The sequence below is a fragment of the Mobula birostris genome, chromosome 2 (genome assembly GCF_030028105.1).
Source record: "Mobula birostris isolate sMobBir1 chromosome 2, sMobBir1.hap1, whole genome shotgun sequence".
In the NCBI taxonomy this organism is placed as follows: Eukaryota; Metazoa; Chordata; class Chondrichthyes; order Myliobatiformes; family Myliobatidae; genus Mobula; species Mobula birostris.
Window position 1 is genome coordinate 27411244 of NC_092371.1, and position 72089 is coordinate 27483332.

The window sequence follows — 72089 nt, forward strand, 5'->3', positions numbered from 1 at the left end:
CGCTTGACTGGTCTGAAAGCACACCACCAACATGTAGATCACAGGCTCCGACATTAGCTGAACCACACTTGAAAGAAAAAGAAGATAAAAGAATTGAAAGAAGTAGTTTTGTGAACCACCTGGAGATTTTGCCCTTGGTCGCGTTGTTCACTGGCGCCATCTTACTCCAGAAATTAGGAGATCTTATTGATAATAAAGAAGGGTGCCTTAGATTACAGTTCGGGAAGTGACTGAGGAATTGCAAATGGGTTTCAGTATAGGCAAGTGTGAGGAGATGCAGTCTGGAATATCAAACCAGCAGCAGACTTACGCTATGAATGGTAGGGCTCTAGGGAGTGTAATTGAACAAAGGAACCTGTCAGTACATAATAATAGCTCCATCTGTCTAAGTTGACCTGGGCGATGGATATGGAGATCCTGGGCTGCCCAGACATCAAGATCCCCCTCTCAGCCTCGCAGGTGTGGTCCAAAGGAATGCCAAGCAGTATATTTGGCATCAGCTTGGCTGCAGGAGCTGCCGGGAGATGACGTGATATGTCAACCAACGGCCTTAGGGGCTCCACTCCAGATTTGTGTGGAGTTTACTCCTTAGCCTTCTCTTCTCCCGAAGATACCCACAAGGCAGTGGATCTGTAATCCTGGATAGGGGCCCATACCGGGTACTTTCAGCCGGAGCCAGTTGAGCCCGGGACTCGAGTAAGGCAGGGTCCCTGTATTAGTCACGCCCTGTAGTAGTGACATATGAAGCGACTACCCACTACCTTGTGAGTACAAGTGCATAATTTATTGAAAGCGGCGTCACAGGTAGACATTCTGGTGAAAAGGATGCTTAGCAAGCTCCCCTTCAGCAGTTAGTGCAATGAGTGTTCAAATAGGACATTGCGTTGCAGTTGTGTACGCTCAGTCACCGCTTTATTAGGTCCCTATTAAAGTAGCCACTGAGTGTATGTTCATGGTTTTCTGCTGTTACAGCCCATCCACTTCCAAGTTTGACATGTTGTGCACTCAAGGATTCTCTCCTGCACACCACTGCTGTAATGCGTGGCTATTTGAGTTACTGTGGAATGCTCTGCCACAGACTGCGATGGAGGCCAAGTCCGTGGGTATATTTAAAGTGGAAGTTGACTGTTTTCTGATTGGTCAGGGCATCAAAGGATATGGTGGGAGGGCAGGTGTATGGGCTTGAGTGGGATCCGGGATCAGCCATGATGGAATGGCAGAGCAGACTCGATGGGCTGAATGGCCTAATTCTACTTCTATGTCTTATGGTCACATTCCTGTTAGCTTGAACCAGTCTAACTATTCTCTTTTGATCTCTCTCATTAGCAAAATGTTTTCTCCCACAGAATTGCCATTCACTTGGTTTTTTTTTCGCTTTTCACACCATTCTCTGTAAACTCAACCTACCGTCTCTGGCACCAACAACCATTGACCACATTTCTTCCCCATTCTGATGTCTGGTCAGAACAACAACTGAACCTCTTCACCATGTTTGCGTGCTTTTATACACCGAGTTGCTGTCACGTGATTGGCTGATTAGATATCTGCATTAATGAGCAGGTGTATAGGTGTACCTAATAAAGTGGCCACTGAGTGTAAGTCAATGTGTGCAGTTTTCATCACTGTGTTACAGGGAAATGTGGCTAAGCTGGAAAGAGTGCAGAGGTTTATGAAGATGTTGTCAGGACTAGAGGGCCTGAGTTAGAGGGGGAGATAGACAAGGCTGGGTCTTTCCTCCTTGGAAGGTAGGAGAATAAGAGGTGGCCTCACAGAAATGTTTAAGATTATGAGAGATGTAGATCAGGTGGATGGTGAAAGTCTTTTCCCCAATGTAGGGCAGGTCAAAACTAGTATTTGTAGGTTTAGGGTGAGCAGGGAAAGAATTTAAACAGGAGATGGAACAATTTGCCATAAGAAGTGGTTGAGGCAAGTACAATAGCATCATTTAAGAAATACTTGAACTGTTTTGTGGAGGGCAGGGCTTAAAGAGGAATATGAGCCGCACACAGGAAATCAGGACTAGCTGGTTGATACGGACTGGTCGCCAAAGGGACCGTACCTGTGTGCTGCATTGCTCTGTGACTCTATTCCAGTTCAGAGACCATTTATCACAACTAATGCAATGGGGTTGTCCATCTGCCTCTTAATGTGACTCTTTATCACAACTAATATAAGCGGGTTGTCCATCTGCCTCTTTTAGTGCAAAATCAAGTCAGCAAGGCTCAGGGAGGAGGACCTTTCTGCAGCATCTATTAGTCTTTGAATTATTTTGCGGTAGGATATTTTACCCTGACCTCAGAGGACACAAGGGCCCATTGTCCGCTCTGACATCTAAGACTTGGCCTCATCTACAATGTAGCACTGTCCCAGCTAAATGTCCTACTGAGACTGTGTGTCTTCCTGTATTGAGATCTTCATGCAGACGAAGCTAGACTTGGAGTAAACTCAAGACTCTAAGGTAGAAAGTAACAAAGAGGATTTATTTGAAGAACGTAACAGCGGAATAACAAATGACTTGGAGTGTACTTCCTCGAAAGGAGTAGAGTACACAGAATGTTCATTCACTTGGAACCCAAAATCAGGACATAGCGATGAACACTAGTCATGGTGAACTTAAATCGTGCATATACCACAAGAACCCATGTTCAAGATCAATAAACTAAGAACAGGATGCATGAAGAGCCCACATTCAAAAAGAAAGTAATACAAAAAAACACAAGGAACGCTTAACGACTAAACCAGTCACTTAACAAATTCTAGTTAAAGTAAATCAGTGATGGTCAGGTGAGTCAGGGCACTGAGGCATGGTGCTCTCCAGTGCCCTGCACTGGTTGGAAGAGTTGATGACACTTCGCTGAAGCATTAATTTTGTGACTAATGTTGCTGGCTAATACTCCACCCTTCGACAAACAGGGGTCAATCCCAGGAAAACCACAGAGAGTGGTGGGCACAGCTCAGCACATCATGGAAACCTACCTCTCCTACATAGGCTTTGTCTACACTTCCCACTGCCTCACTTGAGATACCACTTGAAGATATCCTCAATGGAGACTGCTAGAAACTGGCGGACATAGCTCAGCACATCATGAGCTCTATTTATACTCACTACCTCTGTAAAACAGCCAGCATAATCAAACCCCCCTCCCCGCTTCAGAGATTCTCTCTTCTTCCCCCTTCCATTGGGCAGAGTATAGAAAAGCCTGAAAGCACGTACTACCAGGTCAAGGAAGCTTCTGCCCCACTGTTGTAACACTATTGAAAGCTTCCCTAGTATGACAAGAACAGACTCTTGACCTTACAATCTACCTTGTTATAACTTTGTATCTTATTGCCTTAAACAAGACCTTTCTGCAGATGCTGGAAAACTTAAGCAATGCGCACAAAACATTGGAGGAACTCAGCAAGCAAGGCAGTATTCTTGGAGGGAAATAAATAGCTAACATTTTGGCCTGAAACACCATCTGTTTATCTCTCTTCAAGGATGCTGCTTGACCTTCTGAGTTCCTCTGGCACTTTGCGTGTCCAACTTATTGTCCGTCTGTGCTGCACTCTGTCTGTAAATGTTACACTTTATTCTGAATTCTGTTATCATTGCAACCGGGTGACCATCAAATCTTATTCACTATCGTTAAAAGTGTACTTAGGCATCCATCCGGGTAATGCTAGAATAGTTGTCTGTGCCTTTAAGTGGAGACGGTGATGTCATTACACATGCGCGGAGTAGTGGGGAGACCATTTTTGTTGTCTGCAGAAGAAGCTGGTGGGGCTTTGGGATTAAGTTCCTCCCAGAGATACTGGACATGGTGAGGAACGGTGAGTGTTAATTGATGATATCCATGTGAATTCGTTTATGCTTGTTGGCAAATCGAGAATATCAGTAATTTGACATGTTTTACATGTGGATGCTTTAGATTTTCACGAGTGAAGGCATCGGCGCTGGACAGCGTGGCTTGTGCAAAGTTCCTTACCGGCCAAGTAGGTCAGTCTTCCTGTAATTTAACTACCAGGCAATAGCTTGTGAGATCTGTGCCAAAGTGAACCTTTTGTCTAACTTTATTGTATCAGGACTGATTGTGAATGTAACAGCGTAACGTGAATGTTTAGTCTCTGTTTGGAAGTTCAGCACGTGTGTACTAAAAAGTAGTAGACATCTTAGATGAGATGTAGTTGCTTACATTTTCGCTGCTATGTATAAGATACAGGGTTGGTGGGATTCTAATGTTGTTTGTATTGTGTTCCTTCAGAATTGCCACTACCGTATTAGTTTTGTGCAGTTTGCTTTATGTATTTTTATACTGTATACGCAATTCGTCAATACACAAGGGTGTGGATCGAAAGTTAAACTGAGATTGAAATGGCAGGAACTGGTTGGAAATTTGTTCATTTTGTTTTGAGCTCCTCTTCCGGCACTAAAACATCTAAAACAGATAAAGGAATTAAAACCCGAAAAAGTATTTGTTGCCCTGAGTGTGTACTTTTCCCCAGGCTACAAAATCATTTTACCTTGTTCTACTTCAATGCACCACGTAATGATTCGATCTTGATGAACAGTATGCATGACAAGTTTTTCTCTGTATCTTTGCACATATGACAATAATACGAGTTTAAAAGATTATCCTCGACTTCTCTTTCCACGGAGACTTGGAAAACCTCCTGGAGTGGACCTTTACCTTGGGAAGGATGTCAGTGCAGGAGGGCTTTGAATAAAGCCAGGGTTCATCACAGGCTCTGCATTCCATTGACCGCCTGGCTAAATTGCCATTGCATTTACCTCACTGATTCAGGGGTTACTCTGCATCAGAGGACAGTCCTTTCAGTAGTGCCTGGCTGTCTGTCGAGTACTTCCCAGGGACTTGTTCTTTATCACAGCCACATCTGAAAAAGCATATTAAATGTTTACATTGCAAACACATCAAGGTGAAAGGAGCAGAGATGTGGTTCTGTACATCTCCTCTCCAGCTCCCTGCATCTAACTAAGTGGTTCTGGTTGCAAGAGAAGAGTTGACTTGTTTCCTGGTGTATCAAAAGTTTTTACTTGGTCCTAACCCCTATTCCTGGTTTCCAACTCAAAAGTTCAACACATGGAATTGAAGAAAGCTTTAGAGAGTCTGCTGCAGAACTGGCAAAGCTCATTCAGGCAAGTCACTGGTTGTTGTATTGAGAGGAGAGAGTGCATAAGAATAGAGTTCAGAGTTACGCTAAGCCTCGAGCTCCTTCCCTGGCCCATTATATTTCGCTGGTGGTCCCTGTAGATTCCATTGGACCCATTGACTTTCATCAGGTCAGGTTAAAAGCTTTGCCAAGGTAATTTGAACCAGAGCCCAAAGTGCCTGATGTAGACCTAATATAACTGAGGTGGGTGCCACTAGCTGTCTTTGAAAAACCTCAGTGCATATGATGAGGGAGCTTGGTAGTGACAGGCCGAAGAGCTCCATTATTCTGATCTTGAACCAGGAGAGGACACTGGGGAAGATGTGTCATTTGGAGAGCAAGGAGCTCCCATGTGTTCATGGCCTTGATGGTCCAGGTGAGGTTTGGGACTTGACGGTGCACTTCATGAAAAGTTTTATCTGCTACTCCAGATCATTTTACAGCATAATACATCTCGATTACTAACCGCTTCCATATCATCCCTTCTGCCACCATTGATAAAAACACGTACAACAAGAGCCCCCAGGCAGCCTGGATAATTATTAATTATACCCGTAATTAGCCTTGGTCAGGGTCTCGCTCCCTTCACTGAATCAAGAAAATTCCCACAGCAAAATATTGAAATCGTAACCAAAATCAAGTCCTTCGGCTTCCTGAAAAGAAAGAAACAATTGCTGACATCGTTGGAGATGTGACAGCAGAACTTCTGCCTGCGTGTTTATGTGGGTCAGTTCAGAGTGGACTTTAAACCTCCTATCAAAAGTGTGGCCTATACACAGTTGACACTGGTGGATGGACGAGCTCACCTCTGTGACATTCCAAAGTGTCTGAGAGCCAACATGGCACGCTTAAAAGTCAGGCATCACCCATGGAGAGAGAAACAGAGTAAATATTTTAGTTTGACTTGTCATATTTTTTCTTTGGACTTTTTTGGACTTACACTGCCGAAGAAGATTCCCATCTGCCCCTCCACCTGGACAGAGGTTTATGTTTCTCCCCCTTTGTTTGTGGCACGGGGTTGACCAATTCTCCCTGTCACGGCTGCATGTGCTTCATCGTGAATGAAAGGTCACTGATGTAAAGCAACACACACAAAATGTTGGGGAGCTCAGCGGGTTAGCAGCACCTCTGGAGGGAAAAGCTCAATTGATATTTGGGCCAAGAGGCTTTTCAGGACTGGAAATGAAGGGGGCTGAAGGAGGTGGGGAGGGGAAGGAGTACAGGCTGAAAGGCTCCAACTCCTTCCCTTGAGTCCGTGGTCCACTGTCCTTCTCCTTCAGCCCTTTGCCTCTTCCACCTATCACCTCCCAACTTCCCACTTCATCACCCCTCCCCCTCACCTGGTCTTGTCTATCACCTACCAGATTATACTCCTGCCGCTGGTTGCAGGCCTGTCCAGTCATTGTGAGTCAGGACTTTTATCAGAATGTAAAATATATCTTCCAACCTCTGACTCTGAGACCAAAGGTCATCCTCTCCTCCTCTGAGGGGCTGGCATCAGCCGGTGTGATTGCAAAGGATATCAGATACCTTCCACAGCCCAATGTGACACATTTTAGAAGGACCTCAGCTGTTACTTACTTCTACCAGTTCCTTGCCCACTCACTGTTAGAATACTGAGCCCCACCCTGGATCCTCACTGTCAGAGCACGGAGTCCCACCCTGGATCCCCACTGTCAGAGTACTGAGCCCAAACACTGGATCCTCACTGTCAGAGTACTGAGCCCAAACACTGGATCCCCACTGTCAGAGTACTGAGTCCCACCCTGGATCCTCACTGTCAGAGTACTGAACCCAAACACTGGATCCTCACTGTCAGAGTACTGAGCCCAAACACTGGATCCTCACTGTCAGAGTACTGAACCCAAACACTGGATCCTCACTGTCAGAGTACTGAACCCCACCCTGGATCCTCACTGTCAGAGTACTGAACCCCACCCTGGATCTCCACTGTCAGAGTACTGAACCCAAACACTGGATCCTCACTGTCAGAGTACTGAGACCAAACGCTGGATCCTTTTTCTCAGAGTACTGAGCCCAAACACTGGATCCTCACTGTCAGAGTACTGAACCCAAACACTGGATCCTCACTGTCAGAGCACTGAGTCCCACCCTGGATCCTCACTGTCAGAGTACTGAGCCCAAACACTGGATCCTCACTGTCAGAGTACTGAGCCCAAACGCTGGATTCTCACTGTCAGAGCACTGAGTCCCACCCTGGATCCTCACTGTCAGAGTACTGAGCCCAAACACTGGATCCTCACTGTCAGAGTACTGAGCCCAAACACTGGATCCTCACTGTCAGAGTACTGAACCCAAACACTGGATCCCCACTGTCAGAGTACTGAACCCAAACACTGGATCCTCACTGTCGGAGTACTGAACCCCACCCTGGATCCTCACTGTCAGAGTACCGAACCCGGACACTGGATTCTCACTGTCAGAGTACTGAACCCAAACACTGGATCCCAACTGTCAGAGTACTGAGCCCAAACACTGGATCCTCACTGTCAGAGTACCAAACCCAAACACTGGATTCTCACTGTCAGAGTACCGAATCCAAATACTGGATCCTCACTGTCAGAGTACTGAACCCAAATACTGGATCCTCACTGTCAGAGTACTGAACCCAAACACTGGATCCCCACTAGAGTATTGACACCACATTGGATCCTCACTGTCAGAGTACTGAGCCCCACAGTGGTTCCTCACTGTCAGAGTACTGACCCTCACACTGGATCCCCACTAGAATATTGACACCACATTGGATCCTCACTGTCAGAGTACTGAGCCCCACAGTGGTTCCTCACTGTCAGAGTACTGACCCTCACACTGGATCCTCACTGTCAGAGTACTGAGCCCCCGCTGGATCCTCTCTGTAAGAATAATAAGCTGCACACTGTTCTGACAAGAAAAGAACAGAATTGTAAAATGTTCCACTGAATTACAGTGCTGCCAGTCATATCTAACACTTTACTAGGTACAGGAGGTACTTAATAAAGAGGCCACTGAGATTAGAATGGATTAATGCCAACACTCCCAATTGAACTCAATTCAGAGTCCATCTATCACCTCCTGCATTTACATTCTTTGATGACATCATTGGGTTTGTAACCATGTCAGAACATCACAGATGAATGTACACATCACCTTCATAAATGGGGAACTTGCAAATCATTAACACAAGAAATTCTGCAGAAGCTGGAAATCATGAACACTGCACACAAGCTGCTTACTCTGTCTACTGCCCCCTTCAGTTCCAGTCCGGATGAAGGGCCTCAGTCTGAAAAGCTAACTGTTCATTTCCCTCCATGGGTGCTGCCTGACCTGCTGAGTTCCTCCAGCATTCTGTGTGTGTTGTTAAAAGGAGCCTGGATAAGATTGTGGCTGTTCAATCCAAACTGTAGGGAGCTTAGGAAATTTCCATCCTTCGTGTGTCAACAGAGGAATAACAAGGTTACACAAAGCCCCTCAGGAACCTTCTTCAATGTCAAGAGAGCTTGACACTGACAGAGGGATCATGACCATACTGCCTCCACAGAATGATGATAATAATTCGGCATGCAACGCACTGAGATGCACTGAAATTGGTAATTATGAGCTATCCTTTGTCCAGTGTGCAACACCTGAAGACCACATACTTTCATGCTAATTTCTCAATTTTAGAAGCATATTTTATTTTGATTTCAGAGGTAGAGAGTTTGAATCACCTCACATTTGCTTTGTATGCTTGAATCACAGGAAAAAATACTTTAAACAAGAGCATTGTGCCCTAGTAATCACTTTCCTTTGAAATAATAACCCACTGAGAAATTCAACCAGGCACTTACATAAGAACATCACAAAATAGGAGAAGGCCATTCAGCCCCTTAAATCTGTTCCAATATTCATCTCCATCATGACCGACCTTCGACCTCATCACCATTTTCCTGCCCTGTCCTTTTAGCCCCTGATTCCTTTAAAATCCTGAAATCTATCCATCTCCACATTAAGTGCAGTCAGTGACTATGCCTTTTACAGCCCCTTGAGAGGAGGGGACCAAAGGTTCATCTCCAATTAATTTTCCTTCACTTCAGTACTAAATAGCCTACGTATCCCGAGAATGTGACCCCAGTCTCTCAATTCTTTAGTCAAAGAGAAACAATCTCCCTGTTGAGCTCTGTAAGAGTTGTGTAGGTCTCAATGGAGTCACCTCTTATTCTTCTAAGCCCTAGGTACAACAGATCTAGTCCATTGTTCCCTCAAATTTGTAATGATCACTGAGCAGAAAAATCTTATGCTGTGCAAATTTTTACCCAGTGCCAACAGTATGTGTGCACTGAATTTTTAAGTTCAAGGTTCAAAGGTCCAATTTAATGTCAGAGAAATGTGTACAATATACATCCTGAAATTAAACGCAAACAACAGGAATTCTGCAGATGCTGGAAATTCAAGCAGCACACATCAAAGTTGCTGGTGAACGCAGCAGGCCAGGCAGCATCTCTAGGAAGAGGTGCAGTCGACGTTTCAGGCCGAGACCCTTCGTCATCGACTGCACCTCTTCCTAGAGATGCTGCCTGGCCTGCTGCGTTCACCAGCAACTTTTATGTGTGTTACATCCTGAAATGCTTTTTCTTCACAAACATCCACGAAAACAGAGGAGTGCCCCAAAGAATGAAAGACAGTTAACTGTTAGAAGCTCAAAGTCCGCCCCGAAGCTCCCCTCCCTCCCGTGCGTAAGTGGCAGCAACAATCCCTTCCTCCCCCGCTGGCAAAAAAAAAGCATCAGCACCCACCACTGAGCACTCAAACATGAACAAAGCAATAGCAAAGACACAGACTTGTAGTTACCCCAAAAGACTTTCTGTTTCACCCAGTATACAACATACCACAGGCTCTCTCTCTCCCTAATAAGAGAGAAGGAGGCGTCTCCGTTTTCACCGGTTTATGATGTTAAAAGTCCATTGCATCGCTTTTTTCAAGCTCTGAGCCTGAAGACCTCAAAGATCTTGGGTCTCCAGGCACACAACCAGGGCTCAACGTGGAAGTAAACCTGAAGCTATTCTAAGGATAATAAGAAATTCTCTTTTAAATGAACTAGCAGTTCCTTTGCGTTTCACACCCTTTGTTTCTTTGGAATTTAGCATAGTGGATCAATAATTTCTTCAATAAAAGCAGTATAAATAAGCCAGTTCTAAAATCTGCAGACAAATCATTGCAAGTTCCACATTGTCAACACCGCCTGCATCAGAACCGGAAAAGGAAATGTGATTGTGTACGATCGTGAAATATACTGAACATGCCAACGAGGTAGAGGGTGGCAACATTTTGTGCGCAGTTTAAGTTCCTTTGTGCGCTAGTAGCAAAAGATGTGCGTGCGTGTGCACACCTTAGAGGGAACATTGATCTAGCCCACTCAGTCACTACTCATATCAGAGACATGTCATTCCTGGATGGTGACTATCGTGAATCGTCACTGATCTGCTCTTGTAACAGGTAACTCTTATATGAAAGAGTCCAAATTGTACACAATACTCGGGGTGTGGTCTCACCTAGGCCTTTTATATTGGAATAACTTAGCCTTCCCACTGTGCTCAAATCCTCTTGTACTGTCGCTAATATAGGAATTGTCTTCTGAATTGCTTGCTATACCTACATATTGGCTCTCAATGGCCTGTGTACAAGAACAACCTTTGAATATCATTGTTTCCAAATTTCTCACCATTTGTAATATACTGCACACAATATGTCTGTTTTTTCTCTACTGAAGTGAATAACTTCAACTTTTTCTATGTTGGACTCCATCTGCCATGTGGTTGCCCGCTCATTCAATTCATCTATTATCCTCTTGAAGTCTTTTTGTGTCTTCACTGCTGCTCACATTTCCCTCTTACTTTTGTGTCACCAACTAAGTTGGGAATTTTCCATATGGCCCCATCAGCCAAGTCGTTAATTTGGATTGAGAATAGCTGGGGTCCAATCACCAATCTCTCCACAACCCAACTAGTACACTACCTCCAACCCCTCGTGCTTTAATCCCGCTGTCTGGCTTTCTGGGAACTTCACTATTTTCCAAGTTATTCACCAACCGAGAAACATATTTCTTCTTCTTCATCATCTGGATCCTTGAACTTTCTTCCTGACAATTCATTGGGGGTCCTTTTCCAAATGGAATGCTGCAATGTAAGGCCCTGACTCACCACTGCCTTATCAAAGGCAGCTAATGATGGACTACCACACCCTAAAATGAAAATACCATAGATTTAGGCTCTACTGATTAAAACGCCCCATCCCTGCCCAGTGATCAACTAACCATCACCATTTCTTGGAACACTTTCCCTGCACCTGTCAGCTCTCCTGCCTTTTGAATCATTACCTGTAGTCTCATTGATTATGCTCTCCTCTCACTTAGATTGGACTCCAGATATGGCTTCTATCCAGATGACACAATGCCTAAGTGAGTAAGCTAAAGCTTTATGTTAGTCAACTGTATAACTGACTGATGCTTTGAAGAAGAAGTCACAACTGATTGAGAGCCATGAGGTTCATACCGCTTATGAAAGTATAATGGTTGACGAAAGAGTTATATATGTACCAGATATAAAAAACAGATTAGCCCTTTGAACACCTACCAGCTACTTGTGTGTTATATTTAGATACTGGAGATTGAACAATGGAGAATTTTCCCAATGATCATTAACTCTCTAACCCATTCAGTTATATTTAGGCCATGAAACTGCTCTAACCCAGATTTCTGCTGCAGCTCTCCGCAGCCTTGGCTGATGATAAGAAAATGAGATGTTTGTGCTACAAGACTTCCACGTGGATTGGGAGAATGAACTTGATGGTGGTGTCAGTGCCCCTTAGGTACAGGTGGGGAAGGGGTAGGGAGCCACACAAAGATCCACCCTGCTGATCACTATCCATCACTTCTGTTGATACAGGGCACACATGTAGACCGGCTCCACTAAATTCCCTCCAAGGCTGACTAATTCGCTGATTGCATGCAACAATATAGACAAAGAGCAATCAATGTTTCATTGCCTGGTGCTGCAAAGAAATACAGAACTTAAAAAGGCCCCATGAGGCTCAAAGTGGTAGATTTAAGGATTAAGTTTCCTCTGACTGGGGCCACAATCTCAAAATAACTGGCCATTCAGGACGGAGATGGAAAGAAATGTCTTCATTCAGAGACGGTGAACATTTCGGATTTTCTACAAGAAGAGCCGAGGAGGTTTGGGCTCTGAGAACATTCATAGTCCCTGTCCAACCAATCCTGCCAATCCATGGTGCACTCAAGCCTAAACGTTAACACTGTAGGTCTTTGTTCACTTGTCCCTCACTTTTTCACAGTTCAACTACCTCCCCCTCACCCCTTCCCTCACTCCATCCTGCAGTAGTACACAACCATGAAAAATAGAAGCAGGGCTAAACCATTCAGCTCCTCATACTTTCTCCACCACTCAATACTATCATGGCAGATCTTTCACTTCAGTCCCAACTATTAAAAAAATCCATTGACTTTTGTCCTGAATGTACTCGGTGTCCAAACCTGCACTGCCCTCTGTGTAGAGAATCCCAAAAATTCACCAGCATTGAATGAAGAAATTTCTTCACATTCTTGTCCTGTCTCAGGCCCTGATGGTGTACCTGGTAGGGCACTGAAAACCTGTTGCCAACAAACTGGTGGGAGTGTTCAAGGACTTCTTCAGTCTCTCATTGCTGCAGTCGGAGGTTCCCACCTGCTTCAAAAGGGTGATGATCATACCAGTGTCACAACCACGGATTCGGCAGCGCAGTAGATACGGCAATTGTGCTTGTGAATTTGCACGTGTCAGCTAATTATTATTTAATCGTGATAGTATTTAACTCCATACTTGTCGTCGTAGTGCTTGTTGAGACTTGGACAGAGCACAGCAATGTTTTGCTGCCTGTTTGCTTTCGGCCTTCCTTGAGAAATTGGACTTTTGGAGACTAGCGGTATTCGACTAACGTTCAGATGTTCTTTTCAGTCGCAGTGTAGGCTTCGTTTCCCATTTGAGAGTTTTAGTTAATGGCCCTGTTTGGCCTAGCGTTTATTGTTTTATTTTCCCTTTAACATCGTTCGCAATAAAGTTTGTGAACTATCGTCCTGCTTCAGTGTCTCTCACTCGGCACTTGGGCCATGCCTGAACCGTGGTGACAGCCAGAGTCCAGGAACAGCAGGGTGAGTTGCCTCAGTGACTATTGCCCAGTTGTACTCCCACATCTACTGTGATGAAGTGCTTTGAGAGGCTGACCAGAACCAACTCCTACCTCAGCAAGGACCCAGATTCACAGCAATTTGCCTCCCACCACAATAGGTCGACAGCGGATGCAACCTCACTGGCTCTGCGCTCGGCCTTGGGTCATCTGAACAATAACAAAACCTACATCAGGCTGATACCCATTGATTACAGGTTAGCGTTCAACACAATAACGCCCTCAGTTCTAATTAACAAGCTCCAAAACCTGGGCCTCTGTACGTCCCTCTGCAACTGGATCCTTGACTTCCTCAGCGGGAGACCACAGTCAGTGCGGATTGGAAATAACATCCTCCCTTCACTGACAATCTACACTGGCGCCCTTCAAAGATGTGTGCTTAGCCCACTGCTCTACCCTCTCTACACTCATGACTGTGGAGCTAGGCACAGCTCAAACGCCATCTATAAATTTGTCGATGATACAACTATTGGCAAAATTTCAGATGGCAACAAGGAGGCGTACAGGAGTGAGATAGATCAGCTGGTTGAGTGGTGTTGCAACAATAACCTTGCACTCAATGTCAGTAAGACCAAGGAATTAATTGTGGACTCAAGTAGGGGATGTCAAGGGAACTCACACCATCCTCATCGAGGGATCAGCAGTGCAAAGGGTGAGCAGTTTCAAGTTCCTGGGTGTCAACATCTCTGAAGATCTGTCCTGAGCCCAACATATTGAAGGCAGGACAGTGGTTATACTTCATGAGGAGCTTGAGGAGACTTGTTATGTCACCAAGGACTCTCACAAATTTCTACAGATGAAACGTGGAGAGCATTCTTACTGGTTGCATCACCGTCTGGTATGGAGGGGCCATGTCACAGGATTGGAAAAAGCTGCAGAAAGTTATAAACTCAACCCAGGTCCTTCATGAGCACTACTCTCCCCAGCATCGAGGACACTTTCAAAAGGCGATAATTCAAAAAAGTGGCATCCATCATTAGAAGGGTTTCTCGGGTATAGGATACTGTAGAGGGCAGTTTGCTCTGGAGAGCACGCACAAAGTCGCCAGTTACCGGTGCCATCTTGTTCCAAGAAGCTACTGACCCAGCTGGAGATCACCGCACCAGAACTGCTTCTTCAACTCCGGACCACACCTGGACCCGACCAGCGAGGCCTGGTCCGAGGCCCACCACGTTCTCGGAGACCCGTGGCCTGCTACCGTGCCAGAGCGCTTGGAGATACGGCCCATTCCGACCAGCACCTCTCCGGAGCAGACGACCACACAGAAGTGACGTCGGAGACCTCATGGTGCCCCAGGTGCTTCCCCGGGGTGACCACCATAAACCCCATGGTGGCCATCCACAACTGCTGGAAGTGAGGCCTCTGCCGCCGACCTCGGAAATTGAGCCCGAGGCTCGGCTGGAGCGGAGACCTCCGCACCCGTGACTCAGCTCACGGACTTGTTTCAGCCAGGAGCCCGGCCATCCAGGATTAAGTGTCAGCTTCAGGGCCTGACCCAATTGACAGCCTGGGCTCCCGGCAGCTGGAAGTTGCAGCGGAGCCTCCCCTGTCACTTGGCCCGACCCGGAGAGCCTGATGACGCGACCTGCCGATCGATCCCCGCAGGACGTGTCCACCAACCTCAAAGAGCTGCTAACAACACACTGCATTAATGGAAACCTGGAAAGATGCACTATTTTCCGTGGAAACGTGGGAAAAGAGTTAGGCTGCTGGTCAGATTGAAGCTGAGGGACTTCAGGGTCCCTATGCCCACCATCCTACTAACTAATGTGCAAGCCACAGAGAACAAGGTGGATGATCTTAAAGGGAGACTCACTTACTGCAGGGAGATGCAGAACTGCTGTGTATTCTGATTCACTGAGACCTGGCTCTCTCTTGCCACCCCGGACTGTGCCATCCGACCGGAGGGATTTTCAATCCATCGGATGGACCGTATGGCGTCTTCAGGCAAGATAAGGGGAGGTGGTGTCTGCCTACTGATCAACACTGCGTGGTGCTCTGACACAGTGGCACTGACAAGCTCCTGTAGACTGGACCTGGAACACCTGTCGGTGAAGTGTCATCCCTACTATCTGCCATGAGAATTCACCTCAGTCATACTGACAGCAGTCTACATTCCCCCCAGGTGGACGTGGAGTGTGCTCTGAATGTACTGTATGCCAACATCTGTGAACTTGAGACCACGTATCCAGAGGCTTTGCTCATTACAGCCGGGGACTTTAATCAGGCCAACCTCAGAAAGGCGCTGCCAAAGTTATACCAACATGTTTCCTGCCCCACTAGAGGCCCGAATATACTTGACCACTGCTACACAGCAGTTAAGGATGCCTATCATTCCGTCCCACGACCTCACTTCAGAAAATCGGACCATCAGGCCGTACTCCTCCTCCCAGCTTACAAACAGAAACTGAAGCGGGAGGTCACAGTGTCAAAAGTAGTGTCGTGCTGGACGGAGGAAACGGATGAGGTCCTCCGTGACTGCTTTGAATCGGTGGACTGGTTAGTATTCAAGGACTCGGCAGCTAACCTCGATGAGTATACCTCAGCTGTCACAGACTATATTTGGAAATGCACAGAGGACTGTGTGTATCACAAGATGATCCGGGTATTCCCTAACTGGAAACCTTGGATGAATTATGAGGTCAAGTCCCTTTTAAACGCTAGAGCCGCGGCTTTTAGGTCCAGGGATACCAGTCGCTACACGAAATCCAGGCGTGAACTCCGAAAAGCCATTAAGGGCGCCAAGAGGCAATACCGAGCCAAGTTGGAAGCCCAGGCTAACCAGAGGGATGCTGGTAGACCATGGCAGGGTCTAAATGAGATCACTGGGCGCAAAGAAAAGGCTGGGAATATCAATAACAGCGACGCTTCTCTTCCTGATGAACTTAACATATTCTACACAAGATTCGAACAGAAGAGGAGCGTCCCACTCCCTCCAGATGAACCAGACCTGGTGGCATCGAGATTCATTGTCACCAAGGAGGATGTTAGAAGGGCCTTCTTGAAGATTAGATTAGATTAGATATGAGAACACTCAGTCCTCTTTTTATTGTCATTTAGAAATGCATACATGCATTAAGAAATGACGCAATGTTTCTCCAGAGTGATATCACAGAAAACAGGACAAACCAAAGACTAACACTGACAGCACCACATAATTATAGCATATAGTTACAGCAGTGCAAAACAATAATAATATGATGAAGAACAGACTATGGGCACAGTAAAAAAAAAAGTCTCAAAGTCCCGAGTCCCTGATAGCGGCGGCAAAAGGGAGAAACTCCCTGCCATAAACCTCCAGGCACCGTCAACTTGCCGATGCCTTGGAAGCAGCCGACCACAGCCGACACTGAGTCCATCCGTCCGAAAACTTTTAGCTTTCAACCAGCCTCCCGAGTGCCATCATCTGCCGAGTGCCTTCGACCTCTCCCCGGCCGCTGAAACACACAAAGCCGAGGATTTCGGGGACTTCAGCTCTGGAGATTCCGGTTACCACACAGTAGCAGCGGTAGCGAAGCAGGCATTTCGGAAGTTTTCCAGATGTTTCTCAGTGCTCTCACATCTGTCTCCATCAAATCAGAATTTTGCACGGTCCCTTACTTGACAGATAATAGACATCATCACCAAGGTGGCCGTGCACGCTGCCGTCACGCCGCCATCTTTTCCTCCCTCCCGGGATAAATCCAAGGAAGGTGATAGGCCCAGATGACACCGCGGGATGGGTTCTCCAGGCCTGTGCAAGCGAGCTAGCTGGAGTATTTGCTGACATCGTCAACTGTTCCTTGCTTCAGTCTAAGATCCCCTCGTGTTTTAAGAAGGCAATGATAATCCCGGTGCCGAAGAGCAAGGTGGCATGCCTGAATGACTATCGACCTCTGGCTCTGACATCAATTGCTATGAAGTGCTTCGAGCGATTGGTTATGGCACACATCAGCCACAGCCTACCAGTCAACCTCGACGCTTTGCAGTTCGCCTACTGGAGCAACAGGTCAACGGCAGATGCCCTCTCTCTGGCCCTACATTCCTCCTTAGAACACCTGGAGAATAAAGACGCATGTGTAAGGCTCCTTTTCATTGACTACAACTCTGTCTTTAATACCATCATTCCAAATAAACTGATTCCTAAGCTCCGGAACCTGGGCCTTAGAACTCAGATCTGCAGTTGGATCTTCAACTTCCTCACAGACAGGACTGAGGCTCTAAAAATAGGGGACAAGCTCTCCTCTACAATCACTCTGAGCACCGGTGCCCCACAAGGCTGTGTACTCAGCCCCCTGCTGTACTCACTGTACACCCATGATTGTGTAGCCAAGTTTCCATCAATCTCAATATATAAGTTTGCTGATGACACAACAATTGTAGGCCGTATCTCGGGTAATGATGAGTTTGAGTACAGAGAGGAAATTAAGAACCTGGTGACATGGTGCGAAGACAATAACCTATCCCTCAACGTCAGCAAGATGAAGGAATTGGTTGTTGACTTCAGAAGGAGTAGCGGACCGCACAACCCAATTTACATCGGTGATGTGCAAGTGGAACAGATCAAAAGCTTTAAGTTCCTCGGGGTCAATATCACAAATGACCTGACTTGGTCCAACCAAGCAGAGTCCACTGCCAAGAAGGCCCACCAGTGCCTTTACTTCCTGAGAAAGCTAAAGAAATCAGGAGGAGGAGAAGATGGTGGTGTGACGCAGCATGCGCGGCCTCTCCGGTGATGAATATCTGTTATCTGTCAAGTAGGAGGACGTGCACAATTCTGATTTGGTGGAGGCAGACATGAGAGCACGGAGGAACATCTGGTGAAACTTCTGAAATGCCTGCTTCACTGCCGCTGCTACTGTGCAATCCAGAATCTCCGGAGGGATAGACCCCTAAACCTTGACCTTACCTGTCGCTTGGTGGCCAGGACCAGGGTCGAAGCGCTCGGCAGAGATGGTGCTCGGTGCTCGGTGTTGGAGGGCTGGTCGGAGGCTCGAAGTTTTCGGATGGACTCAGAGTCGGACTGTGGTTGGGTGCTTCCAGGATGCCGTATCGGCAAGTTTGATGAAGGATCTCGGCCTGAAATGTCGACTGTACCTCTTCCTAGAGATGCTGCCTGGCCTGCTGCGTTCACCAGCAACTTTGATGTGTGTTGCTTCCATCCGTGGACTCACTTTACACCACACGCTGTCGGAGCAGTGCTGCCAGGATAATCAAGGACACGACTCACCCAGCCAACACACTTTTCGTCCCTCTTCCCTCGGGAGAAGGTTCAGGAGCTTGAAGACTCGTACGGCCAGATTTGGGAACAGCTTCTTTCCAACTGTGATAAGACTGCTGAACAGATCCTGACCCGGATCTGGGCCGTACCCTCCAAATATCCGGACCTGCCTCTTGGTTTTTTTTACACTACCTTACTTTCCCTTTTCTATTTTCTATTTATGATTTATAATTTAAATTTTTGATAATTACTACCGATTTGTAATCCAGGGAGCGCAAAGCGCAGAATCAAATATCACTGTGATGGTTGTACGCTCTAGTATCAATTGTTTGGTGACAGTAAAGTAAAGTAAATAAATAAAGTAAATAAAACCCCTTCACTTGGGACATGCCCCCTTCCCATTGCTACTATCCGAAGACACACGTTCAGTGTTTCAGGAACAGCTTCTTCCCCTCTGCCATCAGCTTTCTGAATGGACAATGAGCCCATGAATACAATCTCATGATTCTTTTCTCTTTTTTTTGCTCTTTTTGCACTTTTGATTATTTAAATGTTTTAATTTGTATTTCTTTCATAATTTATAGTTGTTATTATTATGTATTGCAATGTACTGCTGCCAGAAAACAACTAATTTCACAACATATGCCAGTGATGTTAAACCTGATTCTAATTCTGAATGGTCAGTCGTTTATTTTGAGATTGTGGTCCAGGTCAGAGGAAATCTAATCATTAAATCTACTGCTTTGACTCCATGAGCACTTAAGGTTCTGTGGGGTCATCTCTCATTCTTCAGAACTCAGTGGAATACAGGCCCAATGTTATTACTTGCTTCTCATAGAAGTTGGCTGAAGGAATGAGTTCTCAGACCAAGCTCAGGTGTTTGTAAGAACCTCTACTTCATATCTTCTACCTTTCCTCATCAGCTGAATGTGATTTTTTTTTCCCTTTCCCTGACTAGGCTGTAAGATGTTACAGGGATACACTGAGGGAGCCTGCAAGGCAGGTTTCCCTTCCTCCAGCTGTGATCTCCTTAGAACGTGGTACATCACACAGGAGCAAGATAGCGGCTGACATTTGTTGATAAAACCTGACAGGCAAGCACACGTCAAGGCAGCGTAGAAAGGAACGGATAAATAGAGTGAGGAGCAGACAGGTGCAAATTCTAATCAGATCTGACAGTCTTGGAATATGTGGATTCCAGCTGTGAATTCATTAAAATATACGTTTACAGGATCTACCAATTTTATCATCATTTCTATTAAGTGAATTCATCAACACCATTTTCTCAAGGCTGCGCACACAGCACTGTCTGATTTTGCTTAAAGGGACAGGGTGACTGAAGCTTTAATCTGTATCTAATTCTAGCTGGGAGAATTTGACAGGACAACGTGTCTAACAAGGGCTGTAGCTGCCTCAGAGCATTTGGATGAGGTGGTTTAGGCCAGCAGTTTGTGCAGTTTCACTGAGGTGGACTCATTTCTAACTTCAGTCTGTGTGGAGCCTGCACCTTCTACCTCCTACTGGGCGTGTCCCCCATCTGAGAGAAGAGACATTCAGTGATACAGGGAGATGGGAGGGGGTGAATGAGATTGACAGGATTGCTCTACTGGGAGCTGGCATGAACTTGATAGACTGAATGGCCTTCTGTGTTACACTAAGTAAGTTTTGGGTACAGTGGTGACACAGTGTTATAGTTACCAGATTAATAACCAAGAGGCCATAGGTTGCTGATATACCATTGTTTGTCACAGACTAATAGAGTTGTTCAACACAGGAATAGGCTCCTTTTGTCAATCTAGATTCGATTTAGATTAGATTAGATATGCTTATTTATTAATCACATGTATATCGAAATGTGAAACATGTCGTTTGCATTAACAATGAGTATGTGCTGGGGGCAGCCCAGAAGTGTCGCCACACATTCTAGTGATAACATACTGTAGTATGCCCACAATGTTCAACTAACAGCATGCAGCCAACATACAATAAAACAAACCCTTTTCCCATGCCTCCCCCACCCATACACACAGACAGGCTTCGAACCCCAGGGCAGCCTGCCTCCCGGCCCCCAGTCACCAGACTGAGACCCCAGACCCTCAGACGCTGGGCTTCAAACTCTGGACTCACTAGCATTGACTTTCAGACTCTCAGCCACTGGGCTTCAGTCCCAGGACTCACCATTCACGGGCCACTGACCTCAGAAACTGCCCATCACAGTACACATCTACAATAATGCCCTTCGCTTACATCAGAACTGTATTCTTCTGTGCCTTCTTATTTTTGGTAGCCAGGATCATCAGAAGTTAAAGTTACTTTCTTACTTGGGCCCTTAGTTCCCAAGTGGAGCAGAGGCACTTGATGACCTCCATTCCTCATCGTCCTCCGAAGTCGATGGTATGGAACACTTTTGCAATCCATTGTATCCACTGTACACTGTACAGCTTCTCCCGAGTCCTGTTAGTAAGCTTTACTCGTTTCCACCTCTCACAAGAGGACTGGGCTTTGAGAAGCAGAAGTTAAAATTACTCCCATTTAACTCTAAATCTATGTCCATGCCAGCCAATTTCCCCCTTGCTGCCGTTTTGTTCTACTCTGCCTACCAATGTTCACCCACAGATGTACAGTGGAGAGCATTCTGGCTGCGTCCACTGCGCAGGTTCACAAGAGGCTGTAGAGCGAGCAGCTCAACCCTGACAACTTGCCCTAAGAAGGTGGCGTTCATTATGAGAGATCCTCACCATCGCGACAAGCCCTCTTCTCCTGACTACCATCAGCAAGGCAGTACAGGAGCTTGATGACACATAAACAATATTTTAGGAACAGCTTCTTCTCTCCACCATCAGATTTCTGAACAGTCCATGAACCCATGGACACTGTTGTTATTCCCCTTTGGCACAATATATTTATTTATTTTTGTAGCTTGCAGTAATTTTTATGCCCCGCACTGCTCTGCTGCTGAACAGCACACCTCATAACATATGTTAGTGGTAATAAATTTGATTCTGATTCTGATCTGATCGCAGATTACCATGTCCGTTATGAATAAATCTAAGCTAAAATAATATTGCCTGTTGCCAGGGCCGGGGTCGAAGCACTCGGCAGAGATGGTGCTCATTGCTCAGTGTTGGAGGCTCAAAGTTCGGACAGACTCAGAGCCGGACTGTGGTCGGGTGCTTCCAGGATGCTGTGTCGGCAAGTTTGTGGCGCTGGAAGCTCATGGCGGGGAGAGTTTCTTCCTTCAATGGTCTGTGTGAGATGATGGGACTTTCGAGAGACTTTGAGACTTTTTTTTACCGTGCCCATGGTCTGTTCTTCATCAAATTACGGTATTGCTTTGCACTGTTGTAACTATATGTTATAATTATGTGGATTTTGTAGTTTATTTTAGTCTTGGTTTGTCTTGTGTTTCTGTGATATCATTCTGGGGGAACAAATTGTATCATTTCTTAATGCATGCATTACTAAATGACAATAAAAGAGGACTGCGTGTCCTCATAATCTAATCTAATCTAGATTGAGTGAATAGCCGAGTCTTTTTCCCGGGAGGTGTTGGCGGGTATTGGCTAATACCAGGGGACACCATTTTAAGGTGATTGGAGGAAAGCATAAAGGAATTTTTACACAGAGAATGGAATGCACTGCCAGGGGTGGTGGTACAGGCAGATACATTAAGGATATTGAAGAGACTTTTAGGTAGGCACCTGGATGAGAGAAAAATGTAGGGATATGTAGTTTGATTAGATCGATCTTAGAGTGGGTTAAAAGGTTGGCACATCATTAAGGATCGAATGGCCTGTACTGTGCTGCAATGTTCTATATTCTGTGATTTATGTTCTAATAACATGGTGGATGTCTGACCTCCTTGGCCCATAGCTTTCCTGTCTGGAATCCTCATTCCCACGGAGCACAGTTCAGGAAGTCACAGGGTAGATCCACACATCTTCCTTCCATTGCAGTTAACGCCACATGAAACACAAGTATGTGCTTGAACATTGGAAGGTTGGAAACAATCTCATCGACCTGCACCAGGACCACAGCTCTCCACTCTCCTCCCATCCATGTACCTATCCAAACTTCTCTTAAATGTTGAAGTCAAGTCCACATCTACCACTTTTCAATGGCTGCTCTTTGGGCCTGTGTTCTTTGGCCTTTAGGGTGATTTTATCAAGAGAGAAGGACTGCGATAGGACAGATACAGAGATGCTTTCATTCATGCAAAAGGGATCTAACTCTAAAATAAGGTGCATGGAAATTTAATAGAGAGCAGCGAATCCTCTTCTCCAGAGGACTGTGGAGGCCAAATCATTAGACGTATTTGCGATGGAGATAAATAAGTATTTGAAAGATCAAGGAATCCTTGGGGAAATTGGCGTAGTTGAAACCAGCTCAAATCAGCCTTGATCACACTGAATGGAGAGGCAGGCTTGAGGAGCCAAATGACCTACTTTTGCTCCTTTACTCTTGAATCCAATTCCCACTTAAACCCAGCACGATCTACAGACCCTGCAGATGAGAATTTCACTCAAACACTTGTGCTCAGGGCCTTTTCTCCAAAGCGGGAGCCAGATCACCCAAGCCCTCTATTTACAAATCATGCCAGCACCTGGAGCAATTTGCAGGAGTCATTTCGTAATATCTTGGCAAGGTGTGAGAGTTACCTTTAAACTATTTAGCCCATGTGCCTTTGATCTGCTGTGATTACTAGCCTTAGGCTTGAAGACTACTGGCTGGAATAGGTACCAGGAATTTTTGTTACATTTTTTTGTTTCATTCAACAATACAGAACACAACAGAATGAAACAAAACCCGTCACAGCTATTTGACCTGAAGGCATTTTCAGAGTAATTCAACTGAAATACTATTTCATTGATGTCAGAGTCCCATTTCCAAAGAAACATTTTGCTATTTTGAATTCCAGTTGTTTAATGTCATACTGCTGACTATCTGAAGAAATATTTTAAAAGGGCTGTCACGGGGAAACCCATGTGATTTGAAATATTTAACAATTAATTAATTAGAGGTACAGCTTGGAATAGGTCCTTCCAGCCCTTTGAGCCTCACTGCCCAGCAACCCCACAACAACCCTGATTTATCACTAACCCGATCATGTGACCAATTAACCTGCCGGGTACATTCTCTGTAACTTCCAGCATCTCCAACGGGATCCCACCACCCTCCAAATTTCTGCTTTCTGCGAAGATTGCTCCCTTGGCATAGGGATGGCTCCCATATCCACTCGTCCCTCCCCACTGATCTCCCTCCAAGCAAGCGGAACAAGTGCTACACCTGCCCCCACAACTCCTCACTCACTACCATTCAGGGCCCATAACATTCCTTCCAGGTGAGTCTTTTGGGGTCATATATTGTGTCCGGTCCTCCCAGTGTGGCCCCCTGTGTATTGTTGAGACCCGATGTAGATTGGTAGACTGCTTCGCTGAACACCTACACTCCATCCAGCAGAGAAAGCGGGATCTCCCAGCGGCCATCTATTTTAATTCCGCTAGCCATTCACCTTCCGACATGTCAGTCCGTGGCCTCGTCTAATGCCGTGATGAGGCCACACTCAGGCTGGAGGAGCAACACCTTATATTCCATCTGGGTAGCCTCCAATCTGATGACAAGAACATTGATTTCCTGAACTTCCGGTAGTGCCCCCCCCCCCTCTCCTCCACCATTCCCCATTCCCATTTCCCTTTCTCACCTTGTCTCCTTACCTGCCCATCACCTCCCTCTGGTGCTCCTCTCCTTTTTCTTTCTTCCATGGCCTTCGGTCCTCTCCTATCAGATTCCCCCTTCTCCAACTCTGCATCTCTTTCACCTCCTGGTTTCACCTATCACCTTGCGTTAGTTCCATCCCTACCCCCCACCTTCTAATTCCGACTCCTCATCTTTTTTCCTTTGGTCCTGATAAAGGGTCTCGGCCCGAAACGTTGACTCTTTACCGTTTCTCATAGACGCTGCCTGGCCTGCTGAGTTCCTCCAGCACTGTGTGTGTGCTACCCGGTTCATCTTTGGACTGTGGGAGAAAACCAGAGCACCTGGGGAGAGAACTCACACCTTCCACAGAGAGATCATACAAACTCCTTACAGAGAACACTGTTCTTTCTCTTTTTGTTGCACACTGTAGCTGCCAAAAACATCTGCGAGCTGCTTAACCATAAGCAAGCTGATTGCACTTTCACACACATTACAAACTCAATCCTGACAAGAAAACCAGTTTCAGAAGTTAAAGTAGTGACTAACAGCTTAAGGGAAGGCCAGGGCAAGCTCACAGGGAAGTGGAAGGGCAGGTGATAATATATATGCAACTTCTCCACAGAGAGGGAGATCGAGAGAGACCATGAGAGACTTGAAGTGGTTCATTTATTTATTCAGAGATACAGCACAGTAGCAGGCCCCCTTCAACCCAGCGGGACCGCAGCACCCAATTACACCCATGTGTCTAAATAGCCTACTCACCCATACGTCTTCAGAATGTGGGAAGAAAACAGGGTGTGCAGAGGAAACCCACGTGGCCACACGGAGAACCTGCAAACTCTGGTGGGAATCGAACCCAAGTTTCCAGTGCTGTAATAGTGTTACACTAACCGCGATGCTCCCGTGCCGACTGAAAGGGTTTGATTCACTACCGCCCATGACCTGTGTTTGCCACGGTGCTGGCACATGTACGCCTGCAGCACCCACAGTATTGGTTGTGAACGTGGGCAGGCACAGGGTTAGACCCTAAGACCAGAAGGTACAGGAGCAGAATTAGGCTATTCAGCTCAAGTCTGTTCCACCATTCCATCATGGCTGATTTATTAACCCCATTCTCCTGCCTTCGCCCCATAACTTCCCTCCGATTAAAGAAATTCCTCCTCATCTCTGTCCTTGTATTTTGAGTCTTGCCCTCTCGTCCTAGACCCTCCCACTACTAGAACAATCCTCTCCATGTTACACTCTGCCTAGGCCTTTCACCATTTAGTAGGTTTCAATGAGAATTTGCTCCCCCCCCCCCCCCCATTCTTCTAAACTCCTGCAAGTACAGGTCTCAGATCTTCCTCATACAAGATTCAGGTTCAGATCCAGATTTAGATTTATTTATTTATCACACGTACATGGAAACATACAGGGAAATGTGTCATTTGCATTGACAACCAACACAACCTAAGGATGTACTGGGAGCAGCCCACAAGTATCACCACACATTCTGGTGCCAACATATCATGGCCACTATATTCAGCAGAACATACCAGCAACAAAAACAACAAGCACAACAACTAAACAGCAGGAGCAAAACCAGCCCCTTACCTCCCTGCCTCCCACCAATCCACCAGTGCACACACACAGGCAGTCCTCTGACTCCAGGGCAGGTCATCTCTGGTCCTCGAGCCTCCAGTGAATTTGAACCCATGGGCACCGTGCCTTTGACTTCCTCAGAGATTCACAGAGCCAGGCTTTGGCCGTCAGGTTTCTGATTGAGTCAGGCTTCGATCTTCAACATCGAGCGCAAGACTCGCCAATGACATTGAATGAGGGCACTGAACTCCAGGCCTTGAATTCTGGTCTCACCAACTCATGTAGCTGGGGGTGGGGAGGGGAGTGGTTTGGGTGAGGGTGAGGGTGAGAGAGGGAGAGAGTGACATCTCATCACAACTTGTAGTTACTTCTTTGATAGTTCTGCAGAGTGTCCTGAGGCAGGATAGGAGATATTGGGGAATGGCGGTGGCTTTAGCTTCCTAGCAATGTTCCCTCTACAGAGTGCTGATGTGTTCACACACACACATCTTTTGTTACTAGTCCACAATGGAATTTAAACTGCGCACAAGAAGTTGTCAACCTCTACCTCGTTGGCATGTTAAGTATATTTCACAATTGAACACAATCATTTTCTGATGTGGACCGTGTTGACAATGTGGACAGCACAAATGTACACAAATGCAAAAAATTGGACAGCACAAGATCTTTGCGTACACTGATCTTTACAAGTTAGAGGGAACATTGTTTTCTAATTTAAGCAGTGGAGAGCCAAAGAGCTCCCATTCAGTTTTCCAGCTTTACACTGAACTGTAGAATATTTACAGTGAGGCCATGCTGCCCTTTGAGCCGGTGCAGTTAGTCGCTGATCCCTCTCGATCAGATCTGGTGCTGCTGGCTCTCTCAGTTGTCACTCAGTGCCGTCCCAGGAGGTGATGTGCCAGGAGATCCCTTGCTGGAAATGGAAAGACCTGGTAAATCATGGCCCTGCGCGTGCACAGTCACTTGGCACTCCTTCACAATGCTCACATTCATTTCCAGCTGACTGCACTGGGGAGGACCACTGGACTGTCTGTCTCATATGTGGTTTGTGGGAGCTTGCTGCACCTAGATCAGCTGCACGGTCCTCTACTTCCACAGTCGCTGCTCTTCACAGCAAACTCTCAATGGTAAGATCACCCCGAAATGATGCAAGATCCCATTTGGCAGCAGATCAGCATTTTCCCTTTCCATCCCTTTACATATCTCACCCATTTCCTCTGGTCCTCTGCAGTTTCCCCGATCACTTCCTGGCTACTCCCTGAACCCAACTCCTGGAGTTCACGAGTCGTCATCAAATGCGTTTGCCAGGACCCATTAAGGATTGCCCGAGCTCACAGGATCTTGTGGGAGCTTACTTCCAGGAGATTAAAAGGAGAAAGATTGAATGTTTTGTGGTATTTTATGAACAACCTTTACAGTTTACTGCAAATAGTACGTCCCACGCAGCAGGCAACATCCATACTAATACATAGCACCTGGGTCAACAGGCATGAAGGCAGTGCAATAGGATTTCGGCAGCGGGTGCTTTCGATCTGAAACCTTTAGATCTTATTGTGCTGTGAATTCAGACACAGTAACCTTCTTAGTTAATCATTAAAGTAATGCACAACCTAAAATTAAGGTAGGACAAAGAACCTTTCAATCTCAGTTTTTAAATGGTGTGTGAAATTAAGCCATCAAGAGTAATAACAAGCTTAGCCCAACCACTGGCTCTGTACACTTTGTAATTTTATATGGTTTGGAAGTAAATGAACAATTATGTCACACCCATTGGGATGTGAAGGTGCACACAGTAAATGACAACTTATTTGCAAGCCAATTGCAGCCCTAATCCTGAATTATGTCTGAGTAGCATAAAAACACAAATGGCGAATATATCTTGCATAGGAAACTATTATTGAAAATTATCTGTCTCATGTCACCTAATGTCTTTCGAAATTGTGTCCATGCCTTCTACTACTGAAATAGCTGTGAAAAAATGTTAATTTAGCACTTAGTCATTATTGTTCCTTGAATATCCTCTCCTTAAAGGAACATGGCTTCTGCAGGGAACAGTACAACTTTTATTTTTAAGAATGAAATTTTCTGATTCACATCCTTTTACATTATTCCGTCAGAAGGCTTGGCTGATCTCCACTTATGTCTAAAATCCAACTGGAGAGAATTTACAATTCATCTGAGGACACCATTTTGCCCTTCTCCTCAGATGTAGCAACAGGTTTATTGCTTTGTTGGTTTATTCTTGTCACACGTGGGAGACAAGAATTAACAAAAAGATTTTGGGAGGATGTATTTCTTGTGGCAGTTGGTAAAATTCCCACTTCCTCAGAACAGAAGAATGAGAGTACAAAATTCTTATCAGGGTAGATAAAGGGGTTTTCTTTCTTTAGTTGAGGTGCCTAGAACCAGGTTTTAAGGCAAGGGATCAATCATTGAGAAGGGTGATAAAATATCGCCCAATCGGTGTGCCTTGATGCCACACTTGGTCAAGAGCTGCCTCGATGCAGCAATTGGTAAAATTCTATCTTCCCCAGAACATACTGGGGCAATTTTATGCTGCCTTCATAGAGAGCATCCTCGCATTAGCCATTACTGTCTGGTTTGGTGCAGCATCCTCTCACAATGTACAAGAACTATCAGCACAGCAGGAAAGGTCATTGGTGGGGGGCGGGTGTGGTTAGGTACCATCACTGCAGGGCTTGTATATATCAAGGACAAAGAAGCAGGCAGGAAAAATCATTATGGACATTTACCCACCCACTGCCTTTTCCAAACCTCCCTTCTGGAAAGTTTTATAGGATTATTAAAACAAAAACTTCACACAATTTAAAATGTTTCTTTCCTCAGGCAGTTAATCTGTTTAACCATTCTAGTTGAATGAACCCACCTCCACCCCTTTTCTACAACCTAAGTCACTGCACTGTACCGTAAATGCCTTAAACCACTTTTCATAATGCTGTTTACATGCTGGTATTTCTGTATTTCTGCACATTTTGTTCAATACAGTGGATTTCGGTTATTTGGGACATATCGGGACCAATACATTTTGGTCCAATTAAGTGGCTGCCCAGATAGCTGAAGTTTAAAAAGGTATAAAAAAAAACTGCAATTTAATTGAGTAACAAATTATGTATTTCAATAAAATACAAAACAAATTAGAATGCTACAATTGCTACTATAGTACTATAAAACCGTGTATCAGTTCCTAGTTAGTTATCGATGGAGGAACTCATCCAGTGTACATTGCTGTGTTCTTTTGATTGACTGTCAATGAACAAGATCAGTGCAGACACCTAGTGCAGATAATTGACTGCCTTCATACATTGCTTTTGGCGTTTGCATCCTCCAAATGTTCGTTTTCACTTTAACATTCAAGATGTTTGTCAATACCTTTAAACTCCATGCAGTTCCTAACTTGTTGAAGTGGTGAAATCGCTTCATTTCCACTCCTATGCTTCTGGCATCTCCAAGCCTGAATGCTTGAAACCGCAGTGAGGAAAACAGTTCTGAATTGTTTTACTGCTTATTTCCCACTGACGATCAGTGACAAAACCCACTGATATTTTAACACAACACACACAACTGATGCTATTTGAAAACTGTTGGCTGTATGCACTGTGGAGTGTCTAACGATCACACAAGTGCACGCTACTGACGCTAGGTAGAAGCTGTTTGGCAACAGTCTCCTGTCTCAATTAAGCTGCATAGTGTCCAAGAAAACAAAGGGAATCCTGGCTATTTTCTTGATTAAGTTTTTGTTCTTTAAGAGTTGTTCCAAATAAGCGGCTGATCCGATTAACTGATGGCCCAATTAATTAGAATCCACTCTATCTATTAACTTTACTTTATATAGCTCTTTATTTTGTATAATTTTTGAATGTCACCAGCTTTTTTGTTGCATGTCATGTCAGCACCCCAATTTCCTAATAACGTAAATTTATATGGTGAAAAAAGTTAATCCTTAATGTACTGAGATACAGTGAAAAGCTTGTCTTGAATACTGTTTATACAGATCAATTCATAGTGCATTGAGGGTAAATCAATAACAAAATGAGGAATAAATTGCAGCAGCTACAGAGAAAATGTAGTGCAGGTTAATTGTTTAATAAGGTGCAAGGCCATAATGAGGTAGATTATGAGGTCAATGGTCCATTTCATCATATTAAGGAACTGTTTAATGGTTAGGTTGGTTGTTTTGGCTATAGTGGTGTGGTGCGTGGCCAGGTGGTTAAGGTGTCGGCCTAGTGATCTGAAGCTCGCTAGTTCAAGTCTCAGTTGAGGCAATGTGTTGTGTCCTTGAGCAAGGCACTTAACCACACATTACTCTGCGACGACACCGGTGCCAAACTGTATCAGCCCTGGTGCCCTTCCCTTGGACAACATCGGTGGCGTGGAGAGGGGAGACTTGCAGGTAATGGGCAACTGCCAGTCTTCCATACAACCTTGCCCAGGCCTGTGCCCTGGAAACTTTCCAAGGCGCAAATCCATGGTCTCACGAAACTAACGGATGCCTATTACTATTTGGCTATAGTTTAAAGTGCACTTCATTGGATACAGGTTGAACATCAATAAAGCTCATGAATGAATGGAAAGGACTCCAGTGACTTCTGCTTTTCAAAGGTTCAAAGTTCAAAGGTTCCAGGAGTTCATTGGAATACTGGCATATAGCCCACTTGCAGACTTCCAGCGGTATCCAGCCGCTGTACTGGATTTGATCTTTCTCTCTATGGATCTTTCCTGGCATCCCAATTCATACAGGTGACAAGTCAATGTTCAGCTGATGAGTTTTCTCGCTAACTTTATGGAAAACTCTATTATTATTTCTCCAGAACATGCTGCCCCATTGAGGTAGAAGGTGGTTGCTTTTGCCCCAGCTTCGTTCCTGCTCTGCCTTCATATCTCTCAGTGTTCCTGCCTAAAAGCAAACTCGGCATCAAATGAGTAAAGCGGACCACATCAGAGTACACTGCTGAGGATCGTACAACCCCTCAGGGCTCCTGGTGTATATAACCTGCTTGTTGGGGGCCAAGCATTAGGTGCTGAAAACATTGAAGTAATTTTTCAGGTGGACACAGCTAAATTGGTAGGTTCCAGGTTGACATGGGCTGATCTTACAATTCGAGCCAGAATGTTCAGTTTAAAACCATGTAAGCAAATAGTAAAAATCAAAAGCAAAACGGTAGATGCTGGAAATCTAAAACACGAGCAGAAAATACTGGGAATACTCAGCAGGTTGGGCTGTATCTGTGGGAAGAGAAACGGAGACAAAGTTCCAAGTTGACAATCCTTAGTCAGGACTGGGAAGAAGAGAAAGGATTCTCCTTCAGGTTCAAGGAGGTTAAGGGGCTGAGGTCTGTCCCTGATAGGTTAAAACTGGAATGACTGTGGAGATAAGCTGTAAGAAAGGATATCTGATCAGTGAGTGAATGGGAACAGTTAGAGAGTGAGAATTAAGACAAAAGAACAGAGACCTAAGGAAGTGGAAGCTTCAAAGTACAGAGCTGGGAGACGTGCCTAGCAGGCGAGGTTGGGCCTGTCCTCCTCTCCTGGAGAGAAACAAACAAATGAGAAAAGGAAAAAGTTCAACTGAGCCAGTATCACAGATAGGCGAATACTACAGATGAGGATATCACATTACCTCAAGTGGTAGGACAACTCCACACCCCTCAGTCTCCTCCGTGCAGCTTAGCAACCCCCTGCAATTTGATCTATCTGTCTAAAACCTCCTGCCTCTCATTCTTTGTACCAACTCTGCCTCTCTGAGGGGCCCAGCTGACTTTTCAGAGCCTGGGATTTGATCAGCTTCAGTCAGAGTGCCAGTTCTCTTCGCCTTGCAATGTATCAGCAGTATTCCTGTCAATCCCTCCTTGTGGGAGCAAGCGCCACATTCTCACTGCTGTTGAGCAAAGCTGTTTCTTCTGATTTCACCAGTGGATTATATCGTGGCGATGTTTTGCTCTTTCCCACAAGTGAAAGCGTCCTTTCTGTGTCCACTCTGTCACAACATTCTACTCAGTTATAAGTACAAGTGATTCTTCACTCCGGCTGCAAAAGCAAGATTTCCTGGTAGGCAACCATTCTAATTCCAAACCCCATTCCCATTCCGACATATTGGTATATGACCTCCTCTACAGCCACTCTCAGGTGGGAGGGACAATGCCTCATATTCTACCTGAGTAGCCTCCAACTCGATAGCTTGAACATCAATTTCTCTAACTTATGGTCATTTCTTCTCTTCTCTATTTACTAGTTCTATTTTTCTCTATTTTTCTATCCTCCTTCTCTATTTTTCCATTCCCCATTCTGGCTCCCCTCTCACCCTTTCTTTTCTCCTCACCTGCCTCAGGTGCCTCTCCTCCTCCTATGGACTTGGAGATCTTTTAGAAACATATAAACTTATGAACGGGATGGATAAGATAGCGGCGGGAAAGTTGTTTCCACTGGTAGGTGAGACTAGAGCTAGGGGACATATCCTCAAGATTCGGGAGGAGTAGATTTAGGACGGAGGTGAGGAGGGACTGCTTTTCCCAGAGAGTGGTGAATCTGTGGAATTCTCTGACCAGTGAAGCAGAGTAGGCTACCTCAGTAAATATATTTAAGACAAGGTTGGATAGATTTTTGCATAGTAGAGGCATTAAGGGTTATGGGGAAAAGGCAGGTCGGTGGAGATGAGTCCATAGCCAGATCAGCCCTCCCACCTGGCTTCACCCATCACCTTCTAGCTTGAACTTCTTCCCATTCCCCCACCTTCTTATTCTGGCTTCTTCCCCCTTGAAGGTTCTTGGCTCAAAATGTTGACTTTTTATTCCTTTCCATAGGTGCTGTCTGATCTGCTGAGTTCCACCAGTATTTTGTGTGTGTTTTTCCATTAAGTACCCTCAGCAACCCTTCTCAAAGAAAAATAAACTCTTACTGTTTATACTTTCCTGACCTGTAAACCCTTACTCTTCCGGTGTTGTCCTGGTATATTTTCTCTACACGCCCATGTGCCTCTGTAACCCTTTTATAGCATGACACCCAGATCCATCAGTGTGAATGTGAGCTAACCAACTCTTGGCTCAAGCTCACCTCCTCTTTATTTATTTCCTTCCAAAAATGAACCCCATGTTGTGCTTCCTTTATGGCCTCGAACCATGTGACATCGCCTTCGGTGACCGATGCACTTTTACTCTGAGATCCCTCTGACCCTCAGCACCACCTGGACTCTTCCAAGCAACAAGTTGCTTCCCTATTCTTCCAACCAAAACGATCTGCTTCACATTTACCCATCCTGAATGGCAGTGGCCGGTGATCTTCGCTGTCAGCAGCCCTTCAAAGCACTGCAGAATTCCCATTGCTTGTCCCACCCATCCCACCAGTAACCATGCTCACACTCCATATTTTTTTGTTTGGCACTAAAGTCATTTGAAGCTATTCCTGTATCTTCAATTATCTTAATAAATAATAAAGTCTATTAAGTTGTATAAAATCTGCAACTTTCGTGTTTACGTTGAATGAGAGAAATGCTTGTACCAGTTCCTGTTGATGCATAAGTGTGAGTCAGCATGGAATTATCTGCAAGCTGAATATTTGCCATTGTGATTTGTGTCAAAATATGCCCGAGAAATGTTAAAGGACCACAGCTCTTGTCAAATACCTTCACTGCTTTCTCTTAGGTAGATTTTAACTTGGTGTCAGTCTAACTGGCCTCTTCAAAGCCAATCAACATTTTACTTGATAATTACATTTGGCAAGAAATAAAAGAGTAAGCAAAGCCAATTGTGCTGTCATTGATCCTTGCAATACATTGTTCAGTAATAATCTGTAACAAGGTGTGCAGCTCAAGAGTGCGTTATCGAGTAATGTAGTCATACGCATTGCAGGACAGGGACTGGCTAACAGTCGCCAATTCCTGAAAATGGGACTGAATACATGGGATTGCATAAATGAGACAATATAAATAGGCTGCATAAATGGGACAGAATGTGTGGGATCGCTTAAGTGGAACTACACTCAGTGGCCATTTTATTAGCTACCTACTGTACCCAATAAAGTACAAACATTTGTAGATACTGAGTGTATGTTCATGCTCTTCTGCTGCTGTAGCCCATCCACTTCAAGTTTCAGCACATTGTGTGTTCAGAGATGATCTCTGCAACCACTGTTGTAACATGTGGTTATTTGAGTTACTGTCACCTTCCTGTCAACTTGACCCAGTCTGGTTATTCTCCTCTGATTCCTCTCATTAACAAGGCATTTTCACATGCAGAACTGCTGCTTACATGATTTTTTTTTTGTTTTTCACACCATTACCTGTAAGCTCTAGAAAGTTCTAATGTTCTAATGTGTGAAAGTTCTAAGAGATGAGCAGTTTCTGAGATACTCAAACCACCCCATCTGGCACCATTCTTGTTTTGCCTGAGCAACAACTGAACCTCTTGACCATGTCAGTACGCTTTTATGCATTGTGTTGATGCCACATGATTGGCTGATTAGATATTTCCAGTAATGAGCAGATGTACAGGCATGCATAATGAAATTGCCATTGAGTGTATAGAAATGGGACTTTATGAATGGGCATTGTTCATTAATTAACCACAGTATTTATCTCTGAACATGGAGGAAATCATGGTCCCATTTTGCGTGAAGTCAACTTTAACACTTGAATTCTGCAGACTCAGGCAAAGCGTGTGTAACTCATCATAGACTATCTCAGGAACCTTGTAAATGTGATAGTCCAAAGAGTAGTTGGTGTCGTGATATAACCTTAAAACAATAGTTATTTTTTTCACAGCCAATATTTCATACCAAGCAAAATTCTACAGGTGGCTGTCCTGCATCTGTGGTGGTCAATTATTCTGTTCTTGGAATCCTCACCTACTCTTCTGAGTAGCAGACTAGTTTATCCCACTCCTGTTCCTACTTCACTTTGCTGCAGCTCATCCTCCATCAGACATTTATATAGTCCCATGTGCACAATCCCATTTAAACAGTCTCATTTATATTTGCTGTATACAGTCTCATGAATATAGTCCCATTTATGCAGTCCCATACATTCAGTCTAATTTATACAGTCCCACGTACTGTATTCAGTTCCATTTGTACAGTCCCAATCTCAGGACTGTGGTAGTTCAGTCTTTCTCTCTTTCTGTCAAACAATGGACCTCATTCTGAATCACTGCTTCATTTTTCTAGCACCTTTGCCCACTGTCTGAACACATTTCTCAACCATGTGACCACAATTTCTCACCGTTATAAATATTCATGATTACCTGTACTGAAGGATTAGAGACTGGACCACCTGGAGGATTTAGACTAAGAACTCTGCTGGAACACACAGCCCAGCACTTGGGTAAAACACCAGCAGTCCCACAGAGAATCACTGGCCATAAATATTTCCTTAACCAACATCAGCAACCTCTCGCCATCTCATTGAATTCCCAGTGACCAGGTAGGATCAGCTGCCTCTTTTTTGCCACCACGTCATCCTTTCAGATGTCCAACGCAAAGTTCAAAGTAATTTTATTATCAACGTACATATATGTCACCATATACAACCCTGAGTTTTATTTCATGCAGGCATACTCAATAAATCCAGAATATAATTAATGGATGACTGCACCAGCTTGGGATTTCAACCAGTGTGCAAAAGGCAACAAATTGTGAGAATACAAAAAGAAAGAAATAATAATAATAATAATAATAATAAATAAGATATAAATATTGTGAACATAAGGTGAAGGGTCCTTGAAAGTGATTCCATATATTGTGGGAACATTTCAATGATGACGCAAGTGAAGCTAATTGAAGTTATCCCCTTTTGTTCAACAGTCTGATGGCTGAGAGGGCAATAACTGGTTTTGAACCTGGTGGTGTGAGTCCTAAGCTCCTATCCCTTTTCCCTGATGACAGCAGCGAGAAGAGAGAATGTCCTGGGTGGTGGGGGTCCCTGATGATGGATGCTGCTTTCCTGTGACAACGCTTTATGTAGATCTGCTCAATGGCGGGGAGAGCTCTACCTGTGATGGACTAGGCTGTATCCACTACCTTTTGTAGGATTTTCTGTTTGAGAGCATTGGTGGTTCCATACCAGGCAGCTACTCAGTATACTCTCCACTACACATCTGTAGAAATTTATCAAAGTTTTAAAGTCATGCCAAATCTTCGCAAGTTCCTAAGGAAGCAGAGGGTCAGTAACACTTTCGTCATAATTGCGCGTACGTGCTGCGCCCAGGACAGGTCATCCCAAATGGTAACACCAAGAAATTTCAAGTTGTTAACCTTCTCCAACTCTGATCCTTCAACGAGGACTGGCTCATGGACCTCCGGGTTCCTCCTCCTGAAGTTAATAATCAGCTCCTTGGTCTTGCTGACATTGGGTAAGAGGTTGTTGTTATGGCAACACCCAGCCAGATTTTCAGTCTCCCTGCTATACGCTGGCTTGTCACCACCTTTGATCCAGCCCGTGACAGTGATGCCGTCAGCAAACTTCAATACGGCATTGGAGCTGTGCTTAGCCGCACAGTCATAACTGTAAAGTGAGTAGAGCAGGGGAATAAGGACACAGCCTTGTGGTGCACCTGTGCTGATAGAGATTGTGGAGGAGATGTTGTTGCCAGATTGATAGTGGGTGGGGTGATCAGACTGTGGTGGGTGTGAGGCAGCGAGTGGAGACCCGGTAGGGTATGTGGGTGAGGAATGAGTAGTGAGGGATGGGTTGGGTGAGGGGTGTAGGGTGTGGGATGAAGGGTGTATGGATGAGGAATGTGTTGTGTCTGGGTTGGGGAGAGGAGGGTTGTGGGGTGTGAGGAGTTCATGTGGGGTGTGGGATGTTCATATGGGGTGAGGGTTTGTGGATGAGGGGTGGGGGTGAGGGATGTGGATAAGGACTATGGGGTACATAGGATGAGGTTTGTAATGTGGGGTGGAGGGACATTGGTGGGATGAAGCGTGTGTGTTGTAAGTTGGGTGTGTGGACTGTGTACTGTGGTGTGGGGTGGGGCAGTCAGTGGGGTGAGGTGTGTGTGAGGTGTGTGGACAGTGTACTGTGGTGTGGGGTGGGGCAGTCAGTGGGGTGAAGTGTGTGTGTTGTGGGTGAGGTGTGGATTGTGTGGAATGGGGTAGTCAGTGGGGTTAAGTGTGTGTGTTGTGGGTGAGGTGTGGATAGTGTGGAATGGGCTAGTTTGTGGGGTGAAGTGTGTGTGTTGTGGGTGAGGTGTGGATTGTGTGGAATGGGGTAGTCAGTGGGGTGAAGTGTGTGTGTTGTGGGTGAGGTGTGGATAGTGTGGAATGGGGTAGTCAGTGGGGTTAAGTGTGTGTGTTGTGGGTGAGGTGTGGATTGTGTGGAATGGGGTAGTCTGTGGGGTGAAGTGTGTGTGTGTTGTGGGTGAGGTGTGGATTGTGTGGAATGGGGTAGTCAGTGGGGTGAAGTGTGTGTGTTGTGGGTGAGGTGTGGATTGTGTGGAATGGGGTAATCTGTGGGGTGAAGTGTGTGTGTTGTGGGTGAGGTGTGGATTGTGTGGAATGGGGTAGTCTGTGGAGTGAAGTGTGTGTGTGTTGTGGGTGAGGTGTGGATTGTGTGGAATGGGGTAGTTTGTGGGGTGCAGTGGGTGTGTTGTGGGTGAGGTGTGGATTGTGTGGAATGGGGTAGTCTGTGGGGTGAAGTGTGTGTGTGTTGTGGGTGAGGTGTGGATTGTGTGGAATGGGGTAGTCAGTAGGTGAAGTGTGTGTGTTGTGGGTGAGGTGTGGATTGTGTGGAATGGGGCAGTCTGTGGGGTGATGTGTGTTTGTGTTGTGTTCTGTTGTGTAGGGTGGCAGAGTCAGTGGGGTGATGTGTGTTGTGGGTGGACTGTGTTGTGTGGTGGTACAGTCAGAGGGGTAAGGGTGTGTTGTGTTGTGTTCCGGTATTAAATGGGATGAGGGGTGTGTTGTGGGTGAGGTGTGGATTGTGTGGAATGGGGTAGTCAGTGGGGTGAAGTGTGTGTGTTGTGGGTGAGGTGTGGATTGTGTGGAATGGGGTAGTCAGTAGGTGAAGTGTGTGTGTTGTGGGTGAGGTGTGGATTGTGTGGAATGGGGCAGTCTGTGGGGTGATGTGTGTTTGTGTTGTGTTCTGTTGTGTAGGGTGGCAGAGTCAGTGGGGTGATGTGTGTTGTGGGTGGACTGTGTTGTGTGGTGGTACAGTCAGAGGGGTAAGGGTGTGCTGTGTTGTGTTCCGGTATTAAATGGGATGAGGGGTGTGTTGTGGGTGAGGTGTGGATTGTGTGGAATGGGGTAGTCAGTGGGGTGAAGTGTGTGTGTTGTGGGTGAGGTGTGGATTGTGTGGAATGGGGTAGTCTGTGGGGTGAAGTGTGTGTGTTGTGGGTGAGGTGTGGATTGTGTGGAATGGGGTAGTTTGTGGGGTGAAGTGTGTGTGTGTTGTGGGTGAGGTGTGGATTGTGTGGAATGGGGTAGTCTGTGGGGTGAAGTGTGTGTGTTGTGGGTGAGGTGTGGATTGTGTGGAATGGGGTAGTTTGTGGGGTGCAGTGTGTGTGTGTTGTGGGTGAGGTGTGGATTGTGTGGAATGGGGTAGTCTGTGGGGTGATGTGTGTTTGTGTTGTGTTCTGTTGTGTAGGGTGGCAGAGTCAGTGGGGTGATGTGTGTTGTGGGTGGACTGTGTTGTGTGGTGGTACAGTCAGAGGGGTAAGGGTGTGTTGTGTTGTGTTCCGGTATTAAATGGGATGAGGGGTGTGTTGTGGGTGAGGTGTGGATTGTGTGGAATGGGGTAGTCAGTGGGGTGAAGTGCGTGTGTTGTGGGTGAGGTGTGGATTGTGTGGAATGGGGTAGTCTGTGGGGTGAAGTGTGTGTGTTGTGGGTGAGGTGTGGATTGTGTGGAATGGGGTAGTTTGTGGGGTGAAGTGTGTGTGTGTTGTGGGTGAGGTGTGGATTGTGTGGAATGGGGTAGTCTGTGGGGTGAAGTGTGTGTGTTGTGGGTGAGGTGTGGATTGTGTGGAATGGGGTAGTCAGTGGGGTGAAGTGTGTGTGTTGTGGGTGAGGTGTGGATTGTGTGGAATGGGGTAGTTTGTGGGGTGCAGTGTGTGTGTTGTGGGTGAGGTGTGGATTGTGTGGAATGGGGTAGTCTGTGGGGTGAAGTGTGTGTGTGTTGTGGGTGAGGTGCAGATTGTGTGGAATGGGGTAGTCAGTAGGTGAAGTGTGTGTGTTGTGGGTGAGGTGTGGATTGTGTGGAATGGGGTAGTCTGTGGGGTGAAGTGTGTGTGTTGTGGGTGAGGTGTGGATTGTGTGGAATGGGGTAGTTTGTGGGGTGCAGTGTGTGTGTGTTGTGGGTGAGGTGTGGATTGTGTGGAATGGGGTAGTCTGTGGGGTGATGTGTGTTTGTGTTGTGTTCTGTTGTGTAGGGTGGCAGAGTCAGTGGGGTGATGTGTGTTGTGGGTGGACTGTGTTGTGTGGTGGTACAGTCAGAGGGGTAAGGGTGTGTTGTGTTGTGTTCCGGTATTAAATGGGATGAGGGGTGTGTTGTGGGTGAGGTGTGGATTGTGTGGAATGGGGTAGTCAGTGGGGTGAAGTGCGTGTGTTGTGGGTGAGGTGTGGATTGTGTGGAATGGGGTAGTCTGTGGGGTGAAGTGTGTGTGTTGTGGGTGAGGTGTGGATTGTGTGGAATGGGGTAGTCAGTGGGGTGAAGTGTGTGTGTTGTGGGTGAGGTGTGGATTGTGTGGAATGGGGTAGTTTGTGGGGTGCAGTGTGTGTGTTGTGGGTGAGGTGTGGATTGTGTGGAATGGGGTAGTCTGTGGGGTGAAGTGTGTGTGTGTTGTGGGTGAGGTGTGGATTGTGTGGAATGGGGTAGTCAGTAGGTGAAGTGTGTGTGTTGTGGGTGAGGTGTGGATTGTGTGGAATGGGGTAGTCTGTGGGGTGATGTGTGTTTGCGTTGTGTTCTGTTGTGTAGGGTGGCACAGTCAGTGGGGTGATGTGTGTTGTGGGTGGACTGTGTTGTGTGGTGGTACAGTCAGAGGGGTAAGGGTGTGTTGTGTTGTGTTCCGGTATTAAATGGGATGAGGGGTGTGTTGTGGGTGAGGTGGGGCAATAATTGGAGCAAGGCCGATCTCCCTGCAATATCAGGATGGCTCCCAGCCTGCCTGTGTACTTTGCTGTTTTCACAGTGGGTGAGTAATAATTTTGAATCTCAGTAATGAGCGCTTTGTTGCTCCCTTGTCCAAGTGATGGTGTGAAAAGTGCCTGGAATGCACCTCAGAACTAATTAGTGTCTTGTACTAATTATCCTTACATTACTAAGTCAGACTTGCACTGTGTTAATGTGAGCCATCACAACTTAATTAAAATTCACTTTTCCCTAATAAATGGACATGATGTGACAGTGCACACATCCGTTTCTAGACACTGAAATCTCTGTCAGTGAAATAGCCATCTCTTTTCCTTATTTTTCATGATGCTACTGTCTGCCAACATCATCAGGTTCCAAACAGTTCATACAGGTTGGATTGTCATGTCTTTCTCATAGGGTCATTTTCAGGAAGGTTTGGGAATCGACGTATCCAACCAACACCTGAAACAGGCACCCTGCCCTTCCAGTTCCATCATGGGAAAGTACGCCGGACCAGATAACTGGGAGCGGGAGTGATCAAGGATCAACTTTATTCACCATATATGTTTACATGTATTGAGAATTTGCTGTGGTGTGTTGGCCAGGGTGAGACATAATAAAAAATAATATTCAACCATGATAATGAATAAAGAATTATATAGAAACACAGTTAGAGGTTTAAAGTATAGATATAGAATCAGATGTGCATAAATACACAAATAACATCATATATTTATCTGGGGCAGGAATTGGAGAGTGATGTGGGGCAGGAATTGGAGAGTGATCTAGGGCAGGAATTGGAGAGTGATCTGGGGAAGGAATTGGAGAGTGATGTGGGACAGGAATTGGAGAGTGATCTGGGACAGGAATTGGAGAGTGATCTAGGGCAGGAATTGGAGAGTGATCTGGGGCATGGACTGGAGAGTGATCTGAATCAATAACAAGGGTTGTTTCAGACCTGAACTCAGCGTTGTGCTGTAACATGCTGAGACTGGCTTGGCACAGGTCTGTAATCAAGCCCACAGCATGTAACCTATCAGTCAGGGCATCCAGTCCTGCACTGTGCATTGGTGTGGTCCAAACTTACAGTTCAGCCCATAGTGACCTTCTGAGCTGCTAGCTGCACTGACATGCCCTATCATTGTCACTGTGGCTACCATACCTGGCTGTGTAATACTCGTCTGGATGGCTCCACATCCTTCAACCTCTGTTAACTTGAAGCTGGTCTCATCCAGGCACCCAAGACTCCCCACCCTGTTTACCCATAACTCACAGACCACAATAATGCCACTGCCACGTTCTCATCTTCATATTCAAGCTTCCTCATGGCAGAATCCTCAGTCCCTATTAGCACATCCTTGCCCTACACGATAGCCATTTTCCCAAAAAGGCATTATCTGACCAGGTTACAGGTCATGCCTGTAGTAAAGGTAAAATTGTGATCATGCATGTATTGAGTGCTTGGTTTGGGTGGAGAAAATCTATTCCCAATACGTATGCAGATGGGTAAAGGTCCAGTATTCACTGATGAGAAAAGCATGAGGGGGTGGAATACCCACAGATTACCGATGGTCCGGAGCTCATCGCCAGGAGGAGTGGCAGAAGGACTCAGATGGAAATTGGAGAAGAACAAGGGGAAATCATTTGCAGGGCCATGGAAGAAACTGTTGGGATTGGCCAAAAAAGGTTTACCAGAATGAGTGGAGTGTGGACTCTTTCTGAGCAATAATGTCAGTGATTTCATTCTGCAACTTTTCCCCACCTTAGATGTCAGTGGCAAAACATTCAATGACATTTTGGGGTCACGTACAATTAGAGAGCATATGAGGATAGGTTGAGCAAGTTACTGAAGGGCTCTGCTCCTTGGAGAGAAGGAGGAGGACAGGTGATTTGATAGAAGTTTACAAGACGAAAAGGAGCATAAATTGAGTGGACAGCCAGAGATTTTTTACCAGGTTGGAAATGGCTAATACAAGGGACCATAATATTAAGGTGATTGGAGGAAAATATAGGGGGGACGTCAGAGGTAAGTTTTTTTTACACAGAGAGCGTTGTGTGTGTGGAATGCCCTGCCAGGGGTGGTGGTCGAGGGAGATACATCCGGAGCATTCAAGAAACTCTTAGATAGGCACGTGGATGATAGAAAAATGGAGGATTATATAGGAGTGAAGGGTCTTAGAGTACGTTGAAAGGTCAGCATGACATTATGGGCTGAAGGGCCTGTACTGTGCTGTACTGCGCAATTTCTATGTTCTATGTTGTTTACTGAAGTAGATCAGTGGATTCTCAAGGTATGTGAAGTAGAATATTGGTTATATTGGTGAGAGGACTATTAAGGGAGGCACCACCTCTAGATCAGAGAAGGAAAGAAACCTCAAGAACTTCAGTTAAAAACCAGCTGAGATAATACAATGAATCAGGTCTTCTCTGCAGTAGCTATATCTGAATAATTATTGAACCTGACAATCTAATAAGTATATGCTTCTATTTCCTGGATGTTTATAAGAGAATCATAAAATCTAGTAGCACAAAAATAGTTTTATAGCTCAATATGCCAGTGTTGGCTGCTAAGTTAGTCACAGCCCTAGTTCTCTCAATAGTACCTCACAAAAACTTCTCTTCAAACACCGATCAGCTGTCTCCTAAATTAATCCAATGGCAAGTAATGTAATCATCCAGTAGATTGAGAGAAACATAACAGACAGAAAGAAACTGAGAGCTGCAAAAAGAAACACAAACTAGCAAGTAATATGAAGGCTGCTAACAAATGCCCGATCCACCTGCTAAGAATAAGATAGTGTCTCACCTAATTCTGTATCCTTACTGTAAGGCAGCCCACACAGTGGAAGTTTCAGCACATGTATGTGATTTCACAATAGAAAAACGGTGAGAGAATGGATCAAGATTGTAACCAAAAACTGCAGGGTATGGGGAAGTTTTATGATTTTGTGTTGGAAGCTACTTGGAAAGTGGAAGACAAGAAGTGAAGATGAAGGGCTTGTGCTCTGATAAGCCTCTAAGAATCATCACTTCTCACCACACTTATTAATGTGAAAGATTGGATAGTTGAATAGGAGCAGCAAGTAATGCAGATGGAAATGGACGTGTTTTGATAAGTAAAATGAATCTGAATAGCAAAGTATCATGGGCAAATGGAGTGGTCATCACTTCAAAGCCAAGGTAAAATAAATCCATGTTTTCTAGATGTTCTCCAAAATTAGGACTTGGATGGGAAGATCAAAGGGGTGTGTGTATCTCAGCACATTAACATCAGCAGGAATGCAAAAGATTGATTAAAATCTTGCTGGAATATTGGTCTTTGTCTCAAAGTACTGGATTACTAATGAGGAGGTTCTGCTCATGACCACAAGAAACCTCAGAGAGTTGTGGACTCAGCTGAGCACATCACAGAAAGCAGTCTCCTCTCTGTGAACTCTGTATGTGCTTCTCACTGCCTCAGTAAAGCAGCCAACATGATCAAAGATCCCACCCAGCCCAAGCATTCTACCCCTTCCATTGGGCAGAGGATAGAAAAAGACTGAAAGCACGCAATACCAGGCTCAAGGACAGTTTCTATTCTAAATGGACCTCTTGTACAGTAAAATAGACTCTTGACTTTGCAGTCTACTTTTAGACTATAAGGACACGCAGTCCTCTTTTATTGTCATTTAGTAATGCATGCATTAAGAAATGATACAATATTCCTCCGGTGTGATATCACAAAACACAGGACAAACCAAGACTGAAAAAACTAACAAAACCACATAATTATAACATATAGTTACAACAGTGCAACAATACCATAACTTGATGAAGAACAGTCCATGAGCACAGTAAAAAGTCCAAAGTCTCTTGAAAGTCCCACATCTCACGCAGACGGGAGAAGGAAGAGAAATTCTCCCTGCCATGCCCGACCACAGTCCGACTCTGAGTCGTCCGAAAACTTCGAGCCTCCGATCAGCCCTCCGACACCAAGTACTGAGCACCATTTCTATCCGAACGATTCGACCTCAATCTCGGTCGCCAGCAGCAGGCAAAGCCGAGGATTTTGGGGCCTTCCCTCCGGAAGATTTCTCGATCGCGCAGTAGCAATGGCAGCGAACTGCAAGTTTTCAAGGTGAGGAGACTAATTCAATTTAGCTTAGTTTGTTGCTCAGTTTTAATGTTGTGCTGTAATGTTTAACACCAGCCCATAGATCAGGAGTCAGGACAAATACTCTAACATTTCCTTGTTTTTTTCTCATGAATTGGGAATGACCTCCTTAGACTGTGATGTTGTTTGATCTGATTATGGTGGGTTGTATCTCAATATTTACCTACCTTTGCTCTATTTCCCTTAATCCCTTTGCACCACAAAAATATATTCCTCCCGATTTTGAGGCATTCAGTTGAACCCAGCATCCGTAGTATTCCAGTAACATTCACAACACGCTGGAGGAACTCAGCAGGTCGGGCAGCATCCGTGGAAAAGATCGATCGACGTTTCGGGCTGGAACCCTTCGTCAGGACCGAAACATCAACCGATCTTTTCCACGGATGCTGCCCGACCTGCTGAGTTCCTCCAGCATGTTGTGAGTGTCGCTTTGACCCCAGCATCTGCAGATTATTTTGTGTTCATAGTATTCCAGGGATGAGAATTCCACAATTCCAATTGTTTTTTAAATACTTCAGGCAGGATACCTGTACCAGCAGAAGCAGTTTCCCCATGTACCTACCCTTCTAAATCTCTGAAAAATCCTGGATTAGAGTATCCTTACTAACCTTCTGAATTCAAGGAAACACAAGCCAAGTTGACCTGTCCTCACAATTTATTCCCAGTGGTGAAACTGCATTATGGTTCTTCCAGCATAATTATTGGTCTTGTGCATCGCGGTGACCAGATATTACACAGTACTGTGGAAATGGTCCAACATTGTTTAATGCAACTGAATCATAACCACCAAACTGACATCTCACTCTAACAACGATGACTTATCTTTTAACGTCCCATTGCTCAGAGCCTGTCCTTCCTTGCACTACATAAAAAGTAAATGATCACATTCCAAATTTAAGCAGCTTTAGAATTTTCACCTTTCTAACAATCCAGTTGCTGAATATAAAATAACTATTGCCCAATATCCTTTAAAGTTTTAAGGTATTTGCATAATTGTCATTGCTGCCTTGGGCAAGCTTTGTCCTTTCTATATTTCCCTCAGCATCTGAAGAGCAGAGTGCCTGAGAAGTATTTTGCCAGAGAGACAATTACTTATTCAGGTCGAATGTGTCACTCGCTTATTAAGCTAATTTGCCCAGATGCAAATTCTCTCATTTTCTCTTCATTAACAATTTAGTGCTAACTATTTCTTCTTTGTGTTCTCATTTGTAGGGGTGAACAAATTGATGTGGACTGGTGAAATGTTTTGAAATTATAATGATTACTAATTTTCAAAGGGATTGGCAAAGGTCCTGGCTGGCTTACAGGCAGCTCGTCAGACTGAAATCTTAGTTTAGAAAGTTAGATGTCACTCAATTAATTCTTTCTAAAATCTGTGCCAAATGGCTTCAATTATTTTGAAACATAGGTGCTGATAATATGAATGTATAACATTTTCATCTACTATAAATGAACAGGACTACCTCATAGGTGAAAGACGTGTCTCTGAATATAAAGACTGAGAAATGTAAAATGGCTAAGGTTTTGTCATTCGATATGCTATCTGACATTGATATGCTTTGTCAGTTTTGGAGGTGCAGATGTCCATGCTGAGGTCAGGGTTTACTTCCCAGTCATTCTTGTCCTGGGCATTAGGTGGCAAATCCTGCACTGTTACAGTCATTGAAGCAAAAGAACTTTCACAGCACTGTTGGTGAGAGAGTTGGAGATTTTGACACTAAAAGAACAGCATTGTTCCAACTCAAGGTAAACCTGGAGTCTGAGCAGAGCTTGGTATTTCCATGGCTGTCATCCTGTGATGTTTCTCTTAAAAAGGAAATTATACAAAAGCATTGGTTTAAGCATTTAGGTTCAAAGATTTGCAGAGTTACACAGGACAGAAACAAATCCCTTGGCCCAACTCATCAATGCTGACCAAGATGTCTAGCTACACTAATCCCATTTGCCTGCATTAAGCCCAGAATTCCTCTAAAACGTTCCTGGCCATTTACTTGGAAATATCTTTTCAATGTTGCAATTGTACCTTCCTCTACCAAACCCTTCTGCCAGCTTATTCTATGTACCACCCTCCTTATGAAAAATGTGCCCCTTAGACCACCAATAAATTATTCCCCTCTCAACTTAAATCTATGCATTCCAGCTTTAGACTCATGTAGCCTGGGAAAAAGACTATCTACCCTATCAATGTTACTCATAATTTTATAAACCTCTATATCCTCAACCTCCTCTAGACAAAACAGTACCAGCCTATCCAATTTGTCCTTATAACACAAGCCATTCAGCCCAGGGAGCATTCCTGTGAATTTTTTCTGCACCCTCTTTTGCTTAATCATATCCTTCCTGCAGCGACAAGACCAGAGCTGCATACAATAGCCCATGTGCAACCTAACCAATTATTTATACAACCGTAACATGACATCCAAACTCCTGTACTCAGTGCCTTGGCTAATGAAAGCCACATGCCTTCTTCACCACTCTGTCTACCTGCGTCGCGATTTTCAGGAAACTAAGCGGTGGTCTCTCTAATGCCAGTAACACTCTCCAGGGTCACGGTGTTTTGTACATTCTGGTCTGGTTTAATTTCCTGTTTGTCCAATTCTTCCTTCTCCCACTCTTCACCTGCTCCATCTCCTGGTCCCCTCCCGCTCAAAGTCAAAGTCAAGTTCATTGTCATTTTGTCAAGTACGCCTATACACAGGTGAAATACTTGGAGCAGCATCACAGATACATAGAACTTTATAAGCAGTATTCATAATAAATACATAAATTAAAGACAAATTATACACAATATTTTTTTAGATTATGAGGACACGCAGTCCTCTTTTTATTGTCATTTAGTAATGCATGCATTAAGAAATGATACATTATTTCTCCAGTGTGATATCACAAAACACAGGACAGACCAAGACTGAAAAAACTAACAGAACCACATAAATATAACATATAGTTACAACAGTGCAACAATACAATAACTTGATGAAGAACAGACCATGGCAGAGTAAAAAGTTCAAGGTCTCTTGAATATCCCACATCTCACGCAGACGGGAGAAGGAAGAAAACCCTCCCTGCCATGCCCGACCACAGTCCGACTCTGAGTCATCCGAAAACTTCGAGCCTCCAATCAGCTCTCCGACACCGAGTACCGAGCACCATCTCTATCCGAACGATGCGACCTCAATCTTGGTCGCCAGCAGCAGGCAAAGCTGGAGATTTTGGGCCCTACCCTCCGGAGATTCTCGATCACGCAGTAACAACAGCAGCGAACAGGCGTTTCAGAAATTTCTTCAGATGTTCCTCTGTGCTTTCACGTCTGTGTCCATCAAATCAGAATTGTCCACGGCCCCTATTTAACAGAGACAATATCATTTTCACCGGAGAGCTGTGCGTGCATGGCGCACTGCTATCTTCTCCTCCCACCTGGGGAGGAGAATTTTTACAAGAAAGAACAAAATCGAGAAAAAAAAGCACAGAGTCCATTTTAGTATAAAGTGGTCAGAGTTTTGCTAACTCTAGTGATTAGGGTTTTGCTGTTTGGTATAAGAACCGAATGTTTGAAGGGAAGTAACTGTTCTTGAAGCTGGTGATGTGAGCTTTAGGATTCTGCACCTCCTGCCTGAAGGTAGTTGTGAGAAGGTGGCATGGACCGGATGGTGGAGACCTTTGATGATGGGTGTTGCTTCTTGAAGCAGTGCCATGGTGGGGAAGGAATGTGCTGTGCAGAGCCCACCACTCCCCACTGCTTCTCATGTTCCCGCACATTCGAACGGCCGTACCAGGCCATGATGCAACGGGACCAGCTCTATGCCCCAACTCTCTGCCTCCAACCAATTCCCAGAGCCTTGCAGTGGATTTCTGAGTTACTGCAAGAGCATTATGTGCAGCATCAGACTGAGCAAGTGCATCCACAGCAAGCTGGCAGTCACCTCCTGTGTCAAAACCTTGCAAAGTCAACAGTCAGAGAACTCAACTCAGGTGGGAATCTTTGAACTCTCGCCGAGTTTTGGAAACGTACTGCCTCGATGGGGTTGATGCTGAATCCCACAAGCATCATCTTTCAAGGATAAATTGCGTGTGAAGGGAATGAACAGCTGGTGGATCCCTTCACACCTGCTAACAAGAGTGACTCCCCTCAGAGACACAGCATCCCTCCCAAGGAGCGTCAAAGGGACTGGCTTAACACTCATTCACTTGCTGCTGATTAGCTCCCAATTTTAGAAACATAGAAACTTAGAAAATAGGTGCAGGAGTAGGCCATTCGGCCCTTCGAGCCTGCACCGCCATTCAGTATGATCATGGCTGATCATCCAACTCAGAACTCTGTACCAGCCTTCCCCCCATACTGCCTGATCCCTTTAGCCACAAGGGCCATATCTAACTCCCTCTTAAATATAGCCAATGAACTGGCCTCAACTGTTTCCTGTGGCAGAGAATTCCACAGATTCACCTCTCTCTGTGTGAAGAAGTTTTTCCTAATCTTGGTCCTAAAAGGCTTCCCCATTGTCCTCAAACTGTGACCCCTCGTTCTGGACTTCCCCAATATCGGGAACAATCTTCTTGCATCTAGCCTGTCCAATCCCTTTAGGATTTTATATGTTTCAATAAGATCCCCCCTCAATCTTCTAAATTCCAATGAGTATAAGCCTAGTCGATCCAGTCTTTCATCATATGAAAGTCCTGCCATCCCAGGAATCAATCTGGTGAACCTTCTTTGTAATCCCTCTATGACAAGGATGTCTTTCCTCAGATTAGGGGACCAAAACTGCACACAATACTCCAGGTGTGGTCTCACCAAGGCCTTGTACAACTGCAGTAGTACCTCCCTGCTCCTGTACTCGAATCCTCTTGCTATGAATGCCAGTCCTCTTGCTATGAATGAATTTTCTTGTCCCATTCCCAGAATTCCCATTCTTCCCCAGGCTTGATGTATGTCGAAGGAATCCGAGTGCTGAAAGAACAGCCCACATCTGCTCACTCGCAGGAAAGGACTTGGAGAAACCAAAGGGAGTGTGTGGGCAGCCTTGTGAAGGAGATCCACAGTGTACACCAAATATATCACTGAACAGACCATTAACTTTATTACCTGATTCAGAAGCTATGTAGCTTTCTTGTATAATTATCTATTTCAAATTTGATAATCGTATTCTTTTTCGTTATTACAGTGCATGATTGAACAATTTTACGGTCAGTTAATGCTACCGTCATCTCCAATGTGGGACAGTGGAAATGAATAGGGTTTCTGTGTTCCACTGACATTTACACAACTAAGATCCACAAGGTGTCCCCAGCAGAGGGACTTGGGGGACTGAACCCCAGGGATCAACTATGTTAGGTAAGGAGCTGTACAACTCCGACTGTTGTAATTCAGCAACCTGGATTGAAAACCTGCTTGCTTGGAGGATTTTAATGGGTTGAGGTTAGAACGAGAAGATGAAATGGGGACCCCAGTGGTACAGACCCTCAACAGGGATCATTGGAAATGGATGCAGAAGGAGCTTATTTTGCTAAAAGAAAAAAAAACTCTTGTGACTCCATCGATGAACAAAGCTATAAACTTAAAGAGAGAAGCAAAGGGTAAGAATATAGAGGTATGGCTGAAAAGAAACAATATACACTTGGTGGCCTCTTTATTAGTTACCTCTCATACTTAATAAAATGGCCACTAAGTGTATGTTCATGGTCTTCTGCTGCTGTAGCCCATTCAATGTGTTGTGCATTCAGAGATGCTTTTCTGCACACCTCAGTTGTAATGTGTGGTTAGTTGAGTTACTGTCACCTTCCTGTCAGCTTGAACGAGTCTGGTCATCTCCTCTGACCTCTCTCATTAACAAGGTGTTTTTGCCCACTGAACTGCTGCTCACTGGATTTTTTTTTGTTTTTTTTCACTCTCTTAGAGACTGTTGTGCATGAAAATCCCAATAGATCAGCAATTTTTGAGATACTCAAATCACCCCGTCTGGCACCATGGTCAAAGTCACTTAGATCACATTTTTCCCCCCGTTCTGATGTTTGGTTGGTTCAACAACTGAACCTCTTGACCATGTCTGCATGCTTTAATGCAATGAATTGCTGTCACATGATTAGCTGATTAGATATTTGCATTAAGGAGCAGGGTTACAGGCATAGTTAAATAAAGTGGCCACTGAGTGTAAAGGGGATTAGAGATAAGATACAAAACAATTAGGAAACCTATGTGAAAACATGAAATGTTGGCAGTGAAATATGTATCGACACTTGCGAGTTGTCCCCAGCACATGCTTGGGTGTGTTGGTTATTAACAAAAAAGACAGATTTCACTGTATGTCTCAAATACATTTGATAAATCAATTGGAATCATAAATATGAAATTAAATAATCAAGGGCTATAAAGCAAATTTCTGTAGCTTTAAAACTATATTGCTTTTTCTGTTTTTCTCCTCTGCTACCTCAATGTCTTGATGTGGTGAAATGATGTGTCTGGATGACATGCAAAACAAAACTTTTCACTGTGCCTTGGTACATGTGTCAATAATATACTCGTTACCACTTAGCAAGTGGCAAACTATTTTACAGACCTTTTTCATGAAAGGAGAGATGGGATTGATACGGTCCAATTATGGGAAATGTAGGACAATGGAGGTGAAATGGCAGAAATATTAAAATCATTATTTAGCTTCAGCGTTTATCAGGAGATGAGATATTGGATAATGAGATGCATAATGAGATATGCATTTAAAATAGGAATAAAAGGGTTAGTTTAAATAAACAATAACTCAAAGAGGGTCTGCCTCCCTGGTCTAGATTGACTGCACCCATGCATATTAAAATAATCTGGGGAAGAGCAAGCAGAAGAATTGCTGGGCATATTTACTGATTCATTTAAAAATGATGTAGTGTCAAATGAAAGGCGCATAGCTGATGTAATACCTTTATCTAAGAAGAGTGTAGAAATAATCCAGGGAATGATAAAACAGACAGCTTAACACCAGCGAGGCATGGTATTACAGTCATCAGCGCAACACTTTTCAGGGCCAGCTGTAAGGTTGGGGTTTGATTGCCATCACCGTCTGTAAAGAGTTTGTTTGATCTCTCCATGACCACGTGGGTTTCCTCCAGGTGCTCTGGTTTCCTCCCACATTCCAAAGACATACTGGTTGGGATTTAAAAACGCAAACATGAGGAAATCTGCAGATGCTGGAATTTCAAGCAACACACACAAAATGCTGGTGGAACGCAGCAGGTCAGGCAGCATCTATAGGAAAAGGCATGCTATGCCATATGAAGTGTGACAACACAATCCTCACTCATTTGCTTTGACATATTTCACTGTGTTTCAATGTACATCTGACAAATAAAGCTAATCTTTAAATCTTTAAAGTAATGATCCCTTCTAAATGTGAGAACAGAATATCTAGAAGTACAAAGTTCCATAATGCATATTCAGCAAAGATTGATAGGGATATCTCACTTCAGAAACCTAACTAAATTCTTTGAGGAGGGAGCAGATAGAGTCAAAAATAGCCATGTAATTTATTTAAAATTTTCAAAAGACTTTTGATAAGGTGCCTCATTCTTGACTAATGAATAATGTGGGAGAGTGTGGATTTAGCAGCAAGGATTGAATTGAATTGACTTTATTTCTTACATCCTTTACATACACGAGAAGTTAAAATCTTTACTTGCAACACAAATCAAAGTTGCTGCCTGGCCTGCTGCGTTCACCAGCAACCTTGATGTGCGTTGCTTGAATTTCCAGCATCTGCAGAATTCCTCGTGTTTGCATTTTTAAAATCTTTATGTCTCTGTCTAAATGTGCAATGTTCAATTTGTAGTAATTTGTAATAAATAGTATGTACAACAGGACAGTCACTATAGCTTAGAAATAGAACTGCATCAGCATGAATTAATCAGTCTGATGGCCTGGTGGAAGAAGCTGTCCCAGAGCCTGTTGGTCCTGGCTTTTATGTTGCGGTAACGTTTCCTGGATGGTAGTAGCTGGAACAGTTTGTGGTTGGGGGTGACTCGGGTCGCCAATGATCCTTCAGGCCCTATTTACATACCTGTCTTTGTAAATGTTCTGCATAGTGGGAAGTTCACATCTACAGATGCGCTGGGCTGTCCGCACCACTCTCTGCAGAGTCCTGTGATTGAGGGAAGTGCAGTTCCCATACCAGGCAGTGATGCAGCCGGTCAGAATGCTCTCAATTGTGCCCCTGTAGAAAGTCCTTAGGATTTGGGGACCCATGCCAAACTTCCTCAACTGTCTGAGGCGAAAGAGGCACTGTCGTGCTTTTCTCATCACACAGCCAGCATGTACAGACCATGTGAGATCCTCAGTGATGTATATGCTGAGGAACTTAAAGCTGTTTACCCTCTCAGCTCCAGATCCATTGATGTCAATAGGGGTTAGCCCATCTCCGTTCCTCCTGTAGTCCATAACCGGCTCCTTTGTTTTTGCAACGTTGTAGGAGAGGTTGTTTTCTTGACACCACTGTGTCAGGATGATGACTTCTTCTCTGTAGGCTGCCTCGTTATTTTTTGAGACAAGGTCGTTAAGTGTAGAATTGTCAGCAAATTTAATTAGCAGTTTGGAGCTGTGGGTGGTGACACAATCATGGGTATACAGAGAGTATAGGAGGGGGCTTAGGACTCAGCCCTGAGGGGCTCCTGTGTTGAGGGGCAGAGGGGCAGAGGGGCAGAGGTGAGGGAAACTACTCTTACAACCTGAGGGCGATCTGACAGGAAGTCCAGGATCCAGCTGCACAAGGCAGGCTGAAGGCCGAGGTCTCTGAGCTTCCTGTCCAAACTGGAGGGAGTTATGGTGTTGAATGCTGAACTGTAGTCCAAGAACAGCATTCTCACATAAGCATCCTTCTTCTCCAGGTGTGTAAGGACGGGTGTGTAGAAGCTGTGGCTATTGCATCATCTGTCGATTGGTTGTGTCGTTAGGTGAATTGTAGGGGTCCAGTGTGGGTGGTAGCATGCTGCCAATGTAGTCCTTGACCAGCCTCTCAAAGCATTTGCTTATTACTGAGGTGAGTGCAACAGGACGCCAGTTGCAGAGACACGTTACCTTGGTCTTTTTAGGTACAGGAACAATGGTGGATGTTTTGAAGCAGGAGGGCACTCTACACTGGGAGAGGGAGAGATTAAAAATGTCTGCAAACACATCAGCCAGCTGTGCTGCGCACATCCTGAGTACCCGCCCTGGGATGCCGTCCGGTCCCGCAGCCTTGTGACCGTCCATTCATTGGAAACACCTGCGTACTTCAGCCTCAGAGATGACCAAGGTGCAGGTTGTTTCGACAAATCTCCTCCGGGGCTCAGTGTTGGCGATATCAAACTGAGCCTAAAAAAGATTTAGCTCATCTGAGAGAGAGGCAGCAATGTTGGCAGCACCACTGTGTTTAGCTTTGAAGTCTGCGATGGTGTGCAGATCTTGCCATAAGCTGTGTGTGTTGTTGGTGGAGAGTTATGTCTGGATCTTTTCCCTGTGTTGTTGTTTTGCTGCCTTGATGACTTTGCTTAGATCGTAGCTGCATTTCAGAATCAGAATCAGGTTTATTATCACCAGCATGTGACGTGAAATTTATTAACTTAGCAGCAGCAGTTCAAAGAAATACATAATCTAGCAGAGAGAGAAAAAAATAATAAATAAATTAAAACATAATAATAAACAAACAAGTAAATCAATTAGGTATATTGAATAGATTTAAAAGAATGTGCAAAAACAGAAATACTGTATAATAATAAAAGTGAGGTTGTGTCCAAAGCTTCAATGTCCATTTAGGAATCGGATGACAGAGGGGAAGAAGCTGTTCTGATTTCCTGTTGATTACCGGCAGTGAAAGCTCTGATTGTGAAATGGCTTTAGGACAAGAAGCAGATACTGAAGTGGAAAAATGCAGGTGGTCGTGTTCAATGCCAACATCGCTGCTGCTCATGGTTTATGTTAATAAAGTACACTCTGGAAGCAAAAGCACAGTGGCCAGATTTGCTAAGGTAGCAAGTGGGGAATGGGTATGGGATGGGTTTGTGTAAGGAGGAATGCAACAAATTACAAGAGGAACTTAAAGAATGGACAAATAATTAGCTAATGCAGTTAAACAGACAAATATGAGATAAAACCATAAGACCATAAAACATAGAAGCAGAATTAGGCCATTCAGCCCATCGAGTCTGCTTTGCCATTCCATCATGACTGATCCCGGTTCCCACTCGATCCCATACACCTGCTTTCTCGTCATATCCTTTGATGCCCTGACTGATCAGGAAGCGATCAAATATACCCACGGAATTGGCCGTCTGTGGCAGAGCATTTCACACATTCACTACTCTCTGGCTAAAAAAAAATCCCCCTTACCTCTATTCTAAAAGGTCACCCCTCAATTTTGAGGCTGTGCCCTCTAGGTCTGGATACCCCTACCGTAGGAAACATCCTTTCCATATCCACCCTATCTAGTCCTTTCAACATTCAGTGGGTTTCAATGAGATCCCCCTCGCATTCTCCTCAATTCCAGTGAGTACAGGCCCAAAGCTGCCGAATGCTCCTCATGTTAACCCCTTCATTCCCAGAATCATTCTTGCAAACCTCTTCTGAACTCTCTCCATTGACAACACATCCTTTCTGAGATATAAGGCCCAAAACTGTTGATAGTATTCCAAGTGCCACCTGTCTATAAATGGGTATAAATGCCTCCATGGATTGGTTGGGCCAATTAGCTTGTTTCCATAGTGGAAAGATACTATACCCTTTAGCTCTTCATTATGTCCTTGTCAAGTTCCGATGAAAGGTCTTTTCTCAAAGTATTATCTGAGTTTCTCTCTCCACAGGTGCTGCCTGATATGCCGAGTGTTTCCACCTTATTCCCTTTCTACTTCACATTGGCTGCTTCAGTAGTGTTTCTTTGACTTTCAGATGCTGGAACCAGCCCCATTAATTGGTGCAGGATTGAGGAGTGAGTTAAACATCCCAGAAGTGGAATGAGGGGAAATGTAACCAGCAGAAAGAATTGACTAGAAATGAGTGAGTCCGTTCTGAAATGTCTCTCAGAGCAGACTCACTCATTTCTATTCAATTCTTTCTCTACGGAACTTATCATCAGCATGTATTGCCCACCCCTAATTACAGGAGACAGGTAAGAGCCAACTGTGCTTCTGGGTGTGGAGTCACAAATAGACTAAACTAGGGAAGGCATTAATAAAACAACTAAATCAATCAAAAGGTCATAGCTATAATTAGTTAGTAGCCCATTAACTTAAAAACAGCACCATCCCACCTTTAGTCAATAGCAATCACGAAGTAGAGTCAGAGAGTCATACAATTCTTTGTCCTGATCATCACTATTAATCCCATGCACCATCACTTGATCTGTAATCTTCTGTATAGGAACAGAACCTTCAGCTCCTAGTGTGGTGAACCAATCAAACTAGTAATTAAATGGCTATCTAAACTAATCCCTTCTGTCCATTCATGCTTCTATCTAAGAGCCTTCTAAATGCATCTATCACATATGCCCCCACTACTGCCCCTGGCAGTGTATTCCAGGCACCCACCACTGTGTCAGTAACCTGCCCGTCACATCTCCTTTGAAATTGCCTTACTTGCATGCCCTCTGGTATTAGATATTTCATCCCTGCAAAAAGACACCAGCTGTTTATCTATGCCTCTTATGATCTTGTAAACTTCTATCAGGTCTCCTTCCAGCCTGTCGTTCTGCAGAAAGCAACCCAAGTTTGTTAAGCCTGCCCCCATACTACATGCCCTCTAAGACAAGCAGCATCCTGGTAAACCTCTTTTGCACCCCTTCCAAATCCTCCCCATCCTCCCTATATTTAAGGCATCTGTTAGTCTTGCGAGACCATGAATCTGTGCCTGGAAAGTCTTCACTCTCCAGGGCGCAGGCCTGGGCAAGGTTGTGTGGAAGACCAGCAGTTGCCTATGCTGCAAGTCTCCTCTCTCCACGACACCAACGTTGTCCAAGGGAAGGGCATTAGGACCCATACAGCTTGGCACCAGTGTTGTCGCAGAGCAATGTGTGATTAAGTGCCTTGCTCAAGGACACAACACGTTCCCTCAGCTGGGGCTCAAACTCACGACCTTCAGGTTGCTAGTCCAATGCCTTGACCACCTGGCCACGTGCCCACGTCCTCCCTATAACAGGGTGACCAAGCGGAATGTGAAGTTCTGTGAATGTTGATTATTCAGCTGCTTCTCCAGATAATCATTTAGCATTGCTAGAGTACATGCCTCCGCCATCCACTCAGACTGTGCATTCTAGACAGTCCTTCCACCCTTGTGGTGAAAAAAATTCCACAGATCCTCTTTAAACCTTTTATTCCTTACCTTAAACCTATGCCTTCTACTATGGGGAGAAAGTTCCTACTATCCATAGAGGTTCATGTTATGTGAAGTACACTCCTCATAATTTTGTATATCTCTATCAGTTTGCCCCTCAGCCCCCTCCACTCCAAGGAAACAAAAGTCCAGCCTATCCAGTCTTTCATCACAAACTAAAACACTCCCTCATGCTGGTGAATCTCCTCTCCACCCTCTTGAGTTGTGACTGTTCCTGGTAAAATATTGTGTTTCTCTGTCGCTTTATTCAGCATTGTTATTGTTTACCCTCGCTGTACCTCAGTGCACTGTGTAATGATCTGATCTGTATGAACAGTAAGTGTCAGGCCTGCACAGGCAGACACCTCCCAGCCTCTACCCAGCTAACAGGAATCATCCGCCACTTATTTCTTATTCATCACCTGCACCATATTTAAACCCAGTTCTCATCCGGTCCTTGTTCACTCATCAAACCAGCCAGCCTCAACCAGTTGCTTCTCGCCTTTAGTTACTTTGCTACCTTGGTGTGTTAAGTATTCATTCTCCCATGTTTTGTGGCCAATCTTGGCTTGGTATTTTGCTGTTTATTATAAAAGTGATTGCTCACCGCTAAATTGGTTCTGCTGCTCTGCGTTGGGGCTTAAGTCTCCTCTACATTTCTTGACAGGATTGACCCAGCAGAGTTGGATCATCTAAAGGAAGTACACAAGCACACAATCCAGAAGCAGCAGGAAACCACTGATCATCTCAACCCCTTAGGAAATCTTGTGGCAGAGGTGGATAAACCTGACGAGGGGGCTGGGGCTATCCTCTTCCAATGAGCACTGAATGTGCCTTCTTGTTCCACAAGTTCAACTCTACTCAACACCTTTATGGAGCTACTCACAATCAGATGGGCCTTAGAGGAATGGAGACATTGGCTGATAGGGAACACAGAGCTCATCCTAATCTGGACTGACCACCAGAACTTTATATCTACTCAGCACACCCACCAACTCAACCTACGATAGGCTCACTGAGCTTTCTTCTTGGAGTAATTCAACTTCACTATCTCCTACTGACCCGGTTCCAAGAACAACCAAGGCAGACACCCTGTCATGACAGTTTGACCCTGCTGAAATGGAGATCCAATCCTCAGCTCATCATTCTATCCTCGCAGATCCTCGCCCCAATTATCTGGGATCTTGAGAACCAGATCCACCAAGCCCTACAGCACGAGCCTTCTCCAGCCAACATACCTGACAACTGCATGTATGCTCTAGTGGCTGTATGCTTTCAGACACTCCAATGGGCCCACTCCTTACCCTTCTCTGGCCATTGAGGCACACGATGGACCCTAGATTTTCTGTGACGTTAATTCTGGTGACCCACCATAATTGCAGATGTAGGTCAGTTCATCGCTGCCTGCCCTCAATGTAACCATTCCAATTCCTCCAACCAGTGTCCATCTAGGCTCCTGCAGCACCTACCAGTCCCTTGATACCATGGTCCCACATTCCCATGGATTTCATCACAGGTTTGCCACCTTACAATGAGGCCATGATGATCATGACAGTAGTGGCCAGGTTCTCCAAGGCAGCCCACCTAATTGTCCTCCTCAAACTTCCACCAGCTGCTGAAATGGTGGACCTGGTTCTCCAACAAGTAGTTCACCTCTACAGCTTCCCTCAAGCCATTGTGTTTGACTGGGTCTCACAATTTGTCTCCCACTTCTGGCAAGCCTTCTGCCGTGCACCTCAGGGATCCAGTGAAGAATCAGAAAGAGCCAATCAGCAGGTGGAGAAGTTACTGCAATGCTTTGGGCAGAGCTGTCCCATAATCTGTACATATCCTGTGGCACGAGTATGTTACCCTTTGAAATGCTTAATGGCTACCATATCCTATTGTTCCCACAGAGGAGCCAATGGTGGAGGTCCTGTCTACCAGGGCCCTGTTTCACTGTCCAGAATACTTAGAAGAGGGCATGGAGATCCATCATAGCTGCCAACCACTGGTGGCACCCAACCAGCCTACTGTGGCTAGAGGACTTTGTCGGGCTGACCACCTGAGTTCTGACCCTGTGCAATGACTCCCGCACACTCTCACCCCCATTCACTGGTCCTGTCAGGGCGCTGGAGCAGGGACCTAATCACAGACCAAGTACTGTACACAGTGATATTTATTCAGTAACAAATCCAGAGGGGCAACAAAGTCAGCATCAAAGTTCAGGCAGAGATCAAAACATCCAGATAAATCCCAAAATCAGAATCAGGAAACAGGCAGAGTCAAAAACCAGAACAATCAAGATAAACAGGCAAAATCAGGGTCAACAAACAGGCAGGGTCAATACTCAGAAAGACAGACCTTAGATATGAATACTAGAAAGGCTTAGGAAACCTCACTGGCACAATCTGATAACAAACAGGTGAAAACACGGGACTGAAATACACTGAGCAATGAACAGAGAGGCAGATGATAGGTGGAGCGCAATGAGACACAGGTGTCAGCAATACAGGTAATGATGAGAAACAGGTGAGGGTGAAGCGATCAGTGATACAGGGGCTGGAGTAGAGCAGGGGACAGGGACAGGACCAGGACCACAAGCACAAGGGACATGAAAACAAACAAGAGCACGTGGCAATACAAAACCACAGAATGATGCCTAGGGGGAAACACACAAAAAGACAGAGTTCAACTGGAGGTACTGACAGGTCCCTTCAAAATTACCCCTCACATCAATCCATTCACTTACTGTCTTCAGCTGCCACTGTCCCTCATGATCACACCTACCTACCTTCCACGTGTCCTGCCTTAAGCCCGTTGTCCATGGACTGCACCTACAGAATCTAGGATGGTGGAAGCTGGTCCAGTGTACACAATTTGCTGGTTGATGGATTCAGATTGGTGTGGAGGTCGACTGGGAAGGGTACAGCCCGGAGAAGAGATCTTGGTTGCTGTCCAGTTTCACATTGGATCCATTACTCATCCAGGAATTCCACTCAGCCCATCTGGGTCACCCTGGGCCATCGGGTGCTGGCTGCAGAGGGATGGCGGGGGGAGGGGGCTTCCTGTCAGGCCTGCACAGGCAGATACCTCCCAGTCTCTAACCAGCTAACAGCAATCACCTGCCACTCGTTTCCAATTCATCACTTGCAGCCTATTTAACCCAGCTCTCATCCACAGTCCTTGTTCACTCATGTGAGCCTTAACCAGTTACTCTGAGCCTTCAGTTACTTTCTTGCCCTGTCATCTAATGTATCCATTTTCCCTTGTTTTGTGGCTCCCCGTGCCTTGTTATTTTGCAGTTTATCCTTAACACCCAAGGATACACATTGTGTCAAAAGGACAGGCAGGTTGACAGAGAGGATAGGGTACTATGTTGGTAAAAAGATGAAATCAAATTCTTAGAAAAAAGTGACATGGGATTGGAAGATAAGGGGCCTCAGCATTACATCCTTGCTCTTGTATCCTAGTCCTCTCAAAATGAATACTAACATTGTATTTGCCTTCATCATTGACTGAAAGTTCAAAGTAAATTTTAATATCAAAGTACATACATGTCACCAGATACAACCCTGAGATTCATTTTCTTGTGGGCATACTCAATAAATCTATAGAATAATAACCATAACAGAATCAATGAAAGGCCGCCCAAGTAGGACATTCAATGACAAAGAACTGAAAATACAAAAAGAAGAAATAATAATTAAAAAAATTAGCACTAAGTATTAAGAACATGAGATGAAGAGTCCTCGCAAGTGAGTCTATGGTTGGTGGGAACATTTCAATGATGGGGCAAGTGAACTCAACCTGTAAGTTAACTTTTAGGGAATTCTGCACAAAGACTCCCAAGTCCCTTTGCACCCCTGATTCTTGACTGTTCTCCTCGTTTAGAAAATAGTACATGTCTTCCCTTCTACCAAAGTTTTGGACCCCTTATTGAAGGAAGGGTCCAGAAGAGGTTCATGAGAATGAAAGGGTTAATGAATGAGGAGCTTGATGGCTCTGGGCATGTACTTGTGAAGAATTGTGGGGGGGTGAGCTCTCACTGAACATTGAAAGGCCTAGATAGAGTGGATGCTGAGAGGTTGTTTTCTGCAGTGGGGGAGTCTAGGACCAGAGAGCAAAGCCTCAGAATATAAGGATGTCCTTTAGAACAGAGATAAGGTGGAATTTCTTTAGTCAGAGGGTGGTAAATCTGTGGAATCCATTGCCACAAACAGCTGCAGAAGCCAAGTTATTGGGTATGTTTAAAGGGGAGGTTGATAGGTTCCTGATCAGTAAGGGCCTCAAAGGTTATGGGAAGAAGGCAGGAGAATGAAGTTGAGAGGGATAATAAATCAGCCATGATGGAATAATAACAACAATAACACATGAGAAATTTTCTGTCCCTCATTGGGTGCATCCCCAGGTGACGGATTGGGGAAAGCTCTGCAGGGCAGATGGGTAATAAAACAGCACCCCGGAGCAAAACAGAAATAAATCCAGGCACGTCTGTAGTCAGATGAGGCAGTGCTCTGGTCAGCAACTGTTGTCCATGTTAGGGGTGGCTGAAATCAAAACTTGGCTGTAGGCAAAAAAGCTATACCCTTTCACTTTAGAAATGGAAAGCTATCTACAGAAGAGAGTAATATGCTGGGCGTAACAACAAGCAAGCCGCTAGTGCGCTGCTGAACAGGCAGTCAGGCACCACGAAACTCGAAAGTCGGCCTGCATTCAAAGTAGCCCACCAACACCGCAGGTGCTTCTCAGGAGTAGTTCACTTACAACCGAGACCACTCAAGCAGTTAAGAGAAAAAAGACACACATGAAATGCTCATTAGAAGTAAACACGTTCATAATGTGTGTATATTACCGAGTAATGGAACTTGAGACTGACATGACAGTATACAGGGACCAACTTCATCAACAGTTTATAGCACAAAATCCCTCCATACAAGTAAATGCACAACAAATAGCAGATCGACATAGACTGAGAGCAAAATATAATGTAATCCCTATAGACGCGTTGAACCCAATAAAACATGAAGTTGCGCAACAGCTAAAAAGAAACCAACCTAAGGACCTTGGCAATACTATACAAGATGAGCTCAGGACATGGATCTACACCTGGAATTATGACATTGTAGCCGTTAGTGAGACTTGGTTGCAGGAGGGGCAGGACTGGCAGCTCAGTATCCCAGGGATCCATTATTTTATACAGCACAGAGTGAGAGGGATTAGAAGAAGAGAGGTGGCTTTACTGGTTAGGGAAAATGTCACAGCAGTGCTCAGTCAGGGTAGACTGGAGAACTCAACTAGTGAGGCGTTATGGTTGGAATTGAGAAATTAGAAAGGTATGACCACGTTAATCTGGCTATATTATAGACCACCCAACAGTCCACCGAATTTAGAGGAACATATTTGTGGAGAGATCGCAGACTCTCTACAAGAAACATAGGGTTGATATATTAGGTGATTTTAACTTTCTGGTTGGAGGTGGAATTATGATGATGCTCAATGGCAACTCCTTCGCGTTAATCGAGGAAAACAGTTTAATATTGTTGAGGGTATTAACAATTTTTGCAAATTTTGATGATGATTTTTGTTGGTATATTGGGTCCCTGTGTTGGGTCAGTCCCCACGTTTTCCATTAGTGTGGTTTTAAATGTTAGGATAATGTTGTCTGTGAGCTCAGCTTCAGCGTCAGCTTTCTGCAGTGGCTCTACATCTGTGTTGCTGCTGTTCCCATCGGTTGTGGAGCAGTTATTGAAGTAATTCTGCTGTGAAAAAAGAATCGGTACTTCCATAGTCATTGTCATACTTTATTGATCACAGGGGAAATTGGTTTTCATTACAGTTGCACCATAAATAATAAATAGTAATAGAACCATAAATAGTTAAATAGTAATATGTAAATGGTGCCAGCAAATAAGTCCAGGACCAGCTATTGGCTCAGGGTGTCTGACCCTCCAAGGGAGGAGTTATAAAGTTTGATGGCCACAGGCAGGAATGACTTCCTATGACGCTCTGTGTTGCATCTCAGTGGAATGAGACTCTGGCTGAATGTACTCCTGTGCCCACCCAGTACATTATGTAGTGGATGGGAGACATTGTCCAAGATGGCATGCAACTTGGACAGCATCCTCTTTCCAGACACCACCGTGAGAGAGTCCAGTTCTATCTCCACAACATCACTGGCCTTACGAATGAGTTTGTTGATTCTGTTGGTGTCTGCTACCCTCAGCCTGCTGCCCCAGCACACAACAGCAAACATGATAGCACTGGCCACCACAGACTCACAGAACATCCTTAGCATCGTCCGGCAGGTGTTAAAGGACCTCAGTCTCCTCAGGAAATAGAGACAGCTCTGACCCGTCTTGTAGACAGCCTCAGTGTTCTTTAACCAGTCCAGTTTATTGTCAATTCGTATCCCCAGGTATTTGTAATCCTCCACCATGTCCACACTGACCCCCTGGATGGAAACAGGGGTCACCGGTACCTTAGCTCTCCTCAGGTCTACCACCAGCTCCTTAGTCCTTTTGACGGCGGGCTGAAAAGTACGTTTGACATAACATCTCTGCCGGCATTCTGGATCAAAGTCAAGGCTAAGTATCCTGGGGTAGCCACGAAAGCACTGAAAACATTGCTTCCATTTCCAACATATCTCTGCATTGAACGCAACGAAAACTAAATTGCGGAATAGACTGGACATCAGGAACCCCCTTCGAGTATCGCTGTCACCCATCACCCCTCGATGGCACCGTCTTGTTACAGGGAAACAAGCCCAGGGCTCCCACTGATTCAGCGATATTGGTGTGTTGCAATGATCTTATATGTTCATACCGGGAAAATATGTGCTGTGTGTTTAATATCCAAACGTTACTTAAAATGTTATGAAGCTATTGACTTATAAGTGACCTATATAACCATATAACAATTACAGCACAGAAACAGGCCATCTCAGCCCTCCTAGTCCGTGCCGAACGCTACTCTCACCTAGTCCCACCGACCTGCACTCAGCCCATAACCCTCCATTCCTTTCCTGTCCATATACCTATCGAATTTTACTTCAAATGATAATATCGAACCTGCTTCTACCACTTCTACTGGAAGTCCATTCAACACTTACTTCAAGCTCCCCTGTCCTCCCCTGATAATTGACTTATCGCTATATTCATGCGAGGAAAATATGTGCTGTGTGTTTAATATTAAATTTGTTAGATAAACCCTTAGAGAAACGCAATTGAGTGTATTAGCCACTTATCACCTGTATTTCGGTCGTGATTAACCCCCCCCCCGAACAGAATCACCAAAAACGATTTGTAGAAAAAAAAATCAGCAGGTACACGCATGCATGCGCACTGGTGCCCGCGCAAGGCTTCATGGTCATTGTAGTCTTTCTCGGGGTAAATGCAACGTATTTGACTGCTACCCTTGTCCGTTGACAACCCTACCACCTCCCCCACCCCCCGGTCGGCTCGTCCGCAAGAATATTGTCAATATTAAACCAGTCCGCAGTGTAAAAAAGGTTGGGGACCCCTGCTTTAGCCCATCTAGTCTGTGCCAAACCATTTAAACTTCCTACTCCCATTGACTTGCACTGGGACCATAGCCCTCCATACCCTGACCGTCCATGTACCTATCCAAACTTCTCATAAACATTGAAATCGAGCTCGCATGCACCACTTGCACTGGCAGCTCATTCCACTCTCTCACTATCCTCTGAGTGAAGAAGTTTTCTCTCACGTTTTCCTTAAACTTTTCACCTTTAACCCTTAGCCCATTACCTCTAGTTGTAGTCCCGCCCAACCTCAGTGGAAAAAGCCTGCTTGCATTTATCCTATCAATACTCCTCATAATTTTGTATATCTCTATCAAATCTCCCCTGAATCATCTACATTCCAAGGAATGAAGTCCTAACCTATTCAATCGTTTCTTCTAACTCAGGTCCTCCAGTCCAGGCAATATCCTTGTAGATTTTCTCTGTACTTGTTCAACCTTATTTACATCTTTCCTGTAGGTAGGTGACCAAACCTGCACACAATACTCCAGATTAGGCCTCATCAAAGCCTTATACAACTTCAACATAATTTCCAATCTCCTGTGCTCAATACTTTGATTTATGAAGGCTAATGTGCCGAAAAGCATTCTTTATGACCCTATAAGACCATAAGACATATGAGCAGAATTAGGCCATTCAGCCCATCGAGTCTGCTCTGCCATTTTATCATGGCTGATCCCAGATCCCATTCAACCCCATACACCTGCCCTCTCACCATATCACTTGATGCCCCAACCAATCAGGGATCTATCAAATTCCATTTTAAATATACCCACGGACTTGGCCTCCACTACAGTTGGTGGCAGAGCATTCCACAGATTAACCACTCTATAAGGCTAAAAAAATTCCCCCTTACTTCTGTTCTAAAAGGTTGCCCCTCAGTTTTGAGTTTGTGCCCTCTAGTTCTGGATACCCTTACTTGAGGAAACATCCTCTCCACATCCACATTATCTAGTCCTTTCAATATTTGGTAGGTCTCAAAGAGATCCCCACACATTCTTCTAAATTCCAGCGAGTACAGGCCCAAAGCTGTCAGACGCTCCTCATACGTTAACCACTTCATTCCCAGAATCATCCTTGTGAACCTCCTCTGAACTCTCTCCAATGACAACACATCCTTTCTGAGATATGGGGCCCAAACCTGTTGACAATACTCCAAGTGCGGCCTGACTAGTGTGTTATAAAGCTGCAGCATCTTTACCACAGACCCAGCCTGTGAATTAACCTTCTGGGAGTCTTGTATGAGAACTCCTAAGTCCCTTAGCATCTATGATTTTTGATTTTTTTCCCCATTTAGATAATAGAGTGCACTATTGTTCCTTTTACCAAAATGCATTATCCTACATTTCTCAACACTGTATTCCAACTGCCACTTTTATGTCCATTCTTCTAATTTGTCTGTCCAGCTGCAATAGCACTACCTATCCCTCCACCTATCGTCATATCATCCACAAACTTTGCCACAAAGCCATCAATTCCGCTATCTAAGTCATTGACAAACAATGTGAAAAGCAGCTGTCCCAATACTGACCCCTGAGGAACACTATTAGTCACTGTCAGCCAACCAGAAAAGGCTCCCTTTATTCCCACTCACTGCCTCCTCCTGCCTATCAGCCATTCCTCTAACAATGCCAGTATCTTTCCTATAACACCATTGGGTTTTATCTTGTTAAGCAGCCTTGTGTGGCACTTTGACAAACGCCTTCTGCGAAGCTAAGTAAGCAACATCCAATCCTCCTCCTTTGTCCACCCTTCTTGTTACTTCTTCGAAGAATTCCAACAGATTTGTCAAGTAAGATTTCCCTGAACAGAAACATGCTGACTTTGACTTATTTTATCATCAGTCTCCAAGTATCCCGAAACCTCATCCTTAATAATGAACTCCAGCAATTTCCCAACCACTGGGGTTAGGCTAACTGGCCTATAATTTCCTCTCTTTTGTCTTCCTCCCTTCTTAAAGAGTGGAGTGACATTTGCAATATTCCTGTCCTCCGGGACCATGCCAGAATCAAGTGATTCTTGAAAGATTATGACCAATGCATCCATTATCTCTTCAGCAACCTCCCTCAGGATTCTGGGATGTCGTCCACCTGGTCCAGGTGACTTATCCCCCTTAAGATGTTTCAATTTGCCTAACACTTGTAATAGCAATGGCACTCACTCCTGCTTCCTGCCACTCATGGACATCTGGCATACAGCTAGTGTCTTCCACAGTAAAGACTAAAGCAATGTACTTATTAAGTTCATCTGCCATTTCTTTGTCTCCCATTACTACCTCACCAACATCATTTTCCAGTGGTCCAATATCAATTCTCGCCACTTTTTTATTCTTTATAACTGAAAAAAACTTTTAGCATCCTGCTCTATATTATCGGCTAGTTTGCTCTCATATTTAATCTTTCCCTTCTTATAGCATTTTTAGTTGCCTTTTGTTGTATTTTAAAAACTTCCCAAACATCTAACTTCCCACTCACTTTTGCTACATTACACGCCCTTTCCTTGGTTTTTATGCAGTCATTAACCTCCCTTGTCAGCTACGGTTACCTAGACCTGCCATTTGAGAACTTCTGTGGAATGTATCTATCCTGCGTCTTGTGAACTATTCCCAGAAACTTTAGTCATCTCTGTTTTTCCATCACCCCTGCCAGTATCCCCCTCCAATCCACCTGGGCAAGCTCCTCTCTCATGCCTCTGTAATTCTCTTTATTCCAATGCGATACTGATACATGTGACTTATGCTTCTCCCTCTCAAATTGCAATATGAATTCAATCATATATGATCACTGCCTCCTTAGGGTTCCTTTACGTTAAGCTCCCTAATAAAATCAGGGTTATTACACAACACCCAATCTAAGATAGCCTTTCCCTGAGTAGGCTCAAGCACAAGCTGCTCTAAAAAGCCATCTTGTAGGCATTCAACAAATTTCCTCCCTTGCAATCCGACACCAACCTGATTTTCCCCTTGCATATTGAAGTCCCCTTTACAATTGTGAAATTACCCTTATTACATGCCTATATATGATCCCATAATGTTTTATTTACCCTTGCAATTTCTTAACTCCACCCACAATGATTTGACATCCTCTGAACCTATGTCACCTATTTCTAAAGATGTAATTGCATCTCTTACCAACAAAGCCACACCTCTGCACATGCCCTCACACCTGTCCTTTCAATACAAAGTAAATCCTTTGACGTTAAGCTCCCAATTATGACCTTCTTTCAGCCACAACTCAGTGACACGCAGAATGTCATACTGATCAATCTATAATCATGCCATGAATTCATCCACCTTATTCTGAATGCTACGTGCATTTAAAAACAGCACCTTCAGTCCTGCATTCTTTGTCCTTATGAACTTGCCTCTGTGGTACAACTTTACTCTTTGCTCTGTCTGCAGTTGTACCAATCATTGGCTTGTCCTTCCTTACATTAGACCCTAGTCTACCTGTGACACCACTTTCAATGATTAAGCACCTGTATTCCCAAATCCCTTTGTTCCACAGGGCTCCTCATTGCCCTACCATTCACCGTGCAAGATCCCTGGTTGATTCTATCGAAGTGCAAAACTTCGTACTTGTCTCCATTAAATTCTATCTGCCATTTTCAGCCCTTTTTTCCAGAAAGTTCAGATCCCGCTGCAAGCTCTGATCGTCTTCTTGCTGCCCAGTTCACCCCCCAATCTTGGTGTCATCCACAAATTTGCTGATCCAGTTAACCACAGTATCATCCAGATCATTGATATAGATGACAACAACAATGGACAAAGCACCAATCCCTGCGGCACACCACTAGTCACTGGCCTCCAGTCAGGGAGGCAACCATCTACTACCACTCTTTGGCTTCTCTCACAAAGCCAATGTCTAATCCAATTTACCAGCTCATCTTGAATGCCGAGTGACATAATCTTCTTAACTAACTTCCCATGAGGGACCTTGTCAAATGTCTTGCTAAAGTCTGTTTAGACAACATCCACAGCCTTGCCTTCATCAGCTTTATTGGTTACTTCCTCAAAAAACTCAAAAAGATTGGAAGCAATGCACCCAACATACTAAAACAAATTACATCATCAAAACTTGCAAAATTTTTGAATCTCTCAAAATATTATAATTCCACAGTACTCAGGAAAACTTGAAACATTTGAAGAAGTACACACAATAATAAACTGCACAGTTTTAAGAGCAGTGCAGTGCAAAGGCTCCAAAATAGAGTCACTCATTAATAGAAACCCCAAACTGGGTAATGAAATGAGAACACCAAACTGGCAAGGAGATTAAGAAACAAAACTGAAACTTTAGGAATAGAAATAGCACAGCTGATGAAGTATAAAATAGATAAACCAAGCAATGAAGTTAAGACAAAAGATAAGTAGATATGAAGGAAATATAAGGTCCATACAAGATACAATCAATCTAACAAAGATATAGTAGAATTTATAGATACACTGAAATAAAAGCTTTTTGCATACAAAGCCAGACCAAATAGATACATGAAACGTGCTAGACAAACAAAACAGAATTATCAGTTCAGGAACAATGCAAAAGGTTTATATAGGATATTGAAACTAAATTTCACCAACCCCAGCACAGAATTACCAACCCCAGCACAGAATTACCAACAAATACGGTGATAATGAACTTTTGGTCCAATATCTGGTCAAACAGGGCAACACACAATCAAGAAGCAAGCTGGCTTAGGGAGGAAAAAGAACACACTCACATAATGGAAGACATGCCAACACCTGAAGTTACAATGGAATTGCTAAAAGCAGTTATAAAAAATACCCACAACTAGAAAAGTATTAGCAGTGATAACATTCATAATTATTGGTTTAAAAAATGTACTTGCCTTCATCCATATTAATACATATCAACAATTTTCTTAAGAATCCTGAAAAAGCACCTGAATTTCTGACGAAAGGTAAAACCGATCTCTTAACTAAAAGAGAAATCAGAAATGACCCATCTTAATATTGTCCTATTACTTGTTTATAAACTGTATATGCAATCGTAATATCAAGCATCTCACAGCTGATCACCACTCACTGAGATAATCACAATATACTTACAGAAGAGCACAAGGGTATGAAAGGGTGCAAAGCACAACTGATAATAGAGCCTGTATTTCTAAATCAAGCCCAGCAGAAAACCAGAAATCTTTTGTTGTTATATTGACTACCAAAAAGCATTTGACTCTGTCCCACACTCATGGTTCATAGAAATTCTTAATATATATAAACTACACCCAATACTTGTGAACGTCCTTCAACATCTGATGAAGCATTGGCATATTATAATCTCCCTATCTACTAACAACCACCATTACTAAAATAAACTGAGGCATTTTCCAGTCACAAACAAGAGAAAATCTGTGGATGCTGGAAATCCAAGCAAATGTTGAAGGAACTGAGCTGGCTAGGCAGCATCTATGGAAAAAAGTACAGTCGATATTTCGGGGCGAGACCCCTCATCAGGACTCCATGTGGTTCAAGCTGGCGGGGATGACATATTCCCAGGAAGGATACGTGATGTGGTACAAGCTGGAGTCCTGATGAAGGGTCTTGGCTCTAAATATTGATGACTCTTTTCCACAGATGCTGCCTGGCCTGCTGAGTTCCTCCAGTGTCTTACCTGTGGACGCATTTTCCAGGGTGACTCCCTAAGGCCGCTATGATTTTCTCTAGTTTTAAACCTGCTCCCTAATTTAAAGAACTGGATGGAACTAGGATATCAATTTAGAATTAACCAAACAAATTATATCTTGACCCATGGATGATTTGAAAATATATGTTCCTTCATCAGTAAAGCTGAAGCAATTAGGTCAAATAGTAGAACTATTTTCTAAAGAAATAAACATGAAGTTTGGACTGAATATGTGCAGAACATTAAACATAAAGAAAGATGGAGGCTGGCACATTCGAGTGCGTACTGTAATGCTATCATCCCAAAGTCGCTACACAATAGCATCAAACAATTAGGCCTACACAGCAATACTTATATAAATCTCTAGAAAGCCACAATACTACACACCACTAGATCCTAGCAATTGAGAAATGAGTGTGCTTGTTTATGCCTGTACTTCAGATTTAGCCAGCTTGAGCTGAGAAAAATTAAAACCAAAAACGTATTTATAGAGCATATCGGAAGAATGGTGCCATTAAGGGCGACCCTTTGCATGTCGCTCTGACGGGAATCATTAGATATTCCCAGTTAGGACTGCTACAGTTGAAATCCACAGTCACAGCCATTGTTACTCCAGTAAGCATCATCATTTTAAGATGTTTAAAAAATCTATTGATACTCAAAATCAGCAGACTGCGGATAGCAGATGGGTTGCGAGTGCAGTTCCCGTTTTACAAAACGGAAGCGGGGAAGGTGGGCTGGTTTACAGGTACAATTGAAATACAGTGGTTTTTGACCCTCTTTCCCAACTACCCAACTGGCGAATGTGCAGTGTCTGGAAAATGAAACTGAAGACCCCAGAGCAAGATTGCAGTACCAGAGGAACTTCAGGGAACTGCTGTGCACTTTGCTTCATAGAAACATAGCTAACCTCAATCTTTTAGAGGCAGAATAGTTGGAGTAGGCTTTATGATTAACTCATCGTGGTGCACAGACGTAGTAGCTCTGTCTCACCCAACCTGGAACATCTAGCGGTTAAATGTCGTCCATTTTACCAACCAAGGAAGCACAGCCTAAGTACCATCTATAAATTTGCTGATGACACAACTATTGTTGGCAGAATTTCAGATGGTGATGAGGAGGCGTACAGGAGTGAGATAGATCAGCTGGCTGAGTGGTGTTGCAGAAACAACCTTGCTCTCAACATCAGAAAGACCAAAGAAATAATTGTGGACTTCAGGTAGGGGACATCGTGGGAACACACACCAGTCCTCATCGAGGGATCAGCAGTAGAAAGGGTGAGCAGTTTCAAGTTCTTGGGTCCCATCTTCTCTGAAGATCTATCCTGGGTCCATCATATTGATGCAATTAGAAAGAAAGCATGACAGTGGTTATAGTATTTTGTTAGAAGTTTGAGAAGATTTGGTATGTTATCAAAGAGTCCCACAAATTTCTACATATGTACCGTACCATGGAGAGCATTCCAACAGGTTACACCGCCATTTAGTATGCAGGGGTCACTGCAAAAGATCGGAAAAAGCTGCAGAACGTTCTCAACTCATCCAGCCCCAACATGGGCACTGACCTTCCTAGCATCGAGGACACCTTGGTCTCAAAAAGTCAGCATCCATCATTAGTGACCCCCATTATCCATGACATGCCCTCTTCTCAACACTACCATCAATGAGGAGGTACAGGGGGCTGAAGACACACACTCAACATTTCAGAAACAGCTTTTCCCCCCCCTCATCAGGAATCTGAGTGGACAATGAACTCGTGAACACTACTTTGCTATATTTTTGCTCTCTTTTTGCACTGCTTATTGAACTTCTCATTGTAATTTATAGTTTATTACATATTGCAATATACTGCTGCCACAAAACAAAAATTTTCATGACATATGCCAGTGATATTAAACCGGATTCTGATTCTGATTCTTTTCATACAGACGGTGTAGTTCAAGATGCTTTAGAATGGAATAAAGTGCAAACATGAAAACTAAAACGAAAATTAAAAATAAAAATAAACTCGAAAATAGAAGACAGTAAGATGTTAGTTGAAAGCAAGGTTAAATATCTAGGTTTTGCGCTGGAGTTTAAAAGTGTCACATGAGTCTGCATGCCTTTTAATTTTAGGTATTGAATTCCATAGTTTATGAATGTAGTTCATAAAGGCTAACCTGCCAATTATGTTTTGAAGGAGATTGTTTAAATTTAAGAGATGGACAGAAGGAGACCTGAGAGCTCGAGCAGGGTTATGTAATGGAAATGATTCTGTGATGTACTCCTGTTCCAGACCATTAAGAGCTTTAAAAACAAATCAGAGAACTTTAAAATCAATTCTAAAAGATACAGGAAGCCAATTCAGAGTAGCTAGTATGGGAGAGATATGTTCCAGCATCTTGGTTTTTGGGTAAAAGTCTAGCAGTGGCATTCTGAATGAGTTGAAGTTTGCCAATAGGTTGCTTTGGTAGGGCAGTAAAAAGTGTGTTCCAGAAATCGAGTCTATTTGATATAAGGGTGTGAATTAGTTTCTTAGCATCATTATGTGACAGAAACAG